This window comes from Triticum aestivum, chromosome 6B (genome assembly GCF_018294505.1).
Source record: "Triticum aestivum cultivar Chinese Spring chromosome 6B, IWGSC CS RefSeq v2.1, whole genome shotgun sequence".
NCBI classification, from domain to species: domain Eukaryota; kingdom Viridiplantae; phylum Streptophyta; class Magnoliopsida; order Poales; family Poaceae; genus Triticum; species Triticum aestivum.
The window spans coordinates 224,752,367-224,824,455 of record NC_057810.1 but is presented as its reverse complement, the minus strand read 5'-3'; the positions used below and the strand labels follow the sequence as shown (position 1 = coordinate 224,824,455).

General features: G+C 43.6%; 1 protein-coding gene across 1 annotated transcript; it reads right to left on the bottom strand.

Annotated features, from left to right (window-relative positions):
* Positions 1–55,686: 55,686 nt before the first annotated feature.
* Positions 55,687–64,870, bottom strand: LOC123136681 (actin-related protein 4). Its single transcript, XM_044556147.1, has 20 exons — positions 64,595–64,870; positions 64,414–64,505; positions 63,236–63,409; positions 63,072–63,145; positions 62,622–62,702; positions 62,471–62,531; positions 62,351–62,400; positions 61,819–61,873; positions 61,480–61,557; positions 61,352–61,405; positions 60,327–60,380; positions 60,176–60,236; positions 59,806–59,857; positions 59,005–59,071; positions 58,748–58,807; positions 58,599–58,661; positions 58,370–58,432; positions 56,515–56,579; positions 56,111–56,179; positions 55,687–56,023 (listed from the first exon to the last, which is right to left on the bottom strand). Exons 1-20 carry the CDS (start codon positions 64,605–64,607, stop codon positions 55,978–55,980), a joined length of 1,332 nt encoding a protein of 443 aa, XP_044412082.1. The 5' UTR covers positions 64,608–64,870; the 3' UTR covers positions 55,687–55,977.
* Between the last annotated feature and the right edge of the window lie 7,219 nt (positions 64,871–72,089).

The window sequence follows — 72,089 nt, the reverse complement described above, 5'->3', positions numbered from 1 at the left end:
ATGTTGAGGATGAAATTCGGGGCCAGATCATGGAAATCCAGGCCGTAGTAGAACATGAGCCCCCGGACAACGGGATGGAGTGGGAAGCCCAGTCCGCGGAGGAAATGGGGAAGAAATACTACCCTCTCATGGGGCCTGGGGGTGGGGATGAGCCCTCCCACGTCGGGGAGCCGGTGCGCGATGTTGCTGGACAAATATCCGGCGCTGCGCAGCTTCTGGATCTGCCCCTCCGTGATGGAGGAGGCCATCCACTTGCCTCCCGCTCCGGACATAGTTGGAGGAGGTTGAGGTGAGGTGTGCGGACTTGGGCGCTGGAGCTCGAGTTCGCGGGGATGGATAAGCCAAGGAGGAAGAAGGCGCAGGTAAAAGGGTTGGATCTTTATCCCCTTATATGGGCGGACAAAAACATGTGTCCCCACCGGCCTAATAAAACTCGCTTATCTCCCAAGCGCCGCAATCAATGGCGCGGTTGGGTTACCCACGTCCGTATTGATGGGAATCCCGGAATAAGGGGAACACGATCTCTGCTTCGACAAGACGTGCCAAGGAAACCGCTTCGCTAAACGCGCCGAGGTGGTACAATAAAAACGATTCTAGTAAAGGCTTGGTAGTGGTGTGACATCACGCCACAAAATACGTCAGCGGATTGAACTTGTGTGAATATTATTCTCTCTACGGTGGTACGTGGAATTTATTTTGCAGAGCCGGACACTATCCTGGTGTTCACAATCTTCTATAAATTATTCGGAGGAGGAACCCGCCTTGCAATGTCGAAGATAATATGCACGCCGGACTCGTCGTCATTGAAGCCTGGTTCAGGGGCTACTGAGGGAGTCCTGGACTAGGGGGTGTCCGGATAGCCGAACTATCATCATTGGTCGGACTCCAAGACTATGAAGATACAAGATTGAAGACTTCGTCCCGTGTCCGGATGGGACTTTCCTTGGTGTGGAAGGCAAGCTTGGCGATACGGATATGTAGATCTCCTACCATTGTAACCGACTCTGTGTAACCCTAGCCCTCTCCGGTGTCTATATAAACTGGATGGCTTTAGTCCGTAGGGCGAACAACAATCATACCATAGGCTAGCTTCTAGAGTTTAGCCTCCTTGATCTCGTGGTAGATCTACTCTTGTAACACACATCATCAATATTAATCAAGCAGGACGTAGGGTTTTACCTCCATCAAGAGGGCCCGAACCTGGGTAAAACATCGTGTCCCTTGTCTCCTGTTACCATCCGCCTAGACGCACAGTTCGGGACCCCCTACCCGAGATCCGCCGGTTTTGACACCGACAGTTAGATTTTATCTTAATACTTTTCTCGTAGTTGTGGATGCTTGCGAGGGGGTTAATCATAAGTAGGAGGTTTGTTCAAGTAAGAACAACACCTAGGCACTGATCCACCCACATATCAAATTATCAAAGTAGCGAACACAAATCAAACCAACACGATGAAAGTGATATGATGAAATTCCCGTGTACCCTCAAGAAGGCTTTGCTTATCATAAGAGACCGTTTTGGCATGTTTTTTGCCTCAAAAGGATTGGGCTACCGTGCTGCGCTTTTGTTACCATTACAGTTACTTGCTTGTTACAAATCATCTTGCTATCAAATAACTTGCTACCTACAATTTTAGTGCTTGCAGACATTACCTTGCTGAAAACCACTTGTCATTTCCTTCTACTCCTCGTTGGGTTCGACACTCTTACTTATCGAAAGGACTATGATTGATCCCATATACTTGTGGGTCATTAGTTAATTATCTGTGTGTTACACGCTCACAAGGATCTGCATGATGGCGTAGCCACAGCTAGTTCTATTGATGCACCTCACCCCTGGCTATCTTTGTCACACCATGATAGAGGAAGAAGCTCAAGAAAGGGGCAAGTGCAGGAATAGAAGATGGTTTTGATGGGCATAGTGAGAGTATAATCCAGAGTTTGGTGGCCTCCCAGGTGGAGAGTTGTCGTGCCTAATGTATACCTTGTGTTGGAACTGTCGGGGGCTTGGCAACCCCACGACAGTTCGAGAATTGCCCGACCTGGCGCGGGAATGTGCACCGACAATCCTTTGTGTTGTGGAAATGCAAATTGCAAAGTATCAGGTGGAAGGTTTCGCAAGTACACTTGGCTTTGATAGTGCTTATGTAGTTAGTGGTTCTGAATGGAGTGGGGGACTGTGCATCTAGTGGAAGAACACGGTAGACCTCATACTAAGGAATTACTCCAAGTATCATATTGATATGGTGGTTCAATAAGTTGAAAAGGACCCTTGGCGCTTGACTTGTTGGTACGGAGAGGCGGATAGAAGCTTAAGATATAGAACATGGGATATGATGAGGTTCCTGCGAGCGGATGAGTTGGACCTCCCACGGATGTGCATCGGTGAATTTAATGAATTGCTCCGCAGGGAAGAACACTTGGGTCCGAGTGATTGAGCATGGACGCAGATTCAACAGTTTAGAGAGGTGGTGGATGCTTGTGGGTTACCTGATATTGGATACGTGGGCATGGACTGGACATTTGAGAAGAAGGTTACAAGTGGCCAATATTGTTGTGTCCGTCTTGATCGGGCACTTGCGTCCCACGAGTGGTGTAACATGTTTCCTTTTTCTACTTTGAGGCATCTTACTGCTGTAAAATCTGATCACTCGCCTATACTGTTGATGAATGAGCTTGAAGCATATAATAGGAGAGTTGCAATCGCTTGTACGTTCCGGTACAAAGTGATGTGGGAGTGACACAAAGAATTCTCTAGGGTACTATAGCAGGTGTGGTCGAGCAGGCCGAAGAGCTATTTGGTCGCGGGGCTATGGAAGAAATTGGATGTGGTTACGACTGTGTTCACCTCCTGGAGTGCACGATCCTTCGGTTCAGTGCACAAGGAGCTACGGCAGCTCAAGGGCCGCCTTGAGGCAATGCGTGTTGACCCATGCAGAACGGATCCAATGCATGTAGAGTTAAAAATTCAAGAACGCATTGCTGAATTGAATTATAGAGAGGAGATCCTTTGGCGTCAACTATCTCGCATCTAGTGGCTAATGGAGGGCGATAATAATACTGCGTTCTTTCATACGAAGGCCTCGGCGCCCCGAAGGATGAACCGAGTTGACAAGCTCACCCGTGTTGATGGTACTATTTGTGAAGACCAGGAAGAGCTTGGCCAGATGACATTAGATTTCTATAAAAATTTGTATGCGTTTGAAGGAACAATGGGTATGGAAGAGGCTCTATCACATATCCCTTGTAGAGTTTCGGCGGAGATGAATCAACAGCTTAATGCCCCATTTTGTGAATAGGAAGTTAAGGAGGCATTGTTTCAAATGTTCCCAACCAAAGCCTTAGGCCCGGATGGCCTCCCAGCACACTTTTTTCAGAAAAAATGGGATATTTATCGTGAAGAGGTGACTGGCATTGTATTACGAATTCTCGATGATGAGGATTCTCCGGAAGAGATCAACAAAACCTTCATTGTTATCATCCCTAAGGTATCAAAACCGACACTTTTGTCTAAGTTTCGACCTACTAGCTTGTGCATCGTGATATATAAAATTGTCTCGAAAGTACTGGCTAAATGTTTGAAGCTCATCCTTCTGGAAATTATTTCTATGGAGCAATCTGCCTTCGTGCCAGGTAGACTCATTACCGACAACATGGTCACTCCCTATGAATGTTTACACTATATGAAAGTAAAGAGGGGGAAGAAAAATACTTTTTTTTCTCAAGCTCGACATGATGAAGGCCTATGACCGCGTAGAGTGGGCATACTTGAAGAAAGTTATGATCAAGTTGGGTTTCCATGCTATTTGGGTTGAACGGATTATGAGTTGCGTATCTTTGGTCTCTTTCTTAGTGTTGTTTAATGGGGGAAAGTTGGAAGAATTTAAGCCATCTAGGGCACTCGGGGAGGGTGACCCTATTTCACCATATCTATTCTTGCTAGCGGCTGAAGGATTATCATGTATTTTGAAGGGCTGAAATATCATTGATGATGTTGTTGGGATCAAAGTGGCCCCCAGTACACCATGTATTAATCACTTGATTTTTGTAGATGATAGCATTTTATTCTTCAGAGCCAATGAAGTGGGAGCCTAGCAAATTAAGGATTCTCTGGATATCTATTGTCAGTCATCAGGACAAAGGATAAACATTGACAAATTAAGGGACTCCTTGTTCTAATGCAACTCGTGGGCAGATTAAGGGACTCCTTGGGGTCCAAAATGAATCACTAACGGAGAAATACATGGGATTGCCCTCGTTTGTGGGTAGATCTAAGAATGGAATTTTCAAATATCTCAAGGATGGAGTTTGGGCTTGTGTAAGAGGGCGGATGGAGAAGGCTTTATCGTGTGGAGGAAAAGGAATCTTGACCAAGTCGGTGACTCGGGCGATACCCACCTATTTGATGGCGTGCTTCAAGTTGCCTCGAGATCTTTGAGAGCATATAAATTCTTTGCTTAGAAAATTTGGGTGGGGCTGCAAGGACAGTGAGCGCAAAACAGCGTGGGTTTCGTGGGACGAGATGACTAGGCCGAAACAAGATGGTGGTCTAGGCTTGTTTGCTTGTAAACTGTGTTGGTATTTCCCCGAAAAGGACAAGATGATGCAGGACAATAGAGGTAAGTATTTCCCTCAGTTATGAAACCAAGGTTATCAATCCAGTAGGAGAACCAAGCAACACTATGTAAACATCACCTACACACAAACAACAAGAACTTGCAACCCAACGCGTAAGAGGGGTTGTCAATCCCTCAATAGTATTGAGATAGTTTAAATTGTATAGGTTTTGATAAATAGATCTAAATAAAGGACAAAATAAAATAAATCAAGAAATTGCAGCAAGGTATTTTTGGTTTTAATATATTGATAGGAAATAGACCCGGGGGCCGTAATTTTCACTAGAGGCTTCTCTCAAGAAAATAGCATACGGTGGGTAAACAAATTACTATTGGGCAATTGATAGAAAAGCAAATAATTATGATGATATCCAAGGCAATGATCATGTATATAGGCATCATGTCCAAGATTAGTTGACCGACTCCTGCCTGCATCTACTACTATTACTCCACACATCGACCACTATCCAGCATGCATCTAGTGTTTTAAGTTCATGGGAAAACGGAATAATGCAATAAGAACGATGACATGATGTACACAAGATAAACTCACGTATGAATAAACCCCATCTTATCACCCTTAATAGCAACGATGCATGTGTTTCATGTCTCTTTTTATCACTAAGATTGAGCACCGCAAGATCGAACCCATCACAAAGCACCTCTTCACATGGCAAGAAAAATCAATCTAGTTGGCAAAACCAAACCAATAATTAGGAGAAGAAATACGAGGCTATAACAATCATGCATAAAAGAGTTTAGGGAAAACTCAAATAATATTCATGGATAGATCTGATCATAAACTCACTATTCATCAGATCCCAACAAACACACCGCAAAAAAGAGTTACATCGAATAGATCTCCAAGAACATCGAGGAGAACATTGTATTGAAGATCAAAAAGAGAGAACAAGCCATCTAGCTACTAACTATGGACCCGTAGATCTATGGTAAACTACTCACGCATCATCGGAGGGGTAGCAAGGATGATGAAGAACCCCTTCGTGATAGTTGCTGAAAGGACCACAATTTCGCCTAGAGGGGGGTGAATAGGCGTTTTTAAAAACTTCTACAGATTTGGATTTATCCTAATGCGGAAATAAACTAAACGTATACTTTTCAAGCACAAATCCTAAATATACTAGGCTCAACTAAGTGCACCAACAACTTAATGTAAATGAGGTGAGCACAACAAGGATACTAACAAGCACAAGTAAGTTACACAAACTTACTTGAGCAATATCACAAGATATGTAAGTGTATGACACAAGTTAGCAGTTCACACTAAACACAAGATATATCAATAGTAGCAAGTATGAATTGCGGGATATATAGTGTAGGCATAAATAATCTCTTCAAGGAAATAGCCAACACAATATAATGAGGACAACAATATATAGTGAATGCAAGGTTAAGAAACCAAAGTAAACCAAAAGTAGTGGCTAGGGTTAGAGATAACTTAAGACAAGGAGACAAGGATGTATCCTGATGTTCACTTCCTTGGAGGGAAGCTAGTCACCGTTAGAGAGGTGGATGTTACTGATACGTCTCCAACGTATCTATAATTTTTGATTGTTCCATGCTATTATATTACCCATTTTGGATGTTTATGGGCTTTACTTTACACATTTATATCATTTTTGGGACTAACCTACTAACCAGAGGCCCAGCCCGTATTGCTGTTTTTTTGCCTATTTCAGTGTTTCGAAGAAAAGGAATATCAAACGGAGTCCAAATGGAATGAAACCTTCAGGAGCGTGATTTTTGGAACGAACGTGATCCAAAGGACGTGGAGTGGAAGTCAAGCAACAGCCGAGGCGGCCACGAGGGTGGAGGGCGCCCCCCCCCCTACTGGGTGCGCCCCCCTATCTCATGGGCCCCTCGGGCATCCACTGACCTACTTCTTCCTCCTATATATACCCATGTACCCCGAAAACATTAGAAGTGACCACGAAAAACTATTTCCACCGCCGTAACCTTCCGTATCCGCGAGATCCCATCTTGGAGCCTTCGCTGACGCTCCGCCGGAGGGGGAATCAATCACGGAGGGCCTCTACATCATCTCCAAGGCCTCTCTGATGAGTTGTGAGTAGTTTACCACAGACCTTCGGGTCCATAGTTATTAGCTAGATGGCTTCTTCTCTCTCTTTGAATCTCAATACCATGTTCTCCTTGATCTTCTTGGAGATCTATTCGATGTAACTCTTTTTGCGGTGTGTTTGTCGAGATTCGATGAATTGTGGGTTTATGATCAAGTTTATCTATGGGAAATATTTGAATCTCCTCTGAATTCTTTTATGTGTGATTAAGTTATCTTTGCAATTCTCTTTGAATTATCAGTTTGGTTTGGCCTACTAGATTGATCTTTCTTGCAATGGGAGAAGTGCTTAGCTTTGGGTTCAATCTTGCGGTGTCCTTTTGCAGTGACAGCAGGGGCAGCAAGGCACGTATTGTATTGTTTCCATCGAGGATAGAAAGATGGGGTTTATATCATGTTGCATGAGTTTATTTCTCTACATCATGTCATCTTTCTTAATGTGTTACTCTGTTCTTTATGAACTTAATACTCTAGATGCATGCTGGATAGCGGTCGATGTGTGGAGTAATAGTAGTAGATGCAGGCATGACTCGGTCTACTTGTCACAGACGTGATGCCTATATACATGATCATGCCTAGATAATCTCATAATTATTTGCTTTTCTATCAATTGCTCGACAGTAATTTGTTCACCCACCGTAATACTTATGCTATCTTGAGAGAAGCCACTGGTAAAACCTAGGCCCCCGGGTCTATCTTTTATCATATAAGCTTTCAATCTACTTTTATTTGCATCTTTACTTTTCCAATCTATACTATAAGATACCAAAAATATGTTTATCTTATCATACTATCTCTATCAGATCTCACTTTCGAAAGTGGCTGTGAAGGGATTGACAACCCCTTTATTGCGTTGGTTGCGAGTTCTTGTTTGTTTGTGTAGGTGCGTGGGACTTTTGAGGAGCCTCCTACTGGATTGATACCTTGGTTCTCAAAAACTGAGGGAAATACTGTTGGAAATATGCCCTAGAGGCAATAATAAAAGCATTGTTATTATATTTCTTTGTTCATGATAATTGTCTTTATTCATGCTATAATTGTGTTATCCGGAAATTGTAATACATGTGTGAATAACAGACACCAACATGTCCCTAGTAAGCCTCTAGTTGACTAGCTCGTTGATCAATAGATAGTCATGGTTTCCTGGCTATGGACATTGGATGTCATTGATAACGGGATCACATCATTAGGATAATGATGTGATGGACAAGACCCGATCCTAAACATAGCACAAGATCGTATAGTTCGTTTGCTAGAGTTTTTGCAATGTCAAAGTATCTCTTCCTTCGACCATGAGATCGTATAACTCCTGGATGCCGTAGGAGTGCTTTGGGTGTATCAAACGTCACAACGTAACTGGGTGACTATAAAGGTGCACTACAGGTATCTCCGAAAGTATCTATTGTTTTATATGGATCGAGACTGGGATTTGTCACTCCGTATGACGGAGAGATATCACTGGGCCCACTCAGTAATGCATCATCATAATGAGCTCAAAGTGACCAAGTGTTTGGTCACGGGATCATGCATTACGGTACGAGTAAAGTGACTTGCCGGTAACAAGATTGAACGAGGTATTGGGATACCGACGATCGAATCTCGGGCAAGTAACATATCGATTGACAAAGGGAATTGCATACGGGGTTGATTAAATCCTCGACATCGTGGTTCATCCGATGAGATCATCGTGGAGCATGTGGGAGCCAACATGGGTATCCAGATCCCGCTGTTGGTTATTGACCGGAGAGCGATCTCGGTCATGTCTACATGTCTCCCGAACCCGTAGGGTCTACACACTTAAGGTTCAGTTACGCTAGGGTTGTAGGGATATGTATATGCAGTAACCCGAATGTTGTTCGGAGTCCCGGATGAGATCCCGGACGTCACGAGGAGTTCCGGAATGGTCCGGAGGTAAAGATTTATATATGGGAAGTCCTGTTTCGGGCATCGGGACAAGTTTCGGGGTTATCGGTATTGTACCGGGACCACCGGAGGGGTCCCGGGGGCCCACCGGGTGGGGCCACCCATCCCCGGGGGCCACATGGGCTGTAGGGGGTGCGCCTTGGCCTGCTTGGGCCAAGGGCACCAGCCCCACATAGGCCCATGCGCCTAGGGTTTCCAAGGGGGAGGAGTCCTACTAGTGGAAGGCACCTCCTAGGTGCCTTGGGGGGAGGGAAACCCCCCTTGGCCGCCGCACCCCCTAGGAGATTGGATCTCCTAGGGCCGGCCACCCCCCTTGGCACCCCTATATATAGTGGGGGAGAGGAGGGACTTCATACCTTGAGTCCTTGGCCTTTGGTTGCCTCCTTCTCCCTCCCCAACACCTCCTCCACCTCCTTATTGCTTAGCGAAGCTCTGCCGGAGTACTGCAGCTCCATCAACACCACGCCGTCGTGCTGCTGCTGGTGCCATCTCCCTCAACCTCTCCTCCCTCCCTTGCTGGATCAAGAAGGAGGAGACGTGGCTGTTTCCGTACGTGTGTTGAACGCGGAGGTGCCGTCCGTTCGGTGCTAGGATCTCCGGTGATTCGAATCACGTCGTGTTCGACTACATCATCCCCGTTCTTTGAACGCTTCCGCTCGCGATCTACAAGGTATGTAGATGCATCTATTCACTCGTTGCTAGATGAACTCCTAGATGATCTTGGTGAAACGAGTAGGAAAATTTTTGTTTTCTGCAACGTTCCCCAACAGTGGCATCATGAGCTAGGTCTATGCGTAGTTCTTCTTGCACGAGTAGAACACAATTGGTTGTGGGCGTAGATTTGTCAACTTTCTTGCCGCTACTAGTCTTATCTTGCTTCAGCGGTATTGTGGGATGAAGCGGCCCGGACCAACCTTACACGTACGCTTACGTGAGACCGGTTCCACCGACTAACATGCACAAGTTGCATAAGGTGGCTGGCGGGTGTCTGTCTCTCCTACTTTAGTTGAAGCGGATTCGATGAAAAGGGTCCTTATGAAGGGTAAATAGAAGTTGACAAATCACGTTGTGGTTTCACGTAGGTAAGAAAACGTTCTTGCTAGAACCCTACTTCAGCCACGTAAAACTTGCAAACAACAATTAGAGGACGTCTAACTTGTTTTTGCAGCAAGTGCTTTGTGATATGATATGGCCAAAGTTGTGATGAATGATGAATGATCTATATGTCATGTATGAGATGTTCATGCTATTGTAATAGGAATCACGACTTGCATGTCGATGAGTATGACAACCGGCAGGAGCCATAGGAGTTGTCTTTATTTTTTGTATGACCTGCGTGTCATTAAAGAACGCCATGTAAACTACTTTACTTTATTACTAAACGCGTTAGTCATAGAAGTAGAAGTAGTCGTTGGCGTGACAACTTCATGAAGACACGATGATGGAGATCATGATGATGGAGATCATGGTGTCATGCCGGTGACAAGATGATCATGGAGCCCCGAAGATGAAGATCAAAGGAGCTATATGATATTGGCCATATCATGTCACTACTTTATATAATTGCATGTGATGTTTATTATGTTTTATGCATCTTGTTTACTTAGAACGACGGTAGTAAATAAGATGATCCCTTACAAAATTTCAAGAAGTGTTCTCCCCTAACTGTGCACCGTTGCTACAGTTCGTCGTTTCGAAGCACCACGTGATGATCGGGTGTGATAGATTCTTACGTTCACATACAACGGGTGTAAGACAGTTTTACACAGCGAAAACACTTAGGGTTAACTTGACGAGCCTAGCATGTACAGACATGGCCTCGGAACACGGAGACCGAAAGGTCGAACACGAGTCGTATGGAAGATACGATCTACATGAGAATGTTCACCGACGATGACTAGTCCGTCTCACGTGATGATCGGACACGGCCTAGTCGACTCGGATCGTGTAACACTTAGATGACCAAAGGGATGTCAAATCTGAGTGGGAGTTCATTATAATTTGATTAGATGAACTTAATTATCATGAACTTAGTCTAAATTTTACAATATGTCTTGTAGATCAAATGGCCAACGTAGTCCTCAACTTCAACGCGTTCCTAGAGAAAACCAAGCTGAAAGACGATGGCAGCAACTATACGGACTGGGTCCGGAACCTGAGGATCATCCTCATAGCTGCCAAGAAAGATTATGTCCTACAAGCACCGCTAGGTGATGCACCTGTTCTCCCTGCAGAACAAGACGTTATGAACGCTTGGCAGGCACGTTCTGATGACTACTCCCTCGTTCAGTGCGGCATGCTTTACAGCCTAGAGCCGGGGCTCCAAAAGCGTTTTGAGAGACATGGAGCATATGAGATGTTCGAAGAGCTGAAAATGGTTTTCCAAGCTCATGCCCGGGTCGAGAGATATGAAGTCTCCGACAAATTCTTCAGCTGTAAGATGGAGGAAAACAGTTCTGTCAGTGAGCACATACTCACTATGTCTGGGTTACATAACCGCTTGACTCAGCTGGGAGTTAATCTCCCGGATGATGCGGTCATTGACAGAATCCTCCAGTCGCTTCCACCGAGCTACAAGAGCTTTGTGATGAACTTCAATATGCAGGGGATGGAAAAGACCATTCCTGAAGTATTTGCTATGCTGAAATCAGCAGAGGTAGAAGTCAGAAAGGAACATCAAGTGTTGATGGTCAATAAAACCACTAAGTTCAAGAAGGGCAAGGGTAAAAAGAACTTCAAGAAGGACGGCAAGGTAGTTGCCGCGCCCAGCAAGCAAGCTGCCGGGAAGAAGCCAAAGAATGGACCCAAGCCCGAGACTGAGTGTTTTTATTGCAAGGAAAGTGGTCACTGGAAGCGGAACTGCCCTAATACTTAGCGGACAAGAAGGCCGGCAAAACCAAAGGTATATTTGATATACATGTAATTGATGTGTACCTTACCAGTAATCGTAGTAACTCCTGGGTATTTGATACCGGTGCCGTTGCTCATATTTGTAACACACAACAGGAGCTGCGGAATAAACGGAGACTGGCGAAGGACGAGGTGACGATGCGCGTCGGGAATGGTTCCAAGGTCGATGTGATCGCCGTCGGCACGCTACCTCTACATTTACCTACGGGATTAGTTTTGAACCTCAATAATTGTTATTTTGTGCCAAGTTTGAGCATGAACATTGTATCAGGATCTCGTTTAATTCGAGATGGCTACTCATTTAAATCCGAGAATAATGGTTGTTCTATTTATATGAGAGATATGTTTTATGGTCATGCTCCGATGGTGAATGGTTTATTCTTTATGAATCTCGAGCGTAATGCTACACATATTCATAGTGTAAGTACCAAAAGATGTAAGATTGATAGTGATAGTCCCACATACTTGTGGCACTGCCGCCTCGGTCACATAGGTGTCAAACGCATGAAGAAGCTCCATGCTGATGGACTTTTAGAGTCTCTTGATTACGAATCATTTGACACGTGCGAACCATGCCTCATGGGTAAAATGACCAAGACTCCATTCTCAGGAACAATGGAGAGAGCAACCAACTTATTGGAAATCATACATACTGATGTGTGCGGTCCAATGAGTGTTGAGGCTCGCGGTGGCTATCGTTATGTTCTCACCCTCACTGATGACTTGAGTAGATATGGGTATGTCTACTTAATGAAACACAAGTCTGAGACCTTTGAAAAGTTCAAGGAATTTCAGAGTGAAGTTGAGAATCAACGTGACAGGAAAATCAAGTTTCTACGATCAGATCGTGGAGGAGAATACTTGAGTCACGAGTTTGGTACACACTTAAGAAAATGTGGAATAGTTTCACAACTCACGCCGCCTGGAACACCTCAGCGTAATGGTGTGTCCGAACGTCGTAATCGCACTCTATTAGATATGGTGCGATCTATGATGTCTCTTGCCGATTTACCACTATCTTTTTGGGGCTATGCTTTAGAGACTGCCGCATTCACTTTAAATAGGGCCCCGTCGAAATCCGTTGAGACGACACCGTATGAATTATGGTTTGGGAAGAAACCTAAGCTGTCATTTCTAAAAGTTTGGGGATGCGATGCTTATGTCAGGAAACTTCAACCTGAAAAGCTCGAACCCAAATCGGAAAAATGCGTCTTCATAGGATACCCTAAAGAAACTGTTGGGTATATCTTCTACCTCAGATCCGAAGGCAAGATCTTTGTTGCCAAGAATGGGTCCTTTCTGGAGAAAGAGTTTCTCTCGAAAGAAGTAAGTGGGAGGAAAGTAGAGCTTGATGAAGTATTACCTCTTGAACCGGAAAATGGCGCAACTCAAGAAAATGTTCCTGAGGTGCCTGCACCGACTAGAGAGGAAGTTAATGATAATGATCAAGATACTTCTGATCAAGCTCCTACTGAAATTCGAAGGTCCACGAGGACACGTTCCGCACCAGAGTGGTACGGCAACCCTGTCTTGGAAATCATGTTGTTAGACAACGGTGAACCTTCGAACTATGAAGAAGCGATGGCGGGTCCGGATTCCGACAAATGGCTAGAAGCCATGAAATCCGAGATAGGATCCATGTATGAAAACGAAGTATGGACTTTGACTGACTTGCCCGTAGAACGGCGAGCCATAGAAAATAAATGGATCTTTAAGAAGAAGACAGACGCGGATGGTAATGTGACCATCTATAAAGCTCGGCTTGTCGCTAAGGGTTATCGACAAGTTCAAGGGGTTGACTACGATGAGACTTTCTCACCGGTAGCGAAGCTGAAGTCCGTCCGAATCATGTTAGCAATTGCCGCATTTTATGATTATGAAATTTGGCAAATGGACGTCAAAACGGCATTCCTTAATGGTTTCCTTAAGGAAGAATTGTATATGATGCAGCCGGAAGGTTTTGTCGATCCTAAAAATGCTGACAAGGTGTGCAAGCTCCAACGCTCGATTTATGGGCTGGTGCAAGCATCTCGGAGTTGGAACATTCGTTTTGATGAGATGATCAAAGCGTTTGGGTTTACACAGACTTATGGAGAAGCCTGTGTTTACAAGAAAGTGAGTGGGAGCTCTATAGCATTTCTCATACTATATGTAGATGACATACTTTTGATGGGAAATGATATAGAACTTTTGGACAGCATTAAGGCCTACTTGAATAAGAGTTTTTCAATGAAGGACCTTGGAGAAGCTGCTTATATATTAGGCATCAAGATCTATAGGGATAGATCAAGACGCCTCATAGGTCTTTCACAAAGCACATATCTTGATAAGATTTTGAAGAAGTTCAAAATGGATCAGTCCAAGAAAGGGTTCTTGCCTGTTTTGCAAGGTGTGAAATTGAGCTCAGCTCAATGTCCGACCACGGCAGCAGAGATAGAAGAGATGAGTGTCATCCCCTATGCCTCAGCCATAGGTTCTATTATGTATGCCATGCTGTGTACCAGACCTGATGTAAACCTTGCCGTAAGTTTGGTAGGAAGGTACCAAAGTAATCCCGGCAAGGAACACTGGACAGCGGTCAAGAATATCCTGAAGTACCTGAAAAGGACTAAGGAAATGTTTCTCGTTTATGGAGGTGACGAAGAGCTCGTCGTAAAAGGTTACGTCGACGCTAGCTTCGACACAGATCTGGATGACTCTAAGTCACAAACCGGATACGTGTATATTTTGAATGGTGGGGCAGTAAGCTGGTGCAGTTGCAAGCAGAGCGTCGTGGCGGGATCTACATGTGAAGCGGAGTACATGGCAGCCTCGGAGGCAGCACATGAAGCAATATGGGTGAAGGAGTTCATCACCGACCTAGGAGTCATACCCAATGCGTCGGGGCCGATCAAGCTCTTCTGTGACAACACTGGAGCTATTGCACTTGCCAAGGAGCCCAGGTTTCACAAGAAGACAAGGCACATCAAGCGTCGCTTCAACTCCATCCGTGAAAATGTTCAAGATGGAGACATAGAGATTTGTAAAGTACATACGGACCTGAATGTAGCAGATCCGTTGACTAAACCTCTCCCAAGAGCAAAACATGATCAACACCAGAATTCCATGGGTGTTCGATTCATCACAATGTAACTAGATTATTGACTCTAGTGCAAGTGGGAGACTGTTGGAAATATGCCCTAGAGGCAATAATAAAAGCATTATTATTATATTTCTTTGTTCATGATAATTGTCTTTATTCATGCTATAATTGTGTTATCCGGAAATCGTAATACATGTGTGAATAACAGACACCAACATGTCCCTAGTAAGCCTCTAGTTGACTAGCTCGTTGATCAATAGATAGTCATGGTTTCCTGGCTATGGACATTGGATGTCATTGATAACGGGATCACATCATTAGGATAATGATGTGATGGACAAGACCCAATCCTAAACATAGCACAAGATCGTATAGTTCGTTTGCTAGAGTTTTTGCAATGTCAAAGTATCTCTTCCTTCGACCATGAGATCGTATAACTCCTGGATGCCGTAGGAGTGCTTTGGGTGTATCAAACGTCACAACGTAACTGGGTGACTATAAAGGTGCACTACAGGTATCTCCGAAAGTATCTATTGTTTTATATGGATCGAGACTGGGATTTGTCACTCCGTATGACGGAGAGATATCACTGGGCCCACTCAGTAATGCATCATCATAATGAGCTCAAAGTGACCAAGTGTTTGGTCACGGGATCATGCATTACGGTACGAGTAAAGTGACTTGCCGGTAACAAGATTGAACGAGGTATTGGGATACCGACGATCGAATCTCGGGCAAGTAACATATCGATTGACAAAGGGAATTGCATACGGGGTTGATTAAATCCTCGACATCGTGGTTCATCCGATGAGATCATCGTGGAGCGTGTGGGAGCCAACATGGGTATCCAGATCCCGCTGTTGGTTATTGACCGGAGAGCGATCTCGGTCATGTCTACATGTCTCCCGAACCCGTAGGGTCTACACACTTAAGGTTCAGTTACGCTAGGGTTGTAGGGATATGTATATGCAGTAACCCGAATGTTGTTCGGAGTCCCGGATGAGATCCCGGACGTCACGAGGAGTTCCGGAATGGTCCGGAGGTAAAGATTTATATATGGGAAGTCCTGTTTCGGGCATCGGGACAAGTTTCGGGGTTATCGGTATTGTACCGGGACCACCGGAGGGGTCCCGGGGGCCCACCGGGTGGGGCCACCCATCCCCGGGGGCCACATGGGCTGTAGGGGGTGCGCCTTGGCCTGCTTGGGCCAAGGGCACCAGCCCCACTAGGCCCATGCGCCTAGGGTTTCCAAGGGGGAGGAGTCCTACTAGTGGAAGGCACCTCCTAGGTGCCTTGGGGGGGAGGGAAACCCCCCTTGGCCGCCGCACCCCCTAGGAGATTGGATCTCCTAGGGCCGGCCACCCCCCTTGGCACCCCTATATATAGTGGGGGAGAGGAGGGACTTCATACCTTGAGTCCTTGGCCTTTGGTTGCCTCCTTCTTCCTCCCCAACACCTCCTCCACCTCCTTATAGCTTAGCGAAGCTCTGCCGGAGTACTGCAGCTCCATCAACACCACGCCGTCGTGCTGCTGCTGGTGCCATCTCCCTCAACCTCTCCTCCCTCCCTTGCTGGATCAAGAAGGAGGAGACGTGGCTGTTTCCGTACGTGTGTTGAACGCGGAGGTGCCGTCCGTTCGGTGCTAGGATCTCCGGTGATTCGAATCACGTCGTGTTCGACTACATCATCCCCGTTCTTTGAACGCTTCCGCTCGCGATCTACAAGGTATGTAGATGCATCTATTCACTCGTTGCTAGATGAACTCGTAGATGATCTTGGTGAAACGAGTAGGAAAATTTTTGTTTTCTGCAACGTTCCCCAACAAATACTTACGCTACTATTGTTGCATAACCCTTTCCTCTTCAAGGAAAACCAACGCAAGCTCAAGATGTAGTAGTTACCACGAAGGCACACCAATGCCATGAAGGCTCAACCTATTCTCCCTTTGAGACAACACCACGAAGGCGTTTCTCAACCACTAGTGGTAGACCTTGAGGCAGCCTCCAAACCTTCACAACTTTCCAGGGGGCAAATCACAAGTTGATTTCTCACCGGAACACTCCTACCGCCTAGGAGTCTCCAACCTCCAAGAGTAACAAGATCAAGGGGTAGATGCTCAAGACTTGCTCGAAACACGAATTCCTTTGGTCACAAGAGGGAGAGGGAGTGGATCTATCACTTGATTGGAAAATCTCTCAAGAACTCTCATGAATCTCCCCGGGATCTAAGATTTGGTGTAGTAGAAGTGAGAGGAACCACTTGGGTGTTCTAGGGTTCTTCTGGATTGAGTGGTCAACCCTCTACCGAATTAGTAGAAGGGTATATATAGAAGGCCTAGAAAACTAGCCGTTTGTGAGTAAGTGAAAGCACCGGGCCAAACATCCGTCGGCTGAGAAATGCACACACACGCATGTGAAAAACAGAGGCCGGAGTACAGGTCCCGGACATCTAGCCAAGGCCCGAACATCTGGCAAAGTTGGGGGCCCGGACATCTGGGCAAGTGCCGGACATCTAGGCAAGTGCCGTACATCTGGCGGGCATAGCCAACATTTGAACACAGGTTCTTGACTTAGCGAGCCGGATTTCCAGGAGGATCCTGGACATCCGAGGCGCCCGGTGTCCGGCCATTAAAAAAACAGAGGAACCCCAAAACTAAAACATGCACAAATTTTTCATACAGGCTCCGATTTTGATGATCTTGGGCTCGTTTTGAAGCTATGGATAAGCTCCAGGTCCGCACATAGATAACCACCCAAGATAAACCAAAATGTTGGGTGAAAAGTATGCAAAGTTTAGATCATATATTTTGGGGAACCTAGTTGGCTATGGATTTATTTGGTATATATGATAGGAGTGGAATTGTGTATGGAAGATATTGAGTGGAGAAAATCCGTCATGAACCCCTTTGATCCCCGCTTAATAGTGCAGGATCCCTATAACTCAAGAATCATAAAAAGATACACTACATAGCTATCGAGAATCCATTCTTCAATGTATATGTTTCTTCGGTGGTCATCACTCCACAACACTGGCTCCAAAGGAACTAATACCTTTGACTCGAGCCTTTCACTTGAGTTTGATGTTGATGTTTATTCTTGGCTCAAGTTGAAGGCAAGACGTTGGTGAAATATTCAAGTAGCTCATCCATACACAATGTGGGAAGCTTTGCTTTGTATTCATCTTCACTTGTCCATCATGTAATCCTTCAGGATGTTTATCTTGAACTTGCCCTTGTCAACCATGATCATGAACACTTGATGTCATCTTCTCATGGACACTTGGAATATTTCTCTTGATGCGAGCCCATGAGAATAACCTAACCCTCATAAACATAGACAACACATAGCATGGGTTAGTACACAAAGTGCAATTGAAAATTTCTTATTATACCACAATATCCTATGTGATGCATCGTTTGCCTTGTGTGCTGACCATTTAGAGTTCGATTCTTTGATCTTTATCTTGGTCAACCTTTATCTTCACTCCATGCATAATCTTGATGTCTTGAAGGACATGTTGAATTCTTCACTATGCTTCATTTCTTCAAGACATGATTACCCATATCTCTATTATCATATGATCAAATAAAGTTTATCCATGAATACCATATTGGTCACCATTTGTTCTTTTTCATTCTCCGTCACAATCTCTTGAGAGGTACAACAAAATCTTCACATGAATTACTTGCTTCAAGACATAATCATCCATGACTCAACATATGAGCTCATCATGATCCTATCTTCAAGCCATATGTAGAATTCTTCTCTTTAATCATTCTCAAGATCATGATCCATCATGGCTCACCCCATAAGTTTAAGCATGAAAACCTCTGAGATCCTTGAATGAACTCCATATAGATCACATCTTGTTCGTCAAATGGAATTCATCTTGATCATATTTGATTCAATCATTGAGCTCGGTCTTGATGCACAACTATATGTATATGGCATTCATTCAAAATCCATTCAATCTCCTTCTTGCATCGCCAAGGAACAAGCCTTCATATGTAGCTTGATGACATTGTTTCTTCATAGTAATTGTCATTCATTATCAAGTCTCAGTGCACATATTTGTGTTGATGGATTTCATCCTTCAATTAATCCAATATTATTCATGCATTGCAAATGAAATTTCCTTCACATGTATATCTCAATGCAAACATTAGTCCATAAGGATTGTCATTAATTACCAAAACCACACATGTACTTTCAGTTGCTCCCCCAGGCAGAGTGCCGGAAAAGGCCTCTAGAATGGATCTCATGGTTCTGGAACTTGCGGTGGCGGGAAAAGTATTTTGTTGACTCCCCTAGGGTTTTGGGTATGTTAGAGTATTTACAGAGGCGGAGGTAGGTCAAGGAGTGCCTGTAGGCCCCACTACCCGCTAGGGCATACCTGAGGCCCTTGGCACGGCCTGGTGCCTAGTGGGCCCCACGAGCGTCCCTCATGCCCTCCAAAAGCTTCATGGGTGTCTTCCTGCCAGAAAAGAATCTCCGAAAACTTTCATGGCATTTGGACTTCATTTGGTATTGATATTCTGCAAAGTAAAAAAACAAGCAAAAACAGCAACTGGCACTGGGCACTATGTCAATAGGTTAGTCCAAAAAAATGATATAAAATTGCTTGTAAATGTATATAAAACATCCAAGATTGATCATATAACAGCATGGAACAATCAAAAAATATAGATATGTTGGAGACGTATCAGGCATCCCCAAGCTTAATTCCTGCTCATCCTCGAGTAGGTAAATGATAAAAACAATTTTTTTGATGTGGAATGTTGCCTATCATATTCATCACATATTCTTTTATTTTATAGCATGGACATTTGGACTTTAAGTGATTCAAAGCAATAGTCTATAATTGACATGAGGACATCAATACTCAAGCATATGAACAAGCAACCATGTCTTTCAAAATATCAACGCTAAAGAAAGCTATCCCTAGCCCATTATGCTCAATCATTGATCCATTCATGAAACACACTCAAATATTAGCTATATCCAATGCACAAGTATGATAATAGTGTTCCCTAATTGGTGCTTTATAAGAGAAGATGGAGACTCAAATAAAAATAAAAATTGCATAAAAGTAAATAGATATGCCCTTCGCAGAGGGAAGTAGACATTTGTAGAGGTGCTAAAGCTTAAATTGAGATACAAAATTGTTTTGAGAGGCATGTTTTTTCTGTCAACGAAAACGACTGAGAATTCCCAATATCTTCCATGCTAGGTAAATCATATGTGATTCACAAACATAAAATAAAGTTTATTCCTTTTCCACCATTCTTTCACAATCCATGGCTAGCCGTATCCACTGGTGCCTTCCATGCCAACACTTTCCAAGGAATTTATTATGAACAACATAATATTTTTTTCATTTCTAGACTAGGCATCCCTATTACGTGCCACACTCTCATGCAATTACAAGTGAATAAACACTCATCTTGAGAATAACCTTCCTAGCATGGAAAATATTGGCCACCCCCTGTCGCTTCATGAGCGATACGGGCACATAAAAAGGAAATTCATTTTAAAAATTAGAGTTGACACATACAAATTTACTTGGAATGACATGGAAATACCGCATGTAGGTAGGTATGGTGGACTCATTTGGAACAAGTTTAGTTAAAGGAATTGGATGCACAAGCAGTATTCCCGTTTAGTACAAGTGAAGGCTAGCAAATAGATTGAGAAGCCACCAACCAAAAGAAAATGATCATAAACGAGCATTGAACATTACTAACACTGAATAATGCACCACAAGTAGGATGTAACTTCGTTGCATAACTATTGACTTTCGTGCTTGCATAGGGAATCACAAACCTTAACACCAATATTCTTACTAAAGCATAATTACTCACCAACATGACTCGCATATTACTATCTCCATATCTCAAAACTATTGCAAGGAATCAAGTTTATAATATCCAATGATCTTCATGAAAGTTTTTATTATACCCCTATTGAATATCTATCACTTTGGGACCAATTTCACATTTTGTACAAATTATCATGACTATTCTTGACCCTCAAAAATATTTAAGTGAAGCACAGGAGCATAAATATTTCTTCAAAATTTTCATCACTCAAAATAATATAAGTGAAGCATGAGAGGATGTTTCTTCAAAAAAAATCTAGCTCTCAAAATAATCTAAGTGAAGCAAGAGAGCATATTTCTTCAAAACTTTACTAACTCTCGAAACAATTCTGAAAAATTAGGAAAATGTAGGCAATTTATATATCAATCATGTGTAAAAAATTAAGAATTTTATCACGCTCTAGTGAATTTTAACAATTCTGCTACTGGACGGAAAAGTTTATGTTTTCTGATGGAATCAAATTAACTATCACCCAACATAATCCTAAAGGCTTTACTTAGCACAAACACTAACTAAAACATAAAAGCACAATCATAACCGTAGCATAATTGTGTAAACACACAAGAACAGAAATAAAAAGAGGAACATTATTTTATTCATTGGGTTGCCTCCCAACAAGCGCTATTGTTTTATGCCCCTAGCTAGGCATAATGCATAGATTCAAGTATTGTCATCTTTAGCTTCCAACTCCTCAATCATACATCCGTAATTCCTTAAGTGTAGGCGATATGATTACTGGGTATGACCTGCCCCAGGAGGGGCCGTGTCATACCAATGGCAGTTCATAGTGAGAAGGCCCAAGAGGATGATGAAGATGGCAGTCCATAGAGCAAGCTTGCTGAAGGCCCAAGACGTGGAGGCGACTTGAGGCCCATGGGTATGAACCGCCCATATGTTTAACTTGTATGTTAGGGCAAGCTTTGTTGGTCACCGAGCCGGACACGATGTGTATGAGCCGGCCAGGACTCTGTAAGACGTCGGGCATCAACCTGTGTATATAAAGGGGTGACCCGGCGGCGGATTAACTGAAGAGACAAAAGATCGAGAACTAGGTCAAGTGTATTCGCTCCCTGGTAATAGTAACCCAAGCAATACAACCTAAAGCAGGAGTAGGATTTTACCTCGTTGAGAGGGGCCGAACCTAGGTAAAAATTTGTGTCCTTTGTCCCGTTTTAACCCCTTCAAGCTAACCTAACGGCGATGGCTCCACACCTAAGTCCTCTTGCTAGGGCATCTGTCGTGTTAAGTCCATGATAGTTGGCGCCCATCATGGGGCCAGCACACGGTGGTTTCGAGTTCTTGAAGGGCATTTTCACAAGGATCAAGGGATACACTATGGGTCGGATGACTAAGAGTCGTTGCGGAAAGCTCTACATTGACAATGTGGGTTGGGGCCATGAGACTGTCTCAATCGAATACGGATACCGGGTCCCCTTTGGTGGGATTCGTGTATTCATCGGCAAGATCGGCGAGTCAGAAGTTGAGTCGGACACCTGCACCAACATCATCGAGACGGCTCAGCGCGCGTGGCCCGCCAAGATTCAAGCCGCCTTGAAGCATGCTTTTGTTGGATTTACTCAAGGAGTGGATCTTGAGGGAGGATCTGTTTCCGGTGGAGAGACGACCGTCTACTCAGGTGATGAGTCCTCAACCGTCGAGACCAATTCCATGTATCAAGTGCAGGATGACAGGCTTGGGGGCTGTTCCGATGGTGACAATATTCCGGACCCCTATGAGCCGCCAAACTGGGCTGTGATCTTCATGGCCGGTACACAGCCGGTGCAAAATTCTTCAACCGCGGCATCAATGATCTCCGGTTCAGTGACTGCTATGGTAGCCGGGGTAGGAGGTCCTGTGCACCCACCGTCTCAAGTTTTATCTGAACTGCTGGAGGCTCTGGCAACGTTGCTGACGGTGGAGGTAACCCCAGCAAACCAAGCGCAACATAACATGGACGATGCGAAGTTACGTGATGAAATAGCTCAAGCTAAGGAGGATCTTAACGCTGAGAACACCAGGATGGTGACGGAACGAGCCGCCTTGGAGAGGGAAGCAAAGCGGATTCAAGCAGAAAATTTTCGCTTGAGCTTGGACCTAAATGCACGATGTCTTTAACAGAAGGCATCTGAGTCGTTTACCTCTAGTGTACGATGCAAGAAACCTTTTCAATATGCCTGGGCAGGAACCAGTAACCCGCCCGTTGTGGATTGGGCCTTCGAGGCGCCTGCAGCTGGAGCGCCGGTTCAGCCACGTGCTGCAGACCCCCCATGTTTGAACTTGACTCCTCCTCAGCATGTCCTGACGCCACTAGGTCATTATTATAACCCTCTGGACAATATGATAGTTGTGGCTACCTGATTGGCGGCTCTCCTATTCAAGATGAGTCACCAGTTGCGATGGAGATACGGCGAGCCGGAGAGCTTCTTCGGATAGCAGTGGCTCAACATGCAGCTTATTCATACATTCATGAACGGATTCATTCAACCCCGCGTCCAAAGCCAGAGTTATAGCAGGCACATTGATTTGCCAGCATTGTCAAGCACTGAGCGGCACCACAACCATCTTCGTAGGCCTGACCCACCGTGCACAGGTAATGATCAGGCTTTGGTGGACCAGGGCAGAGCGCGGCGTGAGGCTGAGCAGGCGGCTCAGCAACAATCTCCGGTTTACCCAACGGCGTCTCCGGAGGCAGGTGTGACCTCCAGAACTCTTGGTGTGCCATGTTTAGTGTCGGCTCTATGTAATGAGCGCATGCCTAAAGATTTCTAGGGCCCTCGCAAAGTGCCTAATTATACAGCGGATCAACCCCCAGAGGCCTGGATTGAGAGCTATGAGATGGCTATGGAGATGTTGGATGTTAGTAATACTGCATGTGCTAAGTACTTCACCGTGATGTTGGACGGGCCGACACATGCTTGGCTGAAGGGATTGCCCCCTAACTCCATCAAATGATGGGTTGAGCTGAAGACGCGTTTTATTCAAAATTTTAAAGAGACGTGCAAGCATCCTATGTTGATTCTAGACTTAGACTCTTGCGTCCAGGGAGAAGGCGAGTCAACAACCAATTGGGTGCGCCAAATCTCAACTGTTATCCATTCATCAAACAGCATCAATGCTGGTTCAGCCGTCCTGATGTTGGAAAAGAATTGTTCTTTTCTTCCTCTTAAGCAGAAGCTGGGGCGGCTTAAGCGCCACTGCAATGATATGGGGGAGCTCATGGCGGCTCTCGTCAAATATGCTAACTCTAACAGTACTAAAGACCCTGAGTCTGATGAGGAGAAAGCTGGCAAGGGGGAGAAGAGTGGCAATGTAAAGGAACAACATAATACGGTGAGTCAAGGTGGCAACGGTAAGCGCAAGGCCGACGAAGGTTTGGACTTTGTGTCTAACACCAATGCGCAGAACAATAATCAGCGTCGTAAGGGGAAAGCATCAACGCCCTAGTTTGGAGGGCCAAAGTTCAACCTTGAGGCCATGATGAATCAACCTTGCCCAAAGCACGGTATGCAAGAGAAGCCGTCCAGTCATCTGTGGAAGGATTGCTTCATCATGAGGGAGTATAGAAACTCTATTTTTTTCTAGAATGATCATGGCCCGCATGGAAGCTCAGGATCCGGCTCTCACGAACCTGGATTTGGAGGTGGCGGTTCAAACTCTGGTTTTCAGGGCCAAGGTAATCAAGGTGGTTTTAATCAGCAATCTGGTCAAGGGAATCAGCAGCAGCAGTCTGGTTATCAGAGCAACCCAAAGCAGCTGAATAGTGGTCAATATCATGTGTTTACCATGAGTCTGTGCAAACGAGATCAGAAAATCCATAAGCGGGCGGTGAACTCGGTTGAGCTGGTGATCCCTCGGTATTTAAGGTGGTTTGAGCAACCTATCTTATGGAGCCGCGAGGATCACCCGCCCTGGGTTGACAATCCGGGTCAATTGGCGTTGGTAGTTGCTCCTCGGGTAGGAGGATACAAGCTTACAAAGGTGCTTATCGATGGAGGTAGTAGTATCAATATCCTTTACTATGATACTTTTCCCCGTATGAATTTGACTGATAAGGATCTTAAGTCATCTTCTATTGTTTTTCATGGGGTGGTGCCTGGTAAGTTGGCATATCCGGTGGGTAAGATAACCCTGGAAGTGGCCTTCGGCAATGACCGTGATTCTAGAGCTGAAAATTTGACCTTTGAGTTGGTCAAGATCAAAAGATTGTATCACGCTTCGTTCGGACGGCCGGCTTACGCCAAATTTATGGCACGACCTTGTTATGTTTATTTGCAGCTTAAAATGTCGCGTTATAAAGGCACCATGTAACATCCCAAATTTTCAATTTGGAATGTTATACATAGGTCATCATTGCATATCATATTTTATTGCATTTTTGGTTGATCCTAGAAATTCTAAGCAACTCAAGGACCCACGGAGAGAGTTGGGGATTTCGTTTGTTTTCATATTTGAATTTTCTCAAATATTGAAAAGAGGATCATTTTGGTTTTAATCGTTTTTGTCTCCGAATATTTCCAATATTAAATAAAAAGAGAGGGGATAACATGACTTCTCCAAAATAAAAGAAATATTGGAGGAAATATGTTCAAATCAAATAATAATTTCATTTGGACTTTTATTGCTATTTTGTTTGAATTAGGAAAAAATGTGTTCTTTCAAAATTGCATTAGTAGCCCAAATAAATGTTCACTTTGTCTGCAATATTTTCTGAGGACCGTGAAAATTTATTTCAAGATTTTTGGACTCAATTTAGTATTTCTTTTGTTTGTTTTTCCGCGTCAGTTTAAAAAAAACAACGCACCGTCCTAACGGGTCGTGCCCGACCCGGACACCGCCGGCCGGTTTTTAAAGGGCGAGGCCCGAGCCCGCAGCGCCGCCACCCCACCCAAACCCTAGCGCCGCCAGGCCCGCCTCGAAACCCGCGCCGCCACCGCCGCCAACCGCCCGCCCGCCGGAGCCGCCCTACCGCCGGAGCCGACGCCGCCGACCGCCCACCCGCCAGAGCCGCCCGACCACCGGAGTCGCCGCTGCCGCCTCCAATCCCGCCGCTGCCGCCACTCGCCGGAGATAGAGACCGCCGCCACCGTCTCGGTTTTTCTCAGAAAACCGATTGGTTTTTTTAGAAACCTAGATCTAGTTTTTTTATTAGATCGGATCGGTTTTTTCGGTTTAGTTATTTAGCGGACGTTCGTCCGTACGTTCATTTTAACGAATGTTGTTTGTCAGTTAGTCGCAAACAGCAAACATTCATTCGTTAGCCTATTCGTCTTGTTTTATTTTCCAGGGATTTTTTGTGATTATTTTCGATCGTGATTTCTGCCCTGATCTTCGTTCTAGTTTATCTTTTCGCTCGTTTATCCAAATCATATGAAACAAGCGTCTAAATCTTCGTCTCGAAGCCCTCTTTCATGTTTAACCAACTTAAACAAGATTTTGGTACTGTAAAATTTGACTTTAGTCCAGATTTATAAATGAAACTTGTTTCTTTCGTAGTTTGAGTTTCGTTGCTCCGTTTGATTTGATTCTTTTTGCAAACCGGAGTTCTTCAGTTGAACTTTCTGGTTAGATCTTCGTATTTGAGTTTTACCCGTGCTTCTAGTTGAGTGCTTATGTATGTTATTGTTTGTTTGTGATAGAATTCCCGAAGTGCGAAGTGTGCTACTAAGAGTCTCTAGGTTTTGCGGATCATCAGCAAGGCAAGTAACACTATGATCATCTCCCTTTATTACCCAGTTTTTGTGCATTAGTTTCAATCCTCAAACATTGCATGGTTAGGATCTGAATAACATGTGGGTTCGGGAAGTAGATGATGAGGTAGAACCTATTGCCCTTTTATTATCAAACCTTTGGGAGTTGCTTCTACGTCATGCTCAGGATTGTTATGCTATGCTCGTAGACGTGGATTGGGTGAGTGTATCCATGACAGATGTGAGTATTGTTAATTAATGGTTAACTTAAGGTGGCTACTTAAATACACATCTGGGTGGATTGGTTGAGGCACCCTGGAGTACCCAGTGGTTGTCAGGGCACCTGGAGAATCCAGTGTTGTCCTAGGATATCCCAGAGTACCCGTGTGATCATCCTATGGTTCGCCACCCAGGCTCAAAGGGACCATAAGATAATTCATGCTAGAAACTTCCGTGTGCAGCCACAAGCCATTATGGGCTCTGGCATAGTTGAGTACGTTGCGTGAGCTCTTGAAGAGGTGGACTAGCAGATCTAGGGGAAAGTAGGTTTAACTGTCCACCCAGAGTAAAGAGTTAATGTTTCTGAAAGACTGTGTCTCGGTCATCCATTTCTCAAACACCATGTAGTGCGAGAAATTCAACGCAGGAGGTCGAGTCTTGTGGGGAAAAGTGTGCAAACCTCTGCAGAGTGTACAAACTAATCATGATTAGCCGTGTCCCTGATTATGGACATCTTGAGTATCTGGTTCTTGGATTATCATGTTGATCTCATCACTCTAAATTAATTTGTTGGGTTTAATGATATTGCTTAATTGGGATTGAGTTGGAGGAACCTTTCTCAATGTTTAACAACCACCATGATAGTTAAATGAAATTTATTCCTTTGATGTAGGGAAAATTGGCTTTATGCAAAGACATTAACCATAGAGCTTTCCACCAGCCATACATGCATGTAGTGATAGCATTTATTCTGTTCATTACTCTGTGTGTTACATTGCCAGCATATTCCATGTGCTCACCCGTTTCAGGCTGCAACCTATCATGTTGCAGACTTTTCAGACGACGAGTAAGGTGCCATAGGTCGTTGTCGTTCACTCAGCTATGTTGTTGGAGTTGATGGACACACTTTATCTTCCAAGCCTTCCGTTGTTATCTTATTTAGATGGCCTTAAGCCATATTAGTGTAATAAGTTCTCTTTGGAGACATTTGATATAATAAGTGTGTGACTGAAACTCTGTTATAAATCCTCAAGTACTGTGCATGTCAGCATTACCGATCTAGGGATGACACTGATGCACAGAGACTAGACTGTTTGAGGACTGGTTGCTACAAGATGGTATCAGAGCACACGCTGATTGTAGGACACGACCACTAAGCTAAAACCATAGGTCACTCTTCTCTACTCATTTCTGACTCCTCTCCCTTTTCCACACTATAGGATGGCGGACTCAAGGAATAAGTTTACACAAACGGATGAAGATACACCTTTTGGACGACACTTGAAGGAAGTTACTAGGTACCTGAACATTGGAATACCAAGCTTCACCGGGACCTACATCGCCACTTTACCAGAAGAGGAGCGTTGGATGATTCGAGTTCAAGTTCCCGGAAGGACCTTCATGCTAGTCACTGAGCCCATAGAGTTTTCTTTGATGCACCAACCTGGAGTCTAGGAAAGAGCATGGCAGCCCACATCGCCATGGGACGCATTGGAGAAGTTTACCATAAGGATCTTAAGGATACTATTTACCAGATATGTGGGCTCCGAGATGACAAATGGGAGATGATCAGCACCAGGAGAGATAGGTCCATTGCAGCTTTCATCTAGGAGTTAAACTAGAACATTCGTCGCCAGGAGAACCAGATGTGCGCAGGCATGATAGATCTGAAGAAGGCAATGGCCAGGATTACTGAGCTAGAGGAAGAGCTCAAGTCTACATGTGATGGATATGAGGAGGAAATGACGATACTAGTGGAGAAGAATGACAACCTGACGAGGAAGCTAGGAGTATTCATGGGAAACCCCGCGTCGGGAGGAGATGATGGTGATTCCAAGGACATTCGTTCGGAGGACTACATCATCATCGACGATACCGACTCAGACCCCGACGACAGTGATGATGACTATGTTGATGAAGCTGGAGCGGATATCATGGAGTCTTCTACCAATTAAAACTTCTAGTCGACCACCATATGAGTAGTAGTATTTCCCCCATGTAAATAGTATAGTCTGAGCACTTTTGTAACGATAGTTAGACCAATTGTATGCCCTTGTTTGAATTGATTGAAGTGATATGATTGTGTTTGTCTCATGTGCATATGGGTAGTGTTTTCCCTCTAGACCTCATTATATTCTGTTTTCTCACCCTTTCTAAACCCATCAGATGCCTCCAAGACGTGACAATGGATTTGCTTTCCCACTGGAGCTCACTTAGTTGATCCAGCGGTAGAATACCTTGATGCAGCTACTAGTTCAGAATCAGAACCAAGGGAACAACAACAACAACAACAACAACAACAACAAACCACCACCACCACCTGTTGATCACTTAGCTCGTTTTCTAAGGCTGAATCCGCTGGTGTTCTCTAGTAGCACCGAGCTGATAGTTGCAGTTGATTGGCTCCGAAAGATTGGAAGGGAGTTGACCACTGCAGGATGCACAGATGCAGAGAGAGTGCATTTTGCCGCACATTAGCTTGATGGACCCGCAGCATCATGGTAGGAGAATTTCACAGCCACTTACCCCATCGACATTGTCACATGGGACCAGTTTCAGCAGGCTTTTCACACTGCCCATGTTTCAGCAGGAGCAATGGCCATGAAGAAGCGCGAGTTTCGCACGCTACGGATGCCGCTAAGTAGGAGAAGTTTCTGGAAGGACTACATGATGAGCGGAGCATGCAATTGATGGTGGCAACCTTCAAAAACTACTAGGAGTTGGTAGATAGAGCTCTCATGATTGAAGGGAAGCAGTAGCAGATTGACAACCGCAAGAGGAAGTATGGACAAGGGAAGTACAATTCAGGAGGACACATTCACCATAACCATGGAGACCATAATTCCAATGGAGGGAGTTCACACAACCATAGTGGCCCCAAGAATGGGAATGGGAATGGAAGAAGCAACAGCCAGAACCGTTCAAACCCAGCAACGCCCGCCAAGAAGGATCTTAGTCACAATACTTGTTTCAAGTGCGGGAAGAATGGACATTGCACCACGGAGTGTTCTGAAGCAAAGAATGGTAATGACAATGGAAGCTCTGGGAAGAAGCCCAACCCTTTCAACAGGGGACAAGTGAACCACGTTAGCGTGGAGGAGGTTGAAGAGTAGCCAGATGCAGTTATAGGTAAGTTTTTGGTTAAGTCATTTACTGCAATCGTTCTTTTTGATACTTGTGCATCGCATTCATACATATCAAGGGGATTTGTGGATAAGTATAAGTTGCCCGCCAAAGTTCTTAGGACACCTATGTTAGTAAGCTTGCCAGGAGCGGAGCATATGGCAAGCCAAGGATATTTTCAGATGTCATTGACCATAGGTAGGCATGTTTTCCCCTCGGATCTGATACTTCTGGAGTCACAAGGGTTGGATGTGATTTTGGGTATGGATTGGCTATCGATGTATGGAGGAAACATCGATTGCGCCAGTAAGTCGATTATGCTCACCACCCCAGAAGGGAGAAGGATCAAGTATGTATCCCGGCATATGCCGAGGAGGACTCAAGTGAATTCCTTATCAGGAGTTGTACAGGAGGAAGTACCAGTGGTGAAGGATTTCCCTGATGTGTTTCCAGAAGAGTTGCCAGGCATGCCACCGGATAGAGATATTGAGTTTTTGATTGAGCTTTTGCCAGGCATCGGGCCAATATCAAAGAGACCGTATCGGATGCCCGCAAAGGATTTGGAGGAAATCAAGAAGCAGATTAAGGAGTTACTGGATAAAGGTTATATTCGCCCAAGTTCGTCACCTTGGGGATCCCAGTACTTCTAGTGGAGAAGAAGGATGGATCGTTGAGGATGGTTGTAGATTATCATGCGTTGAATGAAGTGAGGATCAAGAACAAGTACCCACTACCAATGATCAATGATTTATTTGACCAATTGCAAGGAGCTAAAGTATTTTCCAAGATCGATCTGCGATCGGGATATCATTAGCTGAAGATTCGAGAGCAGGATATACCTAAGACAGCTTTTACCACAAGGTACGGGCTATATGGGTATACCGTTATGTCATTTGGTCTGACTAATGCGCTTGCCTATTTCATGAACATGATGAACAAAGTGTTTATGGAGTTTTGGGATAATTTCGTCGTAGTGTTCATTGATGATATATTGGTCTACTCAAAGAATGAAGAGGAGCATAAGGAGCATTTGCGTTTGGTTCTCGAGAAGCTTAGGGAACATCAGTTATATGCCAACTTCAGCAAATGTGAGTTTTCGTTGAAGGAAGTTGGATTCCTCGGACATGTTATATCCAGAGAAGGAATAGCAGTAGACCCCACCAAGATTGTTTCTGTGACTAAATGGGTGGCACCCATGTCAGTTGGAGAGATCCGGAATTTTCTTGGACTCACAGGATATTACCGGAGGTTCATTGAGAATTTCTCCAGGATTGCAAAGCCCATGACAGGGATGTTGAAGAAGGACACCAAGTTCAAATGGACTGAGGAGTGTGAAGCCAGTTTTCAGGAGTTGAAGAAATGTTTGGTTACATCCCCAGTGTTTATTCTTCCAGATCAATGAAAGTATTATCAAGTGTATTGCGACGCTTAACGTCGAGGACTTGGAGCAGTGCTTATGCAGGAAGGAAGAGTTGTTTCATGTGCCTCACGACAACTTAAACCTCATGAGCAAAATTATGCTACACACGATTTGGAGTTAGCAGCCGTAGTGCATGCGTTGAAGACATGGAGACATTTTCTCATCGGAAACCATTGTGAAGTGTACACGGATCACAAGAGCTTGAAATATATCTTCACGCAGAAGGAGTTGAATCTCAAGCAAAGGAGATGGTTGGAGCTCATTAAGGATTATGATATGAAGTTGCACTATCATCCCGGAAAAGCTAATGTAGTAGCCGATACGTTGAGTTGCAAGAGTTATGTTAATACGCTTATGACCGGAGGATTACCCAAGGAGTTGGCTGAGGATCTTTGCAAGCTATGTTTGGAAATAGTTCCGAGAGGTTATGTAGCAGCATTGGAAATCCATTCTACTTTGATGGATAAGATCAGAGAAGCCCAGAAGACTAACAAGGAGATTGCTGAGATAAAGGAAAGGATGAGAAAAGGGAAGGCTAAAGGATTTCATGAGGATGAGCACGATACTTTATGGTTTGAGGATCGTGTATATGTGCCTAGTGACCCCGAGATCAGGAAGTTGATCCTGCAGGAGGCCCATGATTCGCCGTATTCGATTCACCCAGGAAACATCAAGATGTATCTGGATTTGAAGGAAAGTTTCTGGTGGACCGGAATGAAGAAGGATATTGCGGAGTATGTAGCAGTATGTGATGTATGTTAGAGAGTGAAGGCGGAGCATCAGAAGCCAGCAAGATTGCTACAACCATTGCCAATACCCGAATGGAAGTGAGACAATCTTGGCATGGATTTTATCACTGGATTGCCCAGGACTCGTTCAGGCTATGACTCGATATGGGTTGTAGTCGATCGATAGACGAAGGTAGCTCATTTGATTCCAGTGAAGACCACCTATACGAGTGCTAAGCTGGCAAAGATATATATGACCAGGATCATATGTATGCATGGAGTTCCAAGGACCATTGTATCAGATAGAGGAACCCAGTTTACCTCAAAGTTCTGGAATCAGTTGCATGAGACTTTGGGTACCAGGCTAGAGTTCAGTACAACTTTTCATCCACAGACAGATGGACAGACCGAGAGAGTCAATCAGATTCTGGAGGACATGTTGAGAGCTTGTGCGCTAGATTATGGATCTAGTTGGGATGACAATTTGCCATATGCAGAGTTCTCTTATAACAACAACTATCAAGCCAGTTTGAAGATGGCCCCCTTTCGAAGCATTGTATGGAAGGAGGTGCAGGACACCATTGCTATGGGATGAAGTTGGAGACCGTCAGTTGTTTGGACCAGATTTGATTAAGGAGTCTGAAGAGAAAGTTAAACTGATTCACGACAGACTCAAAGTAGCCCAGTCCAGGCAGAAGAGTTATGCGGATTCTAAACGCAAGGAGATAGTTTATGAAGTCGGAGACAGAGGATACCTTCAGGTGTCCCCACTTCGAGGAGTTAAGCGTTTTGGAGTTAAGGGAAAGTTAGCACCATGTTTTGTGGGATCATACAAAGTTTTGGAACGTATGGGAGAGGTTGCTTACAAGCTAGAACTGCCAGAAGGATTGTTAGGAGTTCAGGATGTGTTTCACGTTTCCCAGTTGAAGAAGTGCCACGCAGAGATGGCCGATATTCCTCTGAGAGATACAGTGCCACTGGAAGCGATTCAGCTGGATAGTGATTTGACCTACGAGGAGAAACCAGTGAAGATTCTCGAGTTTGCCAGCCGAGTCACACGCAACAAGGTTATCAAGTTCTGCAAAGTTCAGTGGATCCACCATACCGAGGATGAAGCCACCTGGGAACGAGAGGAAGACCTACGGAAGGACCAGCCGCACCTATTTTCTAGCCAACCCGAATCCCGAGGGCGAGATTCATCTTAAGGGGGTAGGTTTGTAAAATCCCAAATTTCCAATTTGGAATGTTATACATATGTCATCATTGCATATCATATTTTATTGCATTTTTGGTTGATCCTAGAAATTCTAAGCAACTCAAGGACCCACGGAGAGAGTTGGGGATTTCGTTTGTTTTCGTATTTGAATTTTCTCAAATATTGAAAAGAGGATCATTTTGGTTTTAATCACTTTTGTCTCCGAATATTTCCACTATTAAAATAAAAGGAGAGGGGATAACATGACTTCTCCAAGATAAAAGAAATATTGGAGGAAAAATGTTAAAATCAAATAAGAATTTTATTTCGACTTTTATTGCTATTTTATTTGAATTAGGAAAAAATGCGTTTTTCAAAATTGCATTAGTAACCCAAATAAATTTCACTTTGTCCGCAATATTATTAGAGGACCGTGAAAATTTATTTCAAGATTTTTGGACTCTGTTTAGTATTTCTTTTGTTTGTTTTTCCGTGTCAGTTTTTTTTAAACAACACACCGACCTAACGGGCCGTGCCCAACCCGGACACCGCCCGGTCGGCCTTTAAAGGGCGAGGCCCGAGCCCGCAGTGCCGCCACCCCGCTCGAAACCCTAGCGCTGCCAGCGCCTCCGCGAAACACACGCCGTTGTCGCCGCCACTTCACGCCGCCGCCGCTACACGACGCCGCCACCTCCCCGTTGCGCCGCCGCCGCCGACCGCCCGCCCGCCGGAGCCGCCCCATCGCTGGAGCCGCCGCCGACGACCGCCCGCCCGCCGGAGTCGCCGCCGCCGCCACTCGTCGGAGGTAGAAACCGCCGCCGCCGCCGTCTCGGTTTTTCTCAGAAAACCGATGGTTTTTATAGAAACCTAGATCTAGTTTTTTATGAGATCGGTTCGGTTTTTTCGGTTTAGTTATTTAGCGGATGTTCGTCCGTATGTTCGTTTTAATGAATGTTGTTCGTCAGTTAGTCGCAGACAGCGAAGTTCGTTCGTTAGCCTGTTCATCTCGTTTTATTTTCCAGGGATTTTCTGCGATTATTTTCGATTGTGATTTCTGCCCTGATTTTTGTTCTAGTTTATCTTTTTGCTCGTTTATCCGAATCAGATGAAACAAGCGCCTAGATCTTCGTCTCGAAGCCTTCTTTCTGTTTAACTAACTTAAACAAGATTTGGTACTATAAAATTTGACTTAGTCCAGATTAGTAAACAAATCTTGTTTTTTCGTAGTTTAAGTTTCGTTTATCCGGCGAAGTTTGCACCAACTCTCAAGGTGAGAAAGGGCAATGCACGGTACCGAAGAGGCTAGCAATGATGGAAAGGTAAAAGTGTGTATAATCCATGGACTCAACATTAGTCAAAAGAACTCATATACTTATTGCAAAAATTTAGAAGTCATCAAAAACCAAGCACTACGCGCATGCTCCTAGAGGGATAGATTGGTAGGAAAAGACCATCGCTCGTCCTCGACCACCACTCATAAGGATGCACAATCCAAGGACACATCATGTTTCAAATTTGTTACACAACTTTAACCATACGTGCATGCTACGGGACTTGCTAACTTCAACACAAGCATTCTTTAAATTCATAATCACCCAACTAGCATGAATTTAATATCACTACCTCCATATCTCAAAACAATTATCAAGTATCAAATTGATCATCGCATCCAATTCACTTCCTATGATAGTTTTTATTATACCCAACTTGGATGCCTACCATTCTAGGACCAAATTTATAACCATAGCAAATACCATGCTATTGTAAGAGACCCTCAAAATAATATAAGTGAAGCATGAGAGACTAGCAATTTCTACAAAATTAAGCCACCGCCGTGCTCTAAAAGATATAAGTGAAGCACTAGAGCAAAAACTATCTAGCTCAAAAGATAAAAGTGAAGCACATAGAGTATTCTAATAAATTTCAATCAAGTGGGCTTCTCCCAAAAGGTGTATACAGCAAGGATGATTGTGGAAAACTAAAAATCAAATACTAATATCATACAGGACGCTCCAAGCAAAACACATATCATGTGGCGAATAAAAATATAGCTCCAAGTAAAGTTACCAATGAACAAAGACGAAAGAGGGGATGCCTTCCGGGGGCATCCCCAAGCTTAGGCTTTTGCCACTCCTTATTCCATAGTCCATCAAATCTTTACCCAAAACTTGAAAACTTCACAACACAAAACTCAACAGGAAATCTCATAAGCTCCGTTAGTGAAAGAAAAGAAAACCATTACATAAGGTACTGTAATGAACTCATTCTTTATTTATATTGGTGTTAAACCTACTGTATTTCAAGTTCTCTATGGTTCATACCACTTAATACTAGCCATAGATGCATCAAAATAAGCAAACAACACACGAAAAACAGAATTTGTCAAAAACAGAATAGTCTGTAGCAATCTGTAACTAACGCAAACTTATGGAACTCTAAAAATCGTACCAAAATAGGAAGTCCTGGACAATTTGTCTATTGATCTACAGCAAAACGAATCAACACAAAAGCATGTTTCTGTGATTTAAACAAACTAATTTCGTGTGTGCAAAGTTTCTGTTTTTCAGCGGAATCAAATTAACTATCACCTTAGGTTATCCTAAAGGTTCTACTTGGCAAAAACACTAAATAAAACATAAAAACACATCTAAACAGAAGGTAGATGCAAAATTTATTAAATAACAGCAAGGAAAAATATTGGGTTGTATCCCAACAAGCGCTTTTCTTTAAAGCCTTTTTAGCTAGGCATTTGAGATTTCAATGATGCTCACATGAAAGACAAGAATTGAAGCACAAAGAGAGCATCATAAAACATGTGACAAACACACTTAAGTCTAACATACTTCCTATGCATAGGCATCTTGTAAGCAAACAAATTATCAAGGCAAGCAAAGACTAGCATATGCAAGGAAGAACAAAGAGATGATAGCAATCTCAACATGAAGAGAGGTAATTTAGTAACATGAAAATTTCTACAACCATATTTTCCTCTCTCATAATAATTACATGTAGGATCATAAGAAAATTCAACAAAATAGCTATCACATAAAATATTTTCAACACGATCCACATGCATGCAAAGTTGACACTCTTCCAAAATAGTGGGATTAACATTAACTAAAGTCATGACCTCTCCAAGCCCACTTTTATCTAAAATTTCATAAGATTGATCAAAATCCAAATATGTGGGATCTAAAGTTGACACTCTTCCAAACCCACTTTCAATAATATTGCAAACACTATTATCAATCTCATATTCATCATGGGGGTTGAATAAATTTTCAAGATCAAAAGAAGAATCACCCCAATCATAATTATTGCAACAAGTAGTAGACATAGAAAAACTAGCATCCCCAAGCTTAGGGTTTTGCATATTATTAGCACAATTAACATCAAGAGAATTTATAGTAAAATCATTGCAATCATGCTTTTTATTCAAGGAGCTATCGTGAATCCTTTCATAAATTTCTTCATCACAATTTTCAGATTCATGAATTTCAAGCAAAACCTCATAAAGATAATCTAGTGCACACAACTCACTAGCAATTGGTTCAACATAATTGAATCTCTTAAAAAGATTAGCAAGTGGATGAGGATCCATAAACTTCTAGCAAGCAAAGATGCAAGCAAAAGGAAGGCACATGTAGACACAAGATCGAACGGAAGAGGGGAGAAGAAAAGGCAAAGGTGAAGTGGGGGAGAGGAAAACGAGAGGCAAATGGCAAATAATGTAAATGCGAGGGAGATGAGTTTGTGATGGGTACTTGGTATGTCTTGACTTGAGCAAAGTCCTCCCCGGCAACAGCGCCAGAAATCCTTCTTGCTACGTCTTGAGCTTGCGTTGGTTTTCCTTGAAGAGGAAAGGGTGATGCAGCAATAGTAGCGTAAGTATTTCCCTCAGTTTTTGAGAACCAAGGTATCAATCCAGTAGGAGGCTCCTCAAAAGTCCCACGCACCTACACAAACAAACAAAGAACTCACAACCAACGCAATAAAGGGGTTGTCAATCCCTGCATGGCCACTTGCGAAAGTGAGATCTGATAGAGATAATATGATAAGATAAATATATTTTTGGTATTTTATAATATAGATTGGAAAAGTAAATATGCAAATAAAAGTAGATTGAAAGCTTATATGATAAAAGATAGACCCGGGGGCCATAGGTTTCACTAGTGGCTTCTCTCAAGATAGCATAAGTATTACGGTGGGTGAACAAATTACTGTCGAGCAATTGATAGAAAAGCGAATAATTATGAGATTATCTAGGCATGATCATGTATATAGGCATCACGTCCGTGACAAGTAGACCGACTCCTGCCTGCATCTACTACTATTACTCCACACATCGACCGCTATCCAGCATGCATCTAGAGTATTAAGTTCATAAGAATAGAGTAACGCATTAAGAAAGATGACATGATGTAGAGGAATAAACTCATGCAATATGATATAAACCCCACATTTTTATCCTCGATGGAAACAATACAATATGTGCCTTGCAACCCCTATTGTCACTGGGTAAGGACACAGCAGGATTGAACCCAAAGCTAAGCACTTCTCCCATTGCAAGAAAGATCAATCTAGTAGGCCAAACCAAACTGATAATTCGAAGAGACTTGCAAAGATAACTCAATCATACATAAAAGAATTTAGAGGAGATTCAAATATTTCTCATAGATAAACTTGATCATAAACCCACAATTCATCGGATCTCGACAAACACACTGCAAAAAGAGTTACATCGAATAAATCTCCACAAGAGAGGGGGAGAACATGGTATTGAGATCCAAAAAGAGAGAAGAAGTCATCTAGCTAATAACTATGGACCCAAAGGTCTGTGGTAAACTACTCACAACTCATCGGAGGGGCTATGGTGTTGATGTAGAATCCCTCCATGGTCGATTCCCCCTCCGGTGGAGCGCCGGCGAAGGCTCCAAGATGGGATCTCGCGGATACAGAAGGTTACGGCGGTGGAAATTGTTTTTCGTTGGCTCCCTGGATGTATTCAGGGTACGTGGGTATATATAGGAGGAAGAAGTAGGTCGGTGGCCGCCCGAGGGGCCCACGAGATAGGGGACACGCCCTGTAGGGGTGGGCATGCCCTCCACCCTCGTGGCCGCCTCGGCTGCTTCTTGGCTTGCACTCCAAGTCCTCTGGATCACATTTGTTCCAAAAATCACGCTCCTGAGGGTTTCATTCCGTTTGGACTCCGTTTGATATTCCTTTTCTTCGAAATACAGAAATAGGCAAAAAAACAGCACTACAGCTGGGCCTCCGGTTAGTAGGTTAGTCCCAAAAATGATATAAATGTGTAAAATAAAGCCCATAAACATCCAAAACGGGTAATATAATAGCATGGAACAATCAAAAATTATAGATACATTGGAGACGTATCAACCCCATGGTTTGAAGTATATGCCTTGGATAGCTATCAAATCTCAAGCACTTGTGGATTTCATCAATGACTGGACAGAGCTGCAGATGCCTGAGGAAAAGCCGGATAGCACGTATTGGACTGTTCACTTTGATGGATCCAGGCAATTGGAAGGCTCGGGGGCTGGAGTTATTTTGACTTCCCCGCGAGGTGATAAATTTTGTTATGTTTTATGGTTGATGTTCCCTTGTACTAACAATGCACCTGATTATGAAGCCTTGCTCCATGGTCTTCGGATGGCCAAAGAAATGAATCTAAGCCGGGTGAGGTGTTTTAGCGACTCAAACTTGGTGGCTCAGCAAGTTTCAGGAACTTGGGATTCAAAGGATCCACTCATGGCAGCTTATCACCGAGAGGTTGATGCTGTTGCTGGTCATTTCAAGGGTTATCAAGTGGAGCATGTTGATCATAGGAAAAATGAGGCTGCTAATGCTTTGAGCCGATTAGGGTCCCAGCGTAAGCCAGTGCCCCCTAATATTTTCCTCAATATTCTACATAATCCTTCGGTTAAATTGCCTACGGAGGAAGATCTTGCAATTCCTGATCCAGAGGCACAGTTGGTGGCGGCTCTCCATGTTGTTCCTGATTGGACTGTTCCATATTTGGCTTACATGACCCAGGGTGAGTTACCTAATGATGAAACTTTGGCCATGCAAATAACCTGGAGGTCTAAGTCGATGACTATTGTCAATGGTGAGTTACACCGATGCAGTGTTACAGGGGTGTTTCAACGATGCATCTCTCCTGAGGAGGGTCGTGAAAGTCTAAGGGAGATTCATGAACGAGATTGCGGCCATCATGTTGGCTCTAAGTCTCTCATTGCTAAGGCTTTTCATCATGGGTTTTATTGGCTGACGGCTCATGCTGATGCAGAGGATTTGGTCGGTAAATGTGATGGTTGTCAGAAATTTTCAAGACGAGCTCATGTGACGGCTCAAGAATTGAGGATGATTCCAATTACTTGGTTGTTTGCGGTCTGGGGGCTAGATATGGTTGGGCCTTTTAAAAGGTCTAAGGACAAAAAGACTCACCTCTTGGTGGCTGTTGACAAGTTTACAAAGTGGGTTGAGGCTGAGCCGGTCAGCAAATGTGATGCAGCGATGGCAGTTCAATTCATTAAAAAGGTGATCTTTCATTTTGGATACCCTCATAGTATCATCACTAATAATGGTACTAACATGTACAAAGGTGCAATGAAAGAATTCTGTCAACAAAAGCATATTCGTCTTGATGTCTCGTCAGTGGCCCACCCCCAGTCCAATGGTCAAGCTGAAAGGGCCAATCAGGAAATCTTGAGAGGCATAAAGCCCTGGCTTATGGTCCCTTTGCAGAGGACACCGGGTTGTTGGGTGGAAGAGTTGCCCTCAGTGCTATGGAGTATCAATACTACCCCCAACAGATCTATGGGTTACATGCCCTTCTTCATGGTTTATGGAGCAGAGGCGGTTCTCCCTAGTGACATTCGTCACGACTCGCCCCGTGTGGTGGCTTATGTTGAAGCTGATAATGAAAAAGCACATCAGGATGCTCTTGACCTTTTGGATGAGGAGCATGACCTTGCGGCAGCTCGTTTGGCGATTTACCAGCAAGATCTGCGTCGTTATCATAGTCGTCGGGTTAAAACATGGACCTTTCAAGAAGGAGATCTGGTGCTCTGGCTCATCCAGGATCAAATTGGCATGCACAAGTTATCCCCACCTTGGGAAGAGCCTTTCGTGGTCAGAAAAAATCTGAACAACAGGTCATACTACTTCATTGATGTTCGAGAGCACAAGGACTCACGCAAGTCTGAGGAGGAGATCCGGCGATCGTGGAACATTGCTCATCTTCGGGCTTATTACACCTGAGCCACCGGCTCTTGTGATGTACATATTTCTACCAATGTATATATTATGATTAGTACAATAAAGCCGGCATCCCTGATAATTCAGGGCCTCTATCGTTTCATTTGTGAGAATCTGTGTCTTTATTGTCAATTCATAAGGTCACTTGGGGGCTTCCTGCTCATTGAGCATAGCTATGACTACCCTCTTGATCCGGCTTGCATTCCTTGTTACAAAATAACCTGGGGGCTTCCTTCTCATTGAGCATAGCTTTGATTACCCTTTGATCTGGCTGATATGCCTGATTACACACAACTTGGAGTTTCATGCCTAAGTTCAAGGTTACCAAAGAGAACTTGTTACAATGTACAGTTCAAACATAGGTAACCTTAATGATTTGTTAAATATTACTTGGGGGCTCCCTGTTAATGAACAAAGCTTTGTTGTCCCTTGTAATAGGCTTGGACGCAGGTGTATTCACCAAAAAATCCGGGTTCTCCTGCCTTTGTATGCTTGCCACTCCGACCAGGTAATCCTGGGATGACTCGCTGTACTCTTGATAGTCAATCTTATAAAGACCATGGACTTGTCAAAGTTAAAATAATGATTAGTCATGTGAGGCCCGGCTTATAGGTTTGAATTAAGGATTAACTCAGTGGTTGTGCGGCCCTTGAATAGCACTTGATATTGAGGCTTGGCAGCCTATGAAGGCCTTGTTTTTTCTTGTTTGTTTTTTGCTTTGAACATTTTTGCGGTTCATCTTTTGAACCATATTGATATATGGTTTACAATTGATTAGGGCCATGTCGCCTTGATCCTTATGATTCATATTGGAATATATCCGGAGTTTGATAACCCGGCCTAGCTTTGGACGATAAGTCACCAGTATGTGTTGATTACGTGCTTGGAGTTCAACGCTCTAAGTTTTTGGGATGCTACCCTTGCTGCATGTGACGTTGTAAGCCTTCGGTATGAACAAATTGCACGGGGCACTGCGCTCTTAGTCTTTGGACTGTTACCCTTACTGCATATGGCATGGTAAACCGGCAGAATGAACATATATCACAGGTATGATATTTGCTTGTTATAAGTATATATGGTTTTGATAGTCCGCCCTGATTATAGACTATATAGTCACCAGTGGATTTTCTGTGGGGAATTATGACCCGCCCTGGGGTAAACCGCAAGGGCACATGTTGTTTACCTGTATACAGGGATTATGATGACATGATCAGCAAGATTGACAGTAATTATGAGCATAAACAATAGATCTTTAAAGTCAGATCGGGCGGCTCAAAAGTGTTATGAAAATAAACACGCACGATGGCGTGGTAGATCATGGTTTTTCATCTAGCCTATTACATGGCTCCCCGAACTCAAAATAATAACTGTTTTGGAGACACACAGCGTCCAAATGTTGCATATAATAAACCGGCCTTTCCATCAGCTGTCTTGGTCTTCATGTGTTGATGCTTCCGGGTCATCTTGCGTCGACTTCTTCTTCTTGATTATCCATTGGCTGGAAGTCAGGCGTAGCCTAGTTGATGCCGGTCAAAGCTCTAAACACAGCCTCGTCATCTATAAGCCTTGATGGATCAATGTCAGGAGTGAAGGTGTGCTTACGTGTTGGCGGGATAAGGTCCACAGCATCATGAACCGGCGCCTTCACTTTGGAATTTGTAGCATCATAAACCGGATGATATTTGGAAAGATCAGTTTCCTCAGCCAGTTTGCTTACCTAGGGCGCATCTCTCTTGCTATGTTGGCGAAGTCATCAGCGCTAAAGGGTGACCCGTACTCTTTCAAACTGGGACAGCCGATGGCTATCTCTTCCGGGTCAAGTTCAGCTTGCCATGCCTTTGCCTGACTCGGAGCAGTGACGCCACCGCCTCTGGCGGCTGATCGTTTTAGTTCTTCCACCCTTTGTGGTAGCACAGACAACTTCTCTGGTACTTTCTTGATGAGGGACGGTGCTTGTTTCTTATGCAAAGCAGTGGAAATAGCCCGTTGGGCACCAGTATATAGCTATTCCACAAGGGTATATATAGCTTTCAGCCTTATGCGCATATCATCGCCTAGCTTGGAGCTTTTGGAACCTGCATTGGCAAGTATATTTATGAACTCGCTCAATGGCTGGTCAAATTTGATGAAGAGATGTTGAAGTATATTATTACTTACCAAAGATGGCCGATGTCATGCTGTTGATTTGACACTTTAAATCGGACAACTCATCAGTTACCGGCTTAAGGGCAGCTTCAGCGTCTTCTGCTCTCTTCAATAGAGTTGTTCTCTCGGTCTCCCAGCCAGTTTTATCAGCACTGAAGTCTTGTTTAAGCTTTTCAATGTTTTCCAAAGTAGTTTTCAGCTCTGATTTGGCTTTTGAAGTCTCAGATTGTTGGGTTTGAACGTTGGCCCTCAAATCTTTGACTTGGGATTCCTTCATATTTAGTTTAGCATGCAACATGAAGAAGATAGGAGGCATTATGATCATCTTATTTGAAGTCCCAAGCACAATACCAGTATTTTACTTGGCACTTGGGGGCTAATGCACATTGCTCTTTTTTTAAGACCATTTTATGATGATTCGGTTCACATTCTACGACTATGGCCAGCTCATGGGGGCTACATATTTGGATTTTGGTTCCTACTTACAGTGATAAGTTCTGGCTTAGCCATGCTGATTAAGTCGGCCCTTGGGGGCTACATATGTGCAATTAAGAGCTACATTTTTTAAATCCCGGTTTAACCATTTGGATTAAGCCGGCCCTTGGGGGCTACTTGTGTTGATTCTGCCATTCTAAACATACTATGACATGGATTCCAAGATTAACAAAGACATTTAAAAGTCTACAACATATTCAAGTTTATCATATCCAGTAGACTTGGCGGTTGATAGATATGTATGGAGAAGATGGTTATGTTTACCTCAAAACGTTCCTTCATAAGGTTGACCAGGTCTTCCTCAAAGTCACGGCTGGTGTGAAGGCAGTTTAAATAACCAGATTGGATCTCTTGGGCGTTGAACTGAGCATAGCTTCCTAAATCCACCTTCCACTTGCCTTTGTCAACAGCAGAGAATTCTTCGTTGACGCTGTGCTTGGATAGGGCAGTGGGGTTGTCTGGTGCTGTATAAGTTGTTCCAGTGATTGTTATGTCTTTAGTCTCTTGAGCCGGTTGGGTAGGACTGGGCGGCTTCACATTCTCCGGGTTAACATCCATGGAATCTATATGAACATGGGGTTCCGGTGGCGACTCAGCAACTGAGGCTTCAGCAGCTTGGTGAGAAGTTTCTATTATTTGTTTCTCCGGCTCCGAGGGATTTGAATTTTCAGTCAGCTTGTTCACCTTCAGTTTCTTGCTAGGCGTGGCCATAGCGCTAAGAATAAAGCATAATACAGGGTTGACATAATAGTTGAGCACATGATTGAAGACAAATAGGCTTAAGTGTTTCTTACCCAGGCACAGTCTTGAAAAGAGGGACCTGAGTCCCAGTTGAGTCGCCAAAAGAAGAATGAGAGGTTCCCTGATAGTTTGAGTCTGAAGGGTTAAGAGGTTGTCGAAAAAACCCTGCTTTGGGATAAGTTAAATCAAAAGTCTATGAAACCTCTGCACGGCGTTTGCGAGGAGCCGGCGTGTTGGGTAAGCCGAAGGAAAGAATCCCACCGTTGTTGTTCCGGGTTGTGCAGCAAACTACTCCGGCGCCACACGTCCATCCCTCCGCCGCCCACCATTGCTATATAAACTGTTGCGCCATCCATAGCCGCAGTCATCCGCATCCGTTCCCTCTCTCCTGTCCACACCACTACTATCCACCATGGCTTCCTCGCGCTCTAGCGCTCTTCGGGACGGGCGGACGATGGACCACAAGGAGATGGCAGCCATTGCTGCCGACCGGCTGGCCGGCAGGCAGCCGGAGGATGACGACGTCCCAATGGAGAACATGGTAGTCGATGATCCGGTGCCAACCCCCTCCTCTGCGCCATCCTCGCCGGTGCATTGCACCATGACCATCGGCGAGGCTCGTGCCCAATATATGGACACGGTGAGGCAGATGCATGAGGAGCAGTTCTAGGAGGCACAGGCCGATGCCACCTACAACCACCATCTCCTCCAGGAGCACCTGCGGGTGAAGGAGCAGATCGCCGTGGAGCGGGTGAAGCAGGAGGCGCTGCTCGACTCGTACCGCTCCACCCGCGAGGGCCGCCTCGAGCGCTGGCGGTACCGCATGCGGGTGGCGGGGGCTGCGGCCACCTACAAAGAGGGCGATGAAGCGGGTGAGGCGTTGTTTGGTGAGACCAAGGACGAGGCAGAGGACAATGTCGGCTCCGATGAGTGCCCGCTCTGCTGGCGTTGACGAGGCCCTGCTCCGCCGAGGCCCCACGGCACCAACAACGAGGCAGAGGACACCGCCGGCTCCGCCGAGGCCCCGCCCCACCAACAACAAGGCAGGGGACATCGCCGGCTCAGCCGAGGCCCCACCCTGCCGGCAATGAGGGGGAGGATTTCCACCGCTCCGCCGAGGCGTCACCCGCCGGCAACAAGACAAAGGACATCGCCGGCTCCGCCGAGGCCCCGCCCCGCTGCCAACGAGGCCGTGCCACACAGAAAACAAGGAAGAGTAGAACACGGTAGGTCGCCGCCGCTCGAGTCCAAGTAAGGACACCGCTTCTACCCTTCGGTTGAAGCCAAGCTAGGCGGGTTGACCATTGACGGCCGGTTAGCTTCTTGGCAGCGACATGGAGTCGGAGAGCTGTGTTGGAGAAAAACACTGCTTCTACTTAACTACTGGTGCAGTTGGCTGACTAACACGTGGGCCCAACAGGCCACATGTCAGTTACGCAACTGCACCTGCAGTTAAGTCACTGAAGCTTCTGTTCGGCTCAGCGGGACACAGGTGGGTAGCTTCGGTTAATTAATTATACCTCCAGCGCACCCCTTTTTAGTTGAAGAATGTATGAAATGTAATGAAATCTGGCATGTTTATATGAAATCCGACCGTGTATGAACGAATTTATTTCGATTAGTTCGAATTCCTGTATCACTGGCATTGGATGAACATGCAAAACAATACATACTAGCATTATTCCCAGGGTGATCACCTCGTTTGCAGCAGTTTCACATGTACTCCCTCCGGTCCTTTCTAGTCTGCATACAAGTTTTGTCTGCAGTCAAAGTATCTCTTCTTTGACCAATCTTATAGAAAAAAGTATGCACTTTCACAATGTGCGAAGTAAAAAGAAACAGAAGGAGTACAAAGAGTTTGAGCAGCTTTTTAGCGTTTCTGTTCATTGCAATCAAACACACAGGGCTGGCAATTCATAGAGAAAATTCAAAACAATCGATGATTATGCATCTCAGTGACTCACATGTCAGAGGCAATATTTACTTCACAACTAAAGAATAAAGAAAAAATTGATCGACACTGCTGACAGCAAAGGGCGTCCCATTCGAAAATATCAAACGCATGTCTTGCTAAAATCAATGAGCAAAATTTGACAAGGTTGTCCCATTCCAAAATATCAAATGCCTACGATTGTGGAATGGGCAGGGTTTGCCATCAGTTCGACATTGACATGGCACCTCGTGCTAAATAAACCAGCTGTTTTTTTTTGTGCAGTTCCACCAAAATCAACCAAATTCGCGTGTAGCTTGTATGATTTCGCCCTTATATGTTGCAACGCCTTAAACTTATCGGCACCTCCTTTCTTGTGGTGGAAATGAATGATTCGATGTATTCATCAACACTTTGTGCAGTTCCCATTGAAATCAAGCTGAGCACCCCTATTTGCACAAATACAAAAAAGTGATTAGTATAAAGCAAAATGTACTATGAATTGACAGTTTAAACATGCACCTACATGGTCCATGTAGAGCACACTTTTAGAAAAATGGAACTCACCAGAAAGAATCCTAGAACAACATTGTACTCGTGCATCACAGCAAAAAAATGGAGATTTGTTAGTCCTTATGAGCTGAAGTTAGTTTGGTCTTGTGGGGAGTAATGTAACCATCCTTCAACTGCTCCTTCTGATGAGAAGATAGACAGGGCTTCTTCATACTGGCATAATCGGAACTAGTCACTTCACGTAGTCCATATTCTTCTTCAGAGGAAGATGATCCTGTTGTGCAAAGACAAGAGGACAACTAAATGCTAGCATCCCTGTTTGCTTGAAAAAAAGAAAAGGAAATATTTAAAATAGCACAGATGAAGCACTTCTCAAGGACAATACCACTTTTTCATGACAGTATCTAAACAGTAGCACAACACCAATAGAGATGACAAAGCTCAATCATATGGATGAAATCAGTGGGCGAGTACCAACCTTTGTCAGGAGGCTTATTGTGTAGAGCATACAGATGAAGCACTTCTCCGGAACCATCTGTTGCTATCTACTGTGGTGGCCATGCTTACTATATACTCCTCAATTAGTTTAATGTTTCCAACATCTTCTTGTGCAGTTCCACTAAAATATATGGCATCTTCAAAGAAGATCCCTGTTTGCACAAGTAGAGATAATTACGTATTACATTAAGAGTGGCATCAAATTAGTGGCAAAACAATTGCTCATTCCAGCCATAGCAATAAATTAAGATGCAAAACTATATCATTACTTGTGTCATCACAGTTCCAGTGCTTCATTACAGCAGCGGGAGTTGATTTTTGTTTTTCTTCCGCTTGTTCTTCCCCTTCATCACTTGGTTCAATAACAGACAAGCTTCGCCTTCAATGTAAGATTTGGCATGTCAATTAGGGAGCACAAGTATAGCACTAAACAATGACATTAATTTTCTGATGAAAGTGGCAAAATACAGGCCAACAGTTGTGAAATATCCTTATCTTACCTCAATGGGATATTACGGTGCACATACAGATTGGAAGTCTTGTCTTCATTTGTGCAGTTCACTAAAATCAAGCAACATTACGGTACAAGTAGCACAACATATGAAAGCACACTACAGAGTCATGTGAAAGAAGGCTAGTACTGACCTCTCATGATGCGGAATTCAAACAACTCACAAGAAGAAGATCTAAACCAAATTTTCCAACACGGATAGGAAGTAAGATTTCCTCTTGTGCAGTTCCATTAAGATCAAGCAATCAAGAAACGTTGTCGGTGTGACGTTTTGGTTGAACTGCACAAAACACTCTTAAAACAAAAGTGTTTTGTGCAGTGCAACAAAAGGTTACAATGGCAACGAGGTGAAGTAGATAACCCTGTTTACACAGAGGTGCAAAGGAAACAACTAGTGGTCAATAACGGTGGATGACACAAAAGCCAACAAAAAGAAGCATCTACCTTATCTAAATGGGAAAGAAAGCAAGACAGTAGCATTTCTCAAATGGTGGCATTGATTAATATTAACATAGAGATTATATTAACAATGAAATTCGTTAAACATGTAATTTGCTTTTAATTGTGGCATTGCATCAATTTTCCAGCGACATTATTAGAGGGTGTTTGTTTACAGGTACATTTTGGTGTAGGGACTAAAAAACTCTGTGTCAGTCCCATCTAAAGCAAACAGGATGGACTTTTAGGGACTAAAAGTGGGCATTTGGGACTAAAGAAAAAAGACCCCGAGGGAGTCTTTTTGGGACTTTTTCCAACAATTGCCCCTACCACGCATCGCACCTTGTCTCTATTAGTTAATTACTAGGGGTAACATGGTCTTTTAGCATGTCATTTAATAACCTCTAGTCCATGTTTAGTCCCTGGAACCAAGCAGGTAGGGACTAGGGAGTTTTTAACGAAATAGGGCCTTAGATTAACAATAGCTAAAGAGTTGCACGGGACAGTGGATGCACCAGCACCATGTGCATCTACCAATGTACTGTGGTCATGCACAGTCTGTTGCAACAAAGAACAAACAACCAAGGAGCATATTTGTGTTGGTCCCGGTTTTGTTATCTTTAGACACCTTTCCCTATGTGAGCGCAGCAAATCTAGTCCTGCTCCAACTCTACAGCCTTGTCCCCCAAAACAAAAGATCAGTTCGTTACAGATGTGTGTACTGCGTTTGTCATTGTTTTCCCTTTTTGACCAACGTAGGTGCTGGATAGCCAGTCTGTACTAGTACTTTCACCCCTTCCTTTCCTCTTTGAACCACGTCCTAGATTTATGAGATACAACTTTCCCCACTACTTTCCCCCATTCCTTTCCTCTTTGAACCACGTCCTAGATTCATGCTATACAACTTTCCCCCTTCCTTTCCTCTTTGAACCATGTCCTAGATTCATGCTATACAACTTTTCCCACTACTTTCCCCCACTCCTTTCCTCTTTGAACCACGTCCTAGATTCATGGTATACATGCAGCTAGAGCAATGCATGTGGAGTAAGTAAATTATACCTTAAGGTTCTTGGGGCATGGTTCGGTGGGTGATAGGCTGGCGGCGAAGAAGAAGGGGTCGGAGGCCCTCCCGCGCCACCGCTGGGTGAAAGTGAACAGCTGCGTTGGTAGTGGATTCCCTCCCTCACCAACGGCGACAGTGTTAAGCCTCCTTCCCTTCCCGGCGGACGGATCCTGCCGGCTCTTTGAGCAGCAGTGAGGGGAGAGAGAGGCCAACGAAGTCTTGTTTAGATCTGGAGAGGGTGAGAGAGTGTGAAGAGAGCAACTACAAGCACTGAGGCTCCAGCGTGTATATATATACTAGAGAGAGAGAAGCGTGCAAACCCTAGAAAACAAGCGCCGAGGCTGCAGCTTATACATGATGAGGTGATTATACGGTCACTACGAGATTGTATACTCTGTATCCATCCATTTTGACCAGTCAAAGAATCCTCCTGGCACAAATTATGCTCAAGTGTAGTTATCGAACCCGAAACCTCAAGTTTGATGAGCGAACAGGCTAACCAGCTACACAACCCTCCTGTTATGTTCAACGAGAGGAAAATAACCTTTTATACATTCCTGCATTCGTGTGACAAGCATGCCGTGTTTTTTTGTGTGTGGGAGTCATTGGGATTTAAATCATAATCATGTCATGTGGCTTTGGTGGTAAGACTATCCACAGTGGTGCAGAAATAATGCAGCCTTAGTCACCTTACCTCTCTCCACGTAGTACGTTGGGTCCCACCAGTCAAAGGGTGAAACAAACCAGTCAGAGGAAACAAGGCATAGGGTTCACACTTTCACTAGTGCAAGTTCTCTCAACAATAATAACATAAGTGGATCATATAACTATCCCTCAACATGCAACAAAGAGTCACTCCAAAGTCACTAATAGCGGAGAACAAACGAAGAGATTATGGTAGGTACGAAACCACCTCAAAGTTATCCTTTCTGATCGATCTATTCAAGAGTCTGTAGTAAAATAACATGAAGCTATTCTTTCCGTTCGATCTATCATAGAGTTCATACTAGAATAACACCTTAAGACACAAATCAACCAAAACCCTAATGTCACCTAGATACTCCAATGTCACCTCAAGTATCCGTGGGTATGATTATACGATATGCATCACACAATCTCAGATTCATCTATTCAAACCAACACAAAGTACTTCAAAGAGTGCCCCAAAGTTTCTTTCGGAGAGTCAAGACGAAAACGTGTGCCAACCCCTATGCATAAGTTCACAAGGTGAACCCGCAAGTTGATCACCAAAACATACATCAAGTAGATCACGTGAATATCCCATTGTCACCACAGATAAGCACGGCAAGACATACATCAAGTGTTCTCAAATCCTTAAAGACTCAATCCGATAAGATAACTTCAAAGGGAAAACTCAATCCATTACAAGAGAGTAGAGGGGGAGAACATCATAAGATCCAACTATAATAGCAAAGCTCGCGATACATCAAGATCGTATCACCTCAAGAACATGAGAGAGAGAGAGATCAAACACATAGCTATTGGTACATACCCTCAGCCCCGAGGGTGAACTACTCCCTCCTCGTCATGGAGAGCGCCGGGATGATGAAGATGGCCACCGATGAGGGATCCCCCCTCCGGTAGGGTGCCGAAACAGGGTCCCGATTGGTTTTTGGTGGCTACAGAGGCTTGCGGCGGCGGAACTCCCGATCTATGGTGTTTTCTGGAGGTTTCGGTATTTATAGGAATTTTTGGCGTAGGTCTCACGTCAGGGGGGTTTCCGGGCTGTCCACGAGGCAGGGGGCCGCGCCCAGGGGGGTGGGCGCGTCCCCCACCCTTGTGGGCAGCCTGGGACTCTTCTGGCCCAACTCTTCACTCCACGTGCTTCTTTTGGTCCATAAAAAATCATCAAAAATTGGCACGTCAATTGGACTCCTTTTGGTATTCCTTTTCTTTAAAACTCAAAAATAAGGAAAAAAACAGAAACTGGCACTCGGCTCTAGGTTAATAGGTTAGTCCCAAAAATCATATAAAATAGCATATAAATGCATATAAAACATCCTAGATGGATAATATAATAGCATGGAACAAACAAAAATTATAGATACGTTGGAGACGTATCACAAGCTTGCTGAAGGCCCAAGACCCGGACGTGACTTGAGACCCATGGGTATGAACTGCCATATGTTTAACTTGTATGTTAAGGCAAGCTTAGTTAGTCACCGAGCCGTACATGATGTGTATGAGCCGGTCGGGACTCTGTAAGCCGTCGGGCATCAACCTGTGTATATAAAGGGGTGACCCGGTGGCAGATTAACTCAAGAGACAGCAGATCAAGAACTAGGTCAAGCGTATTCGCTCCCTGGTAGTCGAAACCCAAGCAATACAACCTAAAGTAGGAGTAGGCTTTTACCTCGTTGAGAGGGGCCGAACATGGGTAAAACTCTCTGTGTCCTTTGTCCCATTTTAACCCCTTCAAGCTAACCTAGCGGCGATGGCTCCACACCTAAGTCCTCTTGCTAGGGCATCTGCCATGTTAAGTGCACGACATTAAGGATTTAACATGAATATTTTCAATGATCACACTTCTAGGGATAAAGTTAAAGAATTCACTCTTGCAAGTAGGTCTCTTTATCAATCCAGCAAAGTTGGGGTGAATCCTAATCATTTTAAGATCTTCATTGTTGCTACTAGAAGTGGCACCTTTGTTCTTAGGAACATGGATAGACTTGCAATTCTTACTAGGAGTCTTTTCAATAGTTTTAACGGAAGAAAAAGCCGAGCTCAAGTTACAAAAAAATTCTTCCAACTTATCAATTCAAGAGCGGCTCTCTTCTACCCTCTCGTTAACTATGGGTCTTTTCTCTTTTAGTAATTTAAGAGTATCTCCTACCTTCAACCCAATTATATTAGCAAGATTATGGATCTTTTTATCCAAATTTTCAATGTGTTCTATAGTGAGCATTTTCTTTTCAATAGCATCTAGCCTTCGCATAACATGCTCAAGAGTTAAAATCGTTTCATTGATAATGATTGGAGGTAATCCCACTAAATTTCCCGTGGCATTAAAAGCATCCATAAAGGGACACATCAAGAAATTCCCTCCTATAATAATGTCAAGCATAAATCTGTACCAAGTAGTGTTTCCCACATAAAAATTACAAAGAAGAATGGTACTAGATTGCTTACGAGTTGATCTATTACGAGCATTGCAAATCCTATACCAAGAATCTCTCAATTTTTCTCCTCCCCTTTGTTTAAAATTGAGAACTTCATTCTCAGGGGTGCACGTGGCAAGGGAGGAACTATCCATAACGATAAAGTGGGCAAGCAAACAAAGAGGCGAACAAGAAATAGGCAAACGGAAAATATTTTTGTAAAACTTTTTAGATGTGGGGGAGATGAAAACGAGAGGCAAATGGAAAATAAAGTAATTGCAAGGAGATAATATTTTATGCATAGGTACTTGATAGATGTTGATGATGTCTCCTTGGCAACGGTGCCAGAAATTCTTCCTGATTGCTTGTAAACTGCGTTGGTATTTCCCCGAAGAGGAGAGGATGATGCAGCACATCAGAGGTAAGTATTTCCCTCAGTTGTGAAACCAAGGTTATCAATCCAGTAGGAGAACCAAGCAACACTATGTAAACAGCACCTACACACAAACAACAAAAAATTGCAACCCAACGCGTAAGAGGGGTTGTCAATCCCTCAACGGTATTGAGATAGATTAAATTGTATAGGTTTTGATAAATAGATCTAACTAAAACACACACAAAATAAATAAAGAAAAATTGCAGAAAGTTATTTTTGGTTTTAATATATGATAGGAAATAGACCTGGGGGCAGTAGTTTCAACTAGAGGCTTCGCTGAAGAAATATCATACGGTGGGTAAACAAATTACTGTTGAGCAATTGATAGAAAAGCAAATAATTATGACGATATCTAAGGCAATGATTATGTATATAGGCATCACTTCCAAGATTAGTAGACCGACTCCTGCCTGCATCTACTACTATTACTCCACACATCGACCGCTATCCAACATGCATCTAGTGTATTAAGTTCATGGGAAAACAGAGTAATGCAATAAGAATGATGACATGATGTAGACAAGATAAATGCATGCATGAATAAACCCCATCTTGTTACCCTTAATAGCAAAGATACATGTGTGTCATGTCTCTTTCTGTCACTGAGATTGAGCACCGCAAGATCGAACTCATCACAAAGCACCTCTTCCCATGGCAAGAAAAATCAATCTAGTTGGCCAAACTAAACCAATAATTCGGAGAAGAAATACGAGGCTTTAACAATCATGCATAAAAGAGTTTAGAGAAAACTCAAATAATATGCATGGATAGATTGATCATAAACTCACAATTCATCGAATCCCAACAAACACACCGCAAAAAGAGTTACATCAAATAGATCTCCAAGAACATCAAGGAGAACATTGTATTAAAGATCAAAAAGAGAGAAGAAGACATCTAGCTACTAACTATGGACCCGTAGATCTGTGGTAAACTACTCACGCATCATCGGAGGGGCGGCAAGGATGGTGAAGAACCCCTCTGTGATCGTTGCCCCCTCCGGCATAGTGCCGGAAAAGACCTCTATATTGGATCTCGTGGTTCTGGAACTTGCGGCGGTGGAAAAAGTATTTCGTCGACTCCCTTAGGGTTTTGGGGATTTTAGAGTATTTATAGAGGTGGACGTATGTCAAGGGGGTGCCTGTGGGCCCCACTACCCCACCAAGGTGCGCCTGAGGCCTGGTGCCTAGTGGGCCCCATGGATGTCCCCTCGTACCCTCCAAAAGCTTTCTGGGTGTCTTCCTGTCAGAAAAAAAATCTCCAAAAAGTTTCATGGCATTTGGACTTTGTTTGGTATTGATATTCTGCAAAGTAAAAAACAAGCAAAAAACAGCAACTGACACTTGGCACTGTGTCAATAGGTTAGTCCCAAAAAATGATATAAAGTTGCTAGTAAATGTATATAAAACATTCAAGATTGGTCATATAACAGCATGGAATAATAAAAAAGTATAGATACATTGGAGACGTATCAAGGCTTCCGGGGAGTTCTTCAATCTCGCGTTATTGGCTCGACAAGCATGGTAAATGTTAACTAACCTAGATTCCATTAGTGCCCAAGTTTTAAAAGCAGTCTATTTTCCTGAAGGAAATATCCTAACTGTTGATATTGGTTCGCGCCCCTCGACCGTCTGGAGGTCTTTGCGGATCGTTCGCGAGTCCAACTCGCTCTCTTGTCACGCCTTTGACTCATGAACTCGAGTCAGACTCATTCACTGCTGACTTTTTTGAGGATCGTTCGTTCTTCACTCTCTTGCTATTACCCGCAGGGAGCGCAGCAACCAATGGTGCATATTATCATATAGAAAGAACCGAAGCATAGCGATTCATCTGCGGAGGTAGGGATGTGTTGAAGTTGGGCGTGATCCGGAGAATTGGTGATGGAAAAGAGACACAGTTTTTTGATAACTGGCTGCCACGCGACCATAAGCTATAGCCGATTTGTGCAAGGAGTGCAACATCGCCGGAGTTTGCTAGTGAATTAATTAACCAAGCCGTGCATGCATGGAACATAGAGGTTGTACGAGAGCATATGACCCCCCTGATGCGAAAGTGGTGCTAAACATCCCGTTGTTAAGTTCAATCAACTTGCCGAATACCTGGGCATGGCACTATGAGCACTCTGGACGATTTTATGTCTGCTCAGCCTACCGGCTACTAGTGGACACGAAGTGACAAAGAGAGGACTGGCTCCAGCACCGACCGGGGCGTCCGACCTTGAAGGAAATCGTCGGCAATGGTCTGATTTATGGGGCATCAAGGTTCCTTCTAAAGTTAAAATTTTTGCTTGGCGACTTCATGTGTCCCTCCCGACGGGTGATGTAAGGCTATTTCGGAACATGGCGCATGAGGCGACTTGTTCTGTCTGCAATGCAGCTGAAGATTCGTGGCACCATTTGCTCATTGATTGTAACATGGCGAAAGCAGTATGGCCGCTGATGGATGATGATGTTGTGAATCTCATTCAGTCGCGTGATCGGGAGGATCCTGAGTTGTGGTTGTTCAATCTAATCGAAGTAGCATCACATGTTGAAGTTGTGAAGGTCCTGATAACACTATGGTCCATTTGGTGGGCTCGTCGGAAAGTGATTCACAAGCAACAATTCCAGAGTCCACTATCGACGTTCTCGTTTATCCGGCGTTTTTTGCCAGAGCTTGAAGGGCTGCCAATCAAGAAGTCTAACCAGCCCAGCCAACCTCGTAAGCCTGCCCGGGGCGGCTGGCAAGCTCCTGCTGTGGGAAGTGCCAAAATTTATGTTGACGGAGGTGTAGACCGAGGAGAACGGAAGGGAGTTGTAAGTGCAATTTGTCGTGATGTGAGCGGTACTTTCATGGGCGCATCCTCAATTGTTTTTGAAGGTCTTATACAACACTTGAAGCAATTGCATGCAGTGAGGGAATGTCGCTGGCTCTTGATCTAAACCTCTCACGGTTACAAATTGCTACGGATTGTCTACAAGTGGTTTACAACATCAAGGAGGATAACCTATGCAGTTATGCAGTGATCATCAAGGAGATTCTCACGAAAAAAGCGTTGTTTCAGAAAATGTCCATTAGACATGAAAATCGAGCATGCAATATTGAAGCACATAGTCTAATGAAAGCTGCTACTTATCTGGAGAGTGGGCGCCATGTTTGGCTCACCTCACCCCATCTATAGTTTGTATCCTACAAACATTGTTTAAATAAAGCTATGTGGTGTTCTCAAAAAACAGTTCTCTTTTCTTTTTACTTTCTCATTCTTTAATAATTTGCTCAGGTCGCATGTTCGTCACGCTCCTAGCGCCGGAAATCGACACCTGCCACCTATAACAGTGTAAGTTCAATAACCGTTTTCACGTGGCTAACATAGATGTACTACACCAGTTACAGCGGCGTAACAAGATGGCAAAAGACTTCGTTTTGTTAAAAAAACAAATGATAAGTGTCACACGTGTAACACAAAGTAGCACCGGCCTGATGTTTTTACAACAAAAATTGCCATCCAAAAAAGAACAAAACGCCCCAAAAAAAGAAACTTGCCATCCAAATGGAAAGTTACCATTTTCACAACTAAAGTTGCCATCCCCGGTTAACTAAAGTTGTCAAAAAAAACGTCAGGATGAAATTGTTTCGTGTCACAGCCACACGTGTGGCACTTATCAAGGTCCAAAAAAAAGATGGTTAAAGATTTCACTCCCGGAGAGTACATGAGTAAATACAATACTCGGTACATCGCGGACGAAAAAAATCAGCACATGAATTGCTACTATCTACCATCAATGGCAAAGTATCAGCTGAGCTTGTTCTCAACTTGCGCTGCGCATGCCTCAAAACTAATTTAGTCATCACAAGAATAAACATCCCCAGATAACAAGGTGCACCTAACTGTTGCCCACATACTACATCTTTCGGCAGCACAAAGCTCTGCTCAGGCAGCATGTTGAACCATTTCATGGGCATTTCCTCTGGATATAGGAAACGCCATGCTCCTCGTACCTGTTTGCGAGATGCATACAAGAAAAAGTTGTTAGGTGTTGGCGACGGGCAGGGCAAACAGACCCTAGAATATCAACCCAAACTTACTCTGCTTTGGAGAACCACATTTGCTGGAACGACCCGAGAGATGCAAGAATGCTCCCTCCAATCCAAACACTGCACTCAAATTACAGATATACATATCAGCCTTGTCAACGGACATCTATCTAGAAGATGAATCTCGAACAGACAGAATGAGTCTCCCTCAGACCAATTCACACCCTATGGCCCCGATAAGTTTTACTGGTATGATGATAAGCATGTTTTCAGCCAATTTCAGGGCCACAACAATATGTGTTAAAGCTACTCGGATTAATTAATACAGCAAAATACAGTTTTACTTTCTAGTGGCAACACAATGACATACGCAATCATTCAAACTGCTCTGCTTCTAATGGGATCCATTGAATATAGCCAGTGCATACAAAGACAAGCAAAGATAGCAGTCTAACCTGAAACGCCTCTCCATTGAACTTCCACTTGCCAAAACCTTTACGCGAGCATTTTGAGGGGACTCCTGCAATCATTGAGTTAAAAAATAAGAATAACCCTGCAGAGATTCAGGGAACATAATAAAGCAGCTTTAGACTTTAGTCACAACATTGTAATCACTGTTCACTAACCAGCAAAATCAAAGACTAAGGAACCATTATTAATAGTCACTAACAAAATCAAGACTAAGTAACCATTGTAATCACTGTAGTCAGTAGTCACTAACAAAATAATCAACGAGATCCATTTTAATCTTCTATTCCCGACAAAGTTCACAGATATAAGGTGGAAAGCTTGTCTAAAGCATGAATTGAGTTCATAAAAGCAAATAAGTTATTGAATTGATTAATAGTAAGCAAAGCTTCAAAGAAAGAAAAAAAATACATGCCTAACTATAATGCCACTACCTCTATATCAAAATTGATGTCATTATATGAAGAAAAAAATGTAGAAAAACTTTTCATGACAAACCTGCTATCATTTCTATGTGAGAGCTACGCACCACTTGATTGTGGCAGAGGCGCCAAAGTGGGCATTGGACAAGGTGGACAAAGGATGCCGAGCATTTTTTTGTGCTGGCTCCGATCACATCCACGGTGGGAAGTGTGCGGTTGCGTGGCAAAGGGTGTGCAGGCCGAAACAGTTGGGAGGCTTGGGAGTGATTGATCTTCATCGTCATGGTATTGCCCTTAGGATGAGGTGAAAGTGCCTGAAAAGATCAGATGACGCCAGACCGTGGCAGGGCCTCATTACTCTCGTGGACAAGGAAGTAAGCTCGGCCTTCTCTAGCATTGTTCACTGGCAGGTAGGAGATGGCGCTAAGGCTCTCTTCTGGAAGGATAGATGGGTGAGGGGTTCGACAGTGAAGAAGCTGGCGCCCATGCTGGTGGCTAAGGTCAAAACACAGGTTATCAATAGACGGCCGGTCAAGGACGGATTGGCACTACAGGCTTGGATGAATGATATAGTTGGAGAGCTGGACACGGAGGGGCTCGCCCAGTTCATCAGGCTTTGTGAGGCTCTCATGAACTTTGAGCTACACCTGGGAGAGGAGGATCGACCGATCTGGAGGTGGAACACCGCTGGCACATATACGGCTGCTTCGGCTTACGCAATGATGTGTGAAGGGGGCATAAGATTCCAGCTTGCGGCTGCGATATGGAAGAGTGGGGCTCCTCTCTCCTGCAAGCTTTTCATGTGGCTGGCCGTCCAGTACAGAATTTGGACTTCGGTCATTGCGTTTATGCCAGGCAGGTGTGGTTTCAATGCTTCACCAAGGTCGAGATCCCTTTGGAGCTGATGCCAAATAGAGATGAAAGGGTGGAGGACTGGTGGGTAGCTTCGAGGAAGAGGGTGCCCAAGGCGCAGCGGAAGGACTTCGATTCCTTTGACATGTTGGTATGCTGGAGTTTGTGGAAGCAGAGGAATGGTAGGGGTTTTGGTAGGGACAACGTGTGTAATGAAATAGATACGGTCAGGAACATTCTGAGGGAACGCCACTTATGGGCGCTAGCGAGACGGAGTGGAGTGCTACACTTTTGTGAGTAGTCGCTTAGGAGCCGGTGGAGTAGGGTGTAGGCACGCCTTATGGTGATGCATGCGGCTTGTAATTTCTTGTAAATATTTTTCTCCCCTTCTATAAAGCTAAGGCACGCCTTTCGCGTGCTCTCGAAAAAAAAAATCTATGTGAGAAGTCTAAATGCTTTTGTGTATGCTAATGGTTGATGAATGCTCATATTCTAAAATAAAGTATATGCGGAAACGGTGAAAATATAAAGCATAAGTGACTTATCCTATCTTGTTCAGTTCTTTTACCTCCAGTACTTCTTTTTCTAGGCGCTCTTTTATCTGCAGAATTGATGACGAGCCACCAGAAAGCTATCCAGAATACAAGTTTGCAGATGTTAGAGTTGTATTAAGTATTAACAAAATATAACAGGAGAATTGAAGATTATGTTGTAATGTTATACAAGATTCATTCACTAAGCTTGTGCACGGGAACATTTAGAGAGTAGTAGAATGCAGCACTTGATAATGTCTTTACCAAGATGTTGCTGAGTAATTCCTTGCGAATGTCAACATCACACCTATTTACACTGTCAAGGACCTGATGAAAAACAATGGTGGCGGCATTCATTAACATAAAGAATTGTCCAAGCTGCACAACTGTATAGTACCCATAACTTAACTCACCATTCGTGGGAGTCCGCGAATTGAAGTGGAATCTCCAAATCCATCGATGCCAGGAATAGTCTGTTGATCAAAAGTTAGTTCGTGAGAGAGGAAGACAAGTCAGCTAGGTCCAAAAGATTTTTTTTTAATATTAATAGCATCTAATGAAGAAGAAAGCAATGAACTTGTTCAGCTCCTGGATAGTGTGATCTACCACTAGCACAAATCCTGACCAATTAACATACATGCACACAGGAAATTATATTTTTCTCGCTCACCTGAGAAAGATATGGGTTGAACAAAATGTCAGGAATCTTGAATCTATCTGCACCAACTTCAATAGTTCTGCTCAGATATAACATAAATAAGTTATAAGGTCTTAAACAGTACAAACCACATATTTACCAAAAAATTACAGCAACAGAAATAGAGAAAGTGAAGATCAGAACCCCAGCACCTTTTAGGCCTTGTACAATGGGAGGTGCTTAGGGAAGGTGCTAAGAAAAATAAACCAGGCTTTTTTTAAGCACTGGTGCTTATTTGTACATGATAGACGCTTAACTAAGCGTCTCTCCTGTAGAAATAGGCACCGGTGCTTCAGAAAAACCCGGTTTATTTTTCTAAGCATCTCCCATTCTACAAGGCCTTAGGTGCATTGTGCATCCAAAATCGAAATACCATGTCTACTTTTTTAATGGACATCAAGTAAGTATACAATCAATGTAATAGCTGAATCATGATATGGCCTACCAGGCTGCAAAATTAGTTAAATTACAACTCGAGGCTCCACTAAAATGCGGCACATGAGCAGATCCAGGTAAACTGTGGCTTTTCATCGGAATTTGAGTTGAAACTTTGTGGTTACCAAACTGCAATTTTTGAATGCTATGATATACTGGTTTTATGTCAATTTGTAAACAATGAAATTCGCCATGTCCATTTGTAGGGTGTACTGAAGTGAAGAGGCATGAACACAATCCAGAAAGTAGCTACTGACCCATATTCTTAATCTACCTGGTTATAAAATAGAACTATCTGGCTGTAAACAAGTATGTGTCTACATAATATTGATAACTTACTGCCCATCTGGAAGCTCATATGAAGTTGTAGGGACATTTGCATATGCCACTTCTGCATGAAAATAAAGCAGGGAAAGTAAATAGCAGAACCTAAAAGAGGAACACAAAGCAAGGTAATGCTTAAAGCACACAGACAGATGTGTTAAATCAGCCAAATGAATGAAAATAATGGTGACAGGCAGACATATGCATAAAAAGCAGCCAACTATATTATGGTTGTATGCATATTTAAGATTCATGATTGGATCAACTGAGCTGGCATATTCCTCCGATTGTGCAGGTCAGTATAGTGGATCCAGTATCATCTGAGCTGCATTAATATAGCAAAGCTAAACAATCACAGAAATAATGTATTTTTTAAATGTTATACCATCAAAGGGGGTATCTGGAACTCTGCAAACTGACTCTTTGATGTCGCTAGCGATGGCTCTCTGTGATACAGAGTAAGCATAACCATTAAAGGCATACAGACAAAATTCAACAAAGCAAAACAAGAATTACAGATTTGCAAATGAACATACCATGCAGTATAACCTGTAACTATCCGTCGTGTTTGGAAAATCAAGATCTACAACCTGAAAAAGACAAACATGGGTCCACAGAATAAACACTGCATAGTTTCCCTTATATCCGTCTAGTGTGATCCTTCAGGTTTTCATCTGTATAAATTCGTCCACCCAGTTTTATTAATTTGCAAATTCTTCCTCCGTTAGTTAAAAAAATGAAATTGGCTGATATCATGGCAATATTAAGTAGTATAGATATTATTATGGGGGAAGTTGATCGTTGAAATGATAATAGATAGGGTAGAGGTAGAAACTATCAATTCTTTTTCGAAATCGGAATTATTAAAAGAAGTCTATGAACTGATGTCGATTCTACCCATTTTGACCCTCCTTTTGGGAATAACAATAAAGGTACTTGTAATTGCGTGGTTAGAAAGAGAAATAGCATAATGCTAATTAATTTCGAATGTAACCAATTAACCATGATTAATTAATTATCACAGCAAATTCAGAACCTTAGATAGACCACGTAAATAGGAAGAAAGATACTAAATAAATTTTGAAGGGCCGGCAGATATTAGTCAGAGAACCACCTAGTGCTCATGTATCTACGAAAAATGAACAGGACAGTGTTACTTCATGATATTGGAAATGTCAAAATGGTATTCAGTGTCTATCTACAGACCTATGCCATGTGGTAAAACTTAATTGGGTGCCAGAAAAGAACTCAGCAAGGGGAAGGTAGAGAGACCACCTTGCAGGCTCTCTCACCTTTTTTGTTAGACATGGATCCCCTAGAGATCAGATACCAGCCTGTGGCGTTTTTCCATGGTCAGATAAATATATTGTATATGTTGCCCCTCTTCTGTTTGCTGGTGTGTTGGTTTCAAATATACCAACGGCCCAGCTCATATTCAATAGTACAAGGCGTTTCAACAAAGGGGCACATCGAATGGTATAAAGAGTTATCTCTTGGTCTGAAGGAATCACAAGCAAACAAGATTTTTTTATATCAAACGTAATGTTAAAGAAATTACCACCTTATAATCTCCAGGGCTCACTTCCTTCTTCTTAAATGAATACTTGGGCCTAATCTGAGAAGTGAACAAACAGGATATGAAAATACAGCAAGGGCTAGTATGCTATCTTAACAAAGAGAAATGCTTACAACAACGCCCTTGCTCTCCAAGCTTTTCATCATACAGTCAGTTAAAAATTCACCACCAATTGGAGAAGTTGCTACAGACTGCCACGTGAAAACAAGTTAGTGAGCAAAACAATAGAAAAAAAAGCTTCAGAAGAGACAAGCCAAAAGTGGTGTCAGTGTTACGTATGCCAGGGTCCATATGATACAACTTGACATCTTATTTTATCAAATTTTAAAGAGAAGGTTGGATTAATCAAATGAAATGTACAATGTAAAAAGGGGCAGATCACTATTAGATACAGGCAAGTAGTGTAGTGTACACCCCCCCTTGAAAATCAGTACATTAATATCATAACATACCTTTTGCAACACATAACCATCATGCACAGCAGAAACCACAGTAGACCCGCCACCACTGCACCAAAAATGATCACTCAGTCATAATACAGCAATTTCTCTCATGACAAAGACCAAAGCATTGAAATGAAGATGAAATAAATCGTTGGTCGATGTTCGACACCAGCTTGTTAAAATCTAATGACACAGCTTATAAAATGATTAAGAATTCGAGAAGGTCATCTAAGCAAGAAACCAGATTAAGGTGCTCACATCAAGCAGAGAGAAAATGGAAATTTTAGCATTAACAGTTAGAACCAACTTCTTCTTGTCGCGGATGGATAGCTCCACAATATCTGTATGCTATGTGCAACATATATTGGTGAAGAACAATATACTTCAGATATAAAGTAGGAGACCGAGAACCAAGGAGACACCACAACACAGTGCACTTGTTCACAAACTAATTGTGCTAACGTGGCAAAAAGGGACCTTCATTTATCTATAAGGAAAATAGCAGGTTGCAGAGATAAAACACCATCAAGAAAATGCTGACCAGTCAACCACCAGAGATGTAGCACGTCCAGATGCAAAAGATGTGAGAACCTGACAACCCAATCAACAATTAAAAATAATAAACCGATTGCATCAAGGATTACTTCTGAGAGAGACATACTGCATTTTTTGCTAGGAACAGCGCTGGCACTTTGTACTTCTCAAACATAAGTTCGGCTGCTCTATAGAACATGGAAAATAAGAGTCAGGCTTGAAGGCACTCATATGGGTTAGCGATATAAATATTTTAAGCATAGAACATATACACATACTTCTCTCTTTGCTGTCCACTGTTTGTAGATGGTTCTGCTATCAGCATAGGATGCTCTTCAGGATTGATCAATAGCCGCTGTCTGAAATACAGAATAAGTGAGTGTGACAATACAATGGAACAAAGCAATAGCAACTCCAACAAATAGCATAGCATCATAACGAGCAAAGGCTTGCACTTAATCAACCTTAGCTGTTACAGAAGTCAAAACATCCCAACAAATTAAATAAAACAAGTGGGTAAACAACGAACCATGTCTTGTGTGCTTACAAACTAACTAAAGATTTCACAATCAGTACACTCAATAGCAAATAAACACAGAATGCTAACTTGTTAAGCTTAAACTAGCAACTTAATTATAGTCCAAATGGTGCCATTGCTGATTATCAATGAACCATGTTAAAGAGGAGAAATTGCTCAGAGCTGCATCAAGCAGGTAAACAAATTTTACCTAAAAGCATGGTTCCATATGTTGTCAACAACTTCCCAATCAGTAACTGTTCCATCTTTCAGCGGTGAGATCACCTGTTTAGTGGGGAGGGGAAGAGAACCAGTAAGCAATGGTTATTAAAATACATGAGCAACAAATCACCCTCAGAATGTGCAGTCACTAACCTCCATATGATCCCTCCTGAATTCTAATTCTTGGCCTACATAATATTTGCGCTTTGTCTTGGCTTTGTCCACATCCATAGGCTTGGATCCATTCTTAGGATCTGATCCAGAGTCGGCCTCCTTTTCTGGCTTAGCTTCATCAGTATCTCCCGTTTGTTCAGTTGAACCAACAACCTTAACATATCAAAACCAGATACTGAGTGCAATAAGTTGTACTGGCCAAAACGTCCCGATTGGGTAGCTCACATACCCTTGAACCAACAAAATAACATAATTTCCAAGCACTGTTCAGGCAAAGGAGAAGAAAACATGCTAAACCAAAGAAAAGTGGCCAAATTCAAACCATTTTCTTAGTGCTAATTTACACAGTACTTCTCCTTTTCTCTGAATGTTATCACATGAGTAGTTTGCTTATTTCATCAGTAACAGAGTGAAACTAGCAATTTACTGCCACTCTACAAAATTAGCCCAATAATCCCACTAAGTGCAGAGGGAAAATCTTCAAACAACAAAAATAAAATATTAACTGTAGAGTCTAAGGGAGACAGAAAATACTCCAACTCAACAACTTGTAGATAAACTGAACTTCACATTTCAAACACAACAATACCATTTCCCAAGTTCCCATGAGATCTACAGTTAACCTCCGGAACTAATAGCACAAGTCACAATGCAGAAACTTTCAATACTTGAAATTCAGTTTTTGCGTTTGACTCGCGGTGCATGTAAGAAAGGCTCACACTAGATAACACTGGAAAATCTGGGCTATTAGACAGGACGGAATCATTAACTAACTTCCTTGTCAATAGATTAAAAAGATTGCACATGATGCGCTGGAACCGACAGGTAAGTGCATCTTATCGCACATGCCTGAATCCAACCCCGTACTAATGTAGCAATTATTTGCAGAGTAGGACGTGCCTGTTACAAAATTTATGGTTTGGCCAGTATAGCATGAACTGATACGCTAGCACCACCATGTCTGAACCAGAATCCGAAGCCGTTTGACTTAAAATAGCTCGAAAACTTGGAAATTTTGAAGCACTGAAACAAACTTCCACCGTTGCGATGCACGCGGATTTAGCACTCCCGGGTCAATGAACGAACTAAAACAGCCGGGTCACAACGAGACAGTCGGAAGAAACAGAAAATCTGACCCAGCAGAAGCAGAAGCTCACCGAGGGGAAGACGCATTTGGGGGTGTCGTCGCCAGCGTAGCCCGCCTTGCAGCTGTAGGAGCCCACGTCGATGACGATCGCTGAGACCTCGTCTGCGGGCGAGAGACCAAAGCGAAAGTGAGCGGTCGGGGCGGGAGATCTCCGGGGTTTAGGGTTTAGCAGGAGCAGGGGCGAGTCTTACCGCCGCCGTACATGCTGGAGATCCGGAGAGGGAGGGGTCGGCGAGCAGGAGCGGGGGCGCGCGGGGTCGAGGCGTCGGCGGTGACGCTGGGGCTGTTCGGCAACCCTCCCCTCCAAATTCTCTATTCTGCTCCTCACTTTTCTTTTTTCTTTTTTTGCCGATAACTTGGGGATTTTATTTTCTTAACAGAATCCTGTTACAATCAGCACGGAGGCTGCTCACTAAGAGATCCGGGCATTCCTCCAGCCAGCATTCGAGCCCGAATGGCGTGTGCCATGCTTAGCACAAAGATCAGCCGAACTATTACAGTCCCGTGGGACATGTTTAACTGAAAATGAGATAAAACATGAAGCTATTTCCCCAATTTCATCTAAGATAGGCGCTGCAACGGAACGGGCTTTGTTGCGCGACGACCAGAGGTTGACCACCTCTAAACAATCCACTTCCATCACCACATGTGAGAAACCCTGAAGTTGTGCAAAGATGACGCCCTCCCGTAGAGCGAGTGCCTCGGCGATGAGTGGATCGGTAACCCCATCAAAGGGTTTGCTCCAAGCTCCCATGAAGGCGAGATGAGACCGGGCCACCCCGCCCCCTCCTCCCTTGCAAGCTTCATTGCTGATGGCTCCATCAGTATTGATCTTAATCCAGCCCACATCAGGTGGCCTCCAGCATTGTCCGTCAGGGATTTTGCGACTGTTTGTAGGAATATCTAGCAAGAGCAAATCATCCCTGACCATTTTGATTGACTGGACCGGATCAAACACATCCTAATCATGAGTCCATCTATTGCGTGTTGTCCGAATCGCATGCATGACCGTAATCAGCTTACAGCATCGTGTTCAGAAAATATTCCATCCAGCACAATATCCTTCGCCCACGTAATCGGATGTAGGCGAGGAAGCTTCAGATCAAGGATCTCTCGCGCAGCCACCCAGTATTGCTTAGCATGTGAGTAGTGTAAGAGTGCATGCTGCAAATCCTCCATCCTGGCTTGGCATAGTTCACAGCGAGCCATTGTGCGTATATGGCGTCGTTGCAAATTGGCGTAGTCAGGGAGAATTCCCTTAAGTACTCGCCACCAAAATACCTGAACTCTTGGAATCACTTTTAGCTTCCACAAAGCTTTTCACAAGTGTTGATCTGACATTGAAGAGCCTGCTACCGTCCCTTCCTCTTGAGTTAAACGCTCTTTATGAGTCATAAGAGCTCGGTATGCCATTTTAACGGAGTATACACCTGATTTTTCCAGAGCCCACGCATAGAAATCTTCGCCTCATGCCCTTCTCAAAGGAATATTCAGAATTGCATCGGCGTCAGGAGCTAAAAAGTTGTTGCATACCATTTGGATGTCCCATATACCTCTTTGTTGATCAATCAGTTCAACAACCTTGTCGAGTTGCGCATTCCCAATACGTCCTATTGGTTTCATCGTATCTGTACCGGGAATCCATCAGTCTGTCCATATAGATATGGATTCTCCTATACCCACTCGCTTAATTAGTCCCGTGTCCAAAGTTGCACGCCCCGCTGTAATGGCCTTCCACGTGGCAGATGCAGATTTAGGAGCTTGGGCATCCTCGAAGTTACATTTAGGAAGGTATTTCCCCTTCAACATCTTGGAACATAGCGACTCCGGGTGTGAGATGAGGCACCGGCCTTGCTTGCCTAGCAGCGCAATGTTAAATTGCTGCATATCCCGGAACCCTATGCCTCCTCTCTCCTTTGGTGCAGTCAGCTTATCACATGACAACTAGTGTAAAGATTTCTTGTCTATGGAGTTGCTCCACCAGAACTGTGCCATGCCTGCTGAAAGTTGTTTCAGTATCTTCTTTGTCAGCAAAAAGCGTCACATACTGAAAGTAGGGATAGCCTGAACAATGGACTTGAGTAGAACTTCCCTTGCAGCACAGGCCATACCTCTCTCGGACCATCCTTGCATCCTTCCACGACTTCTCTCTACAATGTGATTAAAGGTACCACTCGTTATTCGTCCAACCGCCGTGGGAAGGCCAAGATATCTCTCTGTAAAGGCTTGTACAAAAAATCCAAGGACCTGCTTTATCTCCGTCCTTAGTGGATGAGACACATTAGGACTGAAATAAACTGAACTTTTCTCTCGATTAACCGCTTGTCCTGAACATGCAGCATATATTCGAAGAACTTCATTCAATCTAGCTGCACTTTGCTGAGTTGCTTTCATGAAGATTAGGCTACCCCAATTGTTCATCAATGTGTAGGCCACCCCAATTGTTTCCCTCTATCAATATGTTTCCCTCTATCAATGTGTAGGCCACCCCAATTGTTCATCAATGACGTGAGGCCTTCTGCACATATTAGAAAGAGAAAAGGGGACATGGGATCACCCTGACGGAAACCCTGAGAAGGAGTAAAGAACGGGAGAAGTGTTCCATTCACCTTGACTGAAAACCGGACTGAAGTCACACACTTCATAACCAGTCTCACAAACTTGTCACAGAAACCCAACTTAGTCATCATGGCCTCCAGGTAGTGCCACTCTACACGGTCGTAGGCCTTGAGCATATCAAGTTTTACTGCACAAAACGCTTGCTTGCACTTCTTCTTCTTTTTCATTGCATGCACACTCTCATAAGCTACCAAAATGTTATCTGTGATCAAACGTCCTGGTACAAATGCACTCTGCTCAGCACCTATAATCTCATCCATCAAGCCACAAAGCCTGTTTGAACACACCTTCGCAGCAATTTTATATAACACTGAACATAGTGAGATGGGCTGGTACTGTGAAATCTTCTGGGGGTTACGAACCTTTGGGATAAGAGTGATGATCGTGTCGCTTAGGCCAATTGGAAAATCTCCCCCATCCAGAAACTCAAGGACTGCCTTGGTAATATCATCCCCCAAGACATCCCAGTGTTGCTGAAAAAACCCAGCGGTGAATCCATCCACACCTGGCACCTTGGAAGGAGCCATCTGGAAGAGCGCAATCTTCACCTCCTCCGATGTATGCTGCTTTTCAAGAGACTCGTTCATTGTCGCGGTTACACGGGCTGGGACATACGCTAGCAGTTCATCCATAACATTGTACCCTTGCGAGGTATACAATGATTGGTAAAACCCCATGATTTCAGGATTTCTGTTGGGTCAACACACAAAGATCCATCAGACTTTTCCAGTGACGTAAACCGGTTGATCCGAGTTCGTTGAGCAGCTTGTGCTTGAAAAAACTTTGTGTTCCGGTCCCCTTTCTGCAGCCAAAGAACTCTTGATCTCTGCTTCAACCAAATTTCCTCTTGTCGCAAAGTTTCTCGAAGTTGAGCTGCAACTGCTTTCTCCTCATTGCACGGGCCTCTGCCAATCGAGGTTGCATGTAGCTGCTCTAATCTCTTCTGCAATTTCTTGACCCGTTTTGATATATTACCAAACTCCCGGTCTCCCCAGGAACCTAAAGTCTCCTGTACAGCCGACAGAGCTTGTACCACACCTGCTAGGCCCTCGTTGCCGGCTCCCGATTTCCATGATCTGTTAATTAGATCATCATAGTCACTATGTGACTGCCATACATTTTCATATCGGAAGGAACGTTCACCTCGAGGCCAAAGACTTGATTGCTCTCTTTTCAATTCTATCAGCACATAGCAATGATCTGACTTGGTTGAGCTAATATGCTTTACATTGGAATGAGCAAATAACTGGAGAAAGTCGTTGTTCGCAAAGACTGTGTATAAGTGCGCTTTGACATTTGCTTCCCCTTGCTGTTTATTATCCCATGTAAAAGGTACACCTCTCCACCCAAGATCCCAGAAGGAGCAGTAATCAATTGCCTCACGAAATGCACGCATCTGCCACTCCGGCCGAGGATGCCGACTGAAGTGTTCATCTGTGAACATCGTCTCATTGAAATCTCCGATGCACAGCCAGCCTTCATGTTGGATTGCATGTAAAGTTCGCAAGAAGCCCCAGCTGTGGTGCCTATTTTCAGCTCGGGGTTCTCCGTAGAAACCTGTGAGACACCAGAAAGGAAGATCAAGATCCTTCTTTCTGACTTGCACATCTATATGTGCTCGGCTATAGTTCTTCAGATCAACTTCAACATCATTAGTCCAGAACAAACCAACACCGCCACTTAAGCCGCTGCTATCGACAACAAAACAACCACTGAAACCCAACACATTCTTCAATTTTTCCACTCGTTTTCCGCTGATCTTCGTTTCCATCACAAAGAGCAGGGAGGGACCTTCTTGCTTTACAATCTTGCAAAGCTCTCGAACTGTCGATGGGTTCCCAAGCCCACGACAGTTCCAACTCATGCACTTCATTGGGATGGGCAGGGCTGGCTCGCAGCTCCTGCCGAATTATCTGGGGTTGGTCTTTTCTTTTTGGGAATCCTTACATAGTCATTGCCCGTCTCATCATTTCCTTCACCATCTACTGCTGTTGAACTCTCTGGGTTATCAATTTTTTCCTTCGCTGCTCCTCACTTGTCAACTCCCACCTCCAGGGTAGATATTTGGTGATACGGTACATGAGATGCTCCCTTGATACGCGACCATGTGGGTCGTTCGATCTGGACTGGAGGCACAAGATTGAGCTGGTTCACCTGATGTTGCCATTTATGCAAAACACACCCTGGTTTATTCCATGATTCAGCGACAAACTGCATATCCGTCTGTTCCGTTCGCTTCTTGGTCAATTTAAATACATTATAACTGTGCATCTTAGGAGCTCTCTCACGTAATCATTGATTTTGGCCGTCAGATCAATTGTCCCCGTCATTCTTGTTCGTCGGGTGCGCCAGCCTGGATGTCCAAGGCCCGCTACTCTGGGAGCAAAATTGGAGACGTCTCGTTCATTTCTTGATGGACGGTCCACGTGTGCATCATAAAAGTATGCGACGGCTCTGGGGTCCGGGCGATGCTACCCTCCCCGCACCTCGCTCCTCGATCAATCATCCTGCCTGACCCCTCCCCTCTCCTCCCCTCCCAATCTTGGCCTAGGGCAAACCATAGTGCGCCGTCGAGTAGTCTCCCTAGGTGATGCCCACCTCCGAGCTCCCATCCCTCTTGACGATCTCTCTCCTCTCGTGTTCCTAGGTCTCACGCCTCCCCTCTTCTTCTTTTCACGGGCAAAAGGTCAAGCCATCTAAGCGGCGGCCGGAGGCATCGAGATGGATCCCTCGTCATGGTTCCAGGCTTCAAGTTATTGCTGGAAGGGGATGGACGAACTTCTGACGATGGCACGAAACCCTCCACCACGGAGGCCATCCCTCTCTGGATCATCCTGGCTGCAGGCAGCGGACAATTGGTAGCCTCCACCCCACAACCAGGTGCCCCCATCTTCCCTGGAGTGCCCTGAATCCTCACCCAACTGCTTCACCATTAGCCGACTTGTCGACGACCAGATACTAGCTTCAAGGAGGCTCAAGTGTCACCACCCCTATTGCTCCTCCCCGTACTTGCTGAAATTCGTTGCTGATGTTCCAGAGTCGATCAAGGCACTTCTCGGAACATACTTAAAGGTAATATTTGTCCTTTTATCATCTGGGAAACACAGGTCACTGATTTTGTTATTAACTTTATTACTCAAACTGTAACTGGCAAAATTGTTACTAAATTTACCTCTCTTAGTCAGGCTTTTATTAACACTTGTAACGACTTGCCCAATTTCTGCTGAATGTAATGTTGGATATAATAATTCAAGACAATGATTATTCAAAGCCAAAAGTAAGGGTGGTCCTGCATTAAATTTGTCTTGTTCATCATCCTCAGTTTTTTGGATATTCTTTATTAACTACATTTCTTGATCTTATAAGTACTTACAACATACTACGTTGATACTAATACAGAGATTGAGACACTGAAAATGTATTGTTATAATGGACTTATCGAGCAAGGAGAGACACAAGCAAGCTTTTTTTTAAGAGCCGAATAAGTTATCTTCTCCACCATGTGGCGAAGCCAGGCTATAACTGTGTAGTCGCTTGACTACACAGGTTTTTCGTACGACATCGACCCCCGATGTATTCCAGTCTATTAGTACTGATGCTATACATATCAATGTATGCATTGTCGCAAAGTACTACTGCCATAGATATGTTGGTTTCTAAGAAAGTACGATGTTTTTATTCCTGTTTATGATCTATTTTTTTTTCATTAATGAAGCTTGACATCACATGGTTTTGATCCTGGCACCGCCACTGTCACCATGGCCCCATGACGTTGCCTTTTACTGATGGAACAACTCTGGTTATTTTTGCAAGTCGTGGTGAAGTGATGAGGAAATATAATAATGTATGATTTGTTGTGATGACCATAAAAATAAAGATACCTGAGACAGGTATGTTCCGTTGGCTGTAGCAATTATTGAATATTTGCATTTGTAAATTGTACTCCCTTCGTCCGGAAATACTTGTCGCACAAATAGATAAAATTGTATGTATCTAAAACTAAAATACATCTAGATACATCCATTTCCATGACAAGTATTTTCGGACGGAGGGAGTATATCTGCTAGAATTGTGCACAACTTGTTAGTGCTACATGATAATAAAGGTTAGGGATGGTGAAACTATGATTGTTCGCTTAATTGATAACTATGCATCCTAAAAGGGCATCAGGATGCATCCTTGCCAACATTTTGAGTGAGATTATAATACCTGTAGGATCCCTATGTTGATTTTGTTGTCGCTACTGCACACCATTCACTGTGCTAACAGAAGCAAATATATATGAATCTTGGGATTAAGAATTCATCGATATCTGTATGATAAGGTTATTTAGAACAATTCCTTGAGTAATGTTACTGACCGGGAGTTCCTGCAGATTTTGCTTCACCATGCATAATTAAAATTTGGCTATTCACAACCCTTCAGCTGCCGTAGATGATGCATGGGCACTGGAGTAAATATGTTAACTACTCCCTCCGTTCGTAAATACAAGTCTTTTTAGAGATTTCACTACGGACTACATACAAAGCAAAATGAGTGAAATCTACACTTTAAAATATGTTATACATCCGTATGTAGTTTGTATTGAAATCCTAGAAAGACTTATATTTAGGAACGGAGGGAGTATAAACTAAACTGTTGATTCACTAACTACTTTTTGCAACTATCTTCAGCAAGGATAAACTAAATATGATTCTTTCTTGAGTTTTTTAGGCAATGCTTAATCCAGAATTCATAATAGATCAGTTGTTAAGGTTATACTGAACCACAAATTTATTACTAGGGTAGAACTATAGTCTATTAATTAATTTTTTAAGTCAATTAATGCCCGCGTCTTACTAGAAATTTACAAAACATTAGGCTCTTCAGAAGCTTCTTACTAAAAATGAAGGCCCTTCAGAATCTATTGCATGTATATGCTCACGTCATGTGCATGTTTGTCTTCCTCTATTTTTCAAATGCTTAGGAATCATTTGCGGAAGTATTGTAGCCTGTAGACATGTAGGCGTTGAGCTCATCAGCTAAACACTAATGCAAGCAGGGTTGTAAGGAAGATAATATATAGGT

Coding starts and splice junctions, on each gene's coding strand:
- LOC123136681 (XM_044556147.1), bottom strand. Junction 59,858..60,175: donor TCCAGATACCCCCTTTGATG/GTATAACATTTA, acceptor ATTTTCATGCAG/AAGTGGCATATGCAAATGTC. Junction 56,024..56,110: donor ATGTGGTTCTCCAAAGCAGA/GTAAGTTTGGGT, acceptor TCTCGCAAACAG/GTACGAGGAGCATGGCGTTT.